Here is a 72,089-nt window from a genome sequence, read left to right as displayed (position 1 = left end):
GGAGGACAGAGAATGCAGTGATGCCATGTCACAGTTCCTGAACCAGCCAGAACTTTCCTCCTGTTCTGTGATTCAGTAAACGATGGATGCGTTTACGGTTTAAACCATATGGCCACGTCCAGCCTGCTGCCTGGTTTTGTAAAGCGAGTTTGGCGCACAGCCAGCTCCTCCGCGCACTCGTTGTTCGCGGTGCTTTGGGGCTGCGAAGGCTAGCGTGAGCCTTGGGACAAAGGCCGTGTGCCCACAAAGCCTCAAACACTATCCGACCGTTCGAAGAAAAAGCTTGCTGATTCCTGATTTAAATCATTGGCTAGTGGGGGTTTTGATTACTTTTAGCCAAATGCATCTTACCCGATCTTGTAACAGAAAAGGCAACCCCGAGGAGCCCATAATCTCCGGTAACACGTGACCGCGAGGGGGCCGATGGTTGTGCTCAAGCCCCGCGCGCGTCCCGCTCCCTCACCGCGGGGGGGACGCCGCAGCCTCAGAGTCGTCGATGCCACACAAACGTCAGGCGGGAGACGGCGATGATTTTTCCTTCTGTGTATATTTCAATGTTTAGAGCAAAGAGAGCTCCCCCAGAAGCCTCTCGGGAGACTGCCATCGCTTCTTCACATCGAGCGGAGCTGGGCCGTGTCTGCCCCGAAACCAGCCACCGGCCCACCCGGCCCACCTGGATTAACCCAGACCCACCCCGCGGAGGCAGGGGGCATCAGACACACGCGGGAAAGTGAAGGGCGGGTGTGGAGGCCGCCTGCCGCCTGCCACCGCACGCATTGTCCCGCCTCTGACCTGGGGAACTCTTATACAGAACTCAGGGCCTCAGGCAGTCTAGGGACGTGGGGCAGCTCACCCTGCTCCGTATTCTAAGCATTTGCTGGGTGTGAGGCTCTGGGCTGGGGTGGCAGCCAAGCTGGGGAGATGGGTACTGGTCACTTGGGACAAGGGCTCTGCCGACAGAAGACAGACGATGGTGGGAATGACACGGGCAAAGGCGGCATCCCACGTCCCGTCCTCTCTTATTTTAATCTCCAAGATGAGGTGTCACGCCATTTAAACCCCCACAGCGGCGCGGAAGCACATCTGAGCAGGGCCGGGGGGAGGTTTCCATGGGGGGGGGGGTGACAATGACATTCGCCGGGCCTGGGTCCTCTGCCGATGCTTTCTCAGTGAGCACGTGTAATCGCTCATTTCATTCTCCAAACAACCCTAGAAGCCAGGCGCATTACCACTCCGTTTCGTAAGCAAGAAACCGAGGCACAGGGAGTGCTCGTATCAAGGCCCGGGGAACTCGGGGTGCCAGGCTTTGGTCCGGTGCCAGGCTCTGGAGGCTGTGCGCGTCACCAGTACACGACGAGGCGTCTGCGAGGCATCTGTGCAAGCCTGCGCTCGAGCTGCCCGGAGTCCAGGAACCCCGCATGTCTCTGGGACACCCTACCGGTCTCCCCACGCACCCTGAGGTTGACCAAGAGCTGAGTCAGGAGCCAAAATGTCCCCAGTCAGCAGATGTGCCTTCATTGTCTTAATAAATGCGAGGGAAGGTTGGATAAGAACTCCATTCAGCAAGTTTGCAGAACATTGTCTCTATGCAGGGTCTTCTGTTATGTGCTGGGAATTCAGAATAAACAGCATAGTCCTGGTCCTGAGGGACCCCAGGGCGGTGGGGGAGTCAGGCAAGCCGGCGAGTAATGGCAGCGGTGGGATGACTCAGTTATGTGCCAGGGGCTTGGGGAGACAGGAGGCAGGGCCTTCTCAGGGAGGTGACATTGATTCTGAGCCTTAAACCATGAGTGAGAGCCCCTCCCTGGGAAGCCTGGTGGTTTCTTCCAGTCCCACTGCTGGTCACTGGGATTCTACTGTTATTAGTTCCACCTCATATCTTACAGGATTTTCCTGAACTTTCCCATATGGAGTTTCATTCCTTGGACAGGACCCCATGTGGGAAGCAGCGCCCTGTGACAGTGCTGTTTTACAGACCAGGGCAGAGAGGGCCTCAAAGTGATTGCCCAAAGTGTGGAGATTGGAGCTCAGGTCAGGATAGACTCAGAAGGCACCTTTTCCACGAATCTGGCCTCTGTATCCCTGAGCCAGGCACCATTTGTTTGCAAAACATTGACTACACTCCTACTGTAAGCTGGGCACTGTGTTAGGAGCTGGAGATGCAGACGGGCAAGGTCCCTGTCATCATGAGGTCACACACTGTCGTGGAGGGAGCTGCATGGGTCAGATGTCTGGGATGGAGCACGGTTTTGGAGTAAGACTGGCACAGGCTCTCATCTGAGGAGTAATAGTGATCGCGAGTATTATAGACATCTGTATAGCCCTGATAAAGCTATTAGATGAAAAATGAACCACACTTCACAGTTCATAAAGCGCTATGAGGTTAGCCAAGTGAAGAAAATACAGGATCATTTATTTGAGTTCCATAGACCCAGCAACTAGGAAACATTTCTTGGCCGTCTACCTTCTGAGGCTTACTGAAAATGACACGGATAAGGCGCCTTGGACGGAGACGCCCAATCCCGTCCTGTGTCAGGTGCTGGAGATGCAGAGAGGAGTCATAAGTAGCTTCTGCCCTCGAGGAGCTCAGCGGCCTGTGGTGGCTGGTTCTGAAAGCCATGATCACTGATTCAATCAGCAAACATATTGCCTGCATCTGGCCTCTCAGGGCTGTAGCAGCCCAGGTATGCAAACCCCATGGCTACAGAGCATATCTTGCAGAGGCTGGGCATGAGGACAGACATCAGGCAAGCTACTCTCAATGCCTTGCTTAGATTTACTGCCTCACCTGTCACCTGTCATCTGTCACCATCAGAGTGGTCCAGTCCATGCCTTGGAAGTGTGGTTGTTTCCTGTGTCTTGCTCCCATACTAGCAGGATGTGACACTGTGACAGTGCACATCTGATCCTTCTTGTTATCCCTGCATCCCAAGTGCCTGGCATGTAGCAGGAGGGCAATAGATACTTTTCAATAAATAAGGAAAAAACCAAATACACACTTACAGCTGGAGATGAGTGAAGGCTCCCTGGGAGGGAGAATGTGGTGGGAGACTGGCAGGAAGTGTTTGAAGGAGCCCCGGGAGTACCAGAAGGCCAAGGAGGAGCTGGGGTTGCAAAAGGAGGGGGTGGTCATGAGGGTGTTGCAGACAGAAAACTGGCTGGATCAGCTCTCTCTAAAGGAAGTCTAGCCTGCAGGGGAGCATGAAGGGGGGATTGGTTCACTCTGTCCACAGGGGAGGTGGGGTTGGGTCGGGAGGTCCCTGTCAGAGGTGGCATGGGAGCTGGGTCCTGAAGGAACCCGAGCATGTGGCCAGGGAAGAAGGAAAGGCCACTCCTGGTGGGAGGAAGTGTAGATGCAAAGGCCGGGAGGTCTGAATGAGAACGTCGTGTTCTAACAGCAAACAGCCTGTCTGCATAATGTGTAGGGCCGGGGGAGTGGTGGGTAAGTAGGGGCAGTTCTCCAAGAAGAGGGTTTAACATCTAAGTTAGGATCCTCTTAGGTTCGGTGGAAAAGCTGGTGGTGACAGGTTCTCATGAGTTAGCACCGCTTTGCCTCCCTGCAGGCATCATTGCGTGGATGACTGAGCTTTGGCTCTGTCCCTGAGCTTCTGAATCCTCGTGAGGTGAGAAGCTAGATGGTCTGTAAGCTCGTGTCCAGATCTGTCACTCTACGATTCTTCCATGAGCCCAGTAGGGATGGGAAACCGGTTACCCAAGAGAAAGCCCTTAGTCTCCAGTAAACGCTGTCCTGCAGGATTGTTCGCAACGGCGATTTAGGGCATGCCCCCATTGCAGTGTGCTCATGACAGGGGCTCTTCCCTCCTCCGGGCTGGCCTCAGTTACTCCGAGACAAGACAGAGGATGAATGTTAGGCATTCTGTGGCATGCTTGAGTTTGGGGCGCTTGCCAGGCCCAGGTTTAACTGGCACTGTTCCTGACGGTTTAGAAGAGGAAACTCGTCAGATCTTGCCTTCTTAATGGAATAGGTCACCATCCGGAAATGGCATCACCTGAGCTGAAATATCTTCGGTAGGCAATAAAAGAGATTGCCTGGGTCAAGTCAAGAACAGATGGGTGAAAGGCAGGAAAGGATTGCCACTTTAAAGGATACAACCTTTGCTGGGGAACTGATGAAGTTTACTTCACGAGAGCAGGCAGTAATGACTAACAGCTTGTCGGAATGGGTGATCTGCCTGGGTACAAAGTATATGATGTCATATAATTTTCATGAATTTAAGCAAAAAAGTCCTGTCTTCTCTCAGTGCTGTTGTGCGTGGTTGTGCGGGCCTCCCGGCGCCACCCTGTGCAGCTATACGTGGAGAGGAGGCTATTCCACAGTTAATTTATTCTACAACATTTATTTAATGACTTTTTAAAAAAGATTTTATTTATTTATTTGAGAGAGAGAGACAGCCAGCGAGAGAGGGAACACAAGCAGGGGAAGTGGGAGAGGAAGAAGCAGGCTCCCAGCGGAGCAGGGAGCCCGACATGGGGCTCCATCCCAGGACCCTGGGATCATGGTCTGAGCGGAAGGCAGACGCTTAATGACTGAGCCACCCAGGCACCCCGATTTAATGACTTTTTTGTACTAGGTACATGCTAGGTGATGGGGATAAGAAGTGAACTGCATGGGGCGCGTGGGTGGCTCAGATGGTTAAGCATCTGCCTTCAGCTCAGGTCATGATCCCAGGGTCCTAGGATAGAGCCCCACATTGGACTCCCTGCTCAGCAGGCAGTCTGCTCCTTCCTTTCCCTCTGCCTGCTGCTTCCCCTGGTTGTACTCTCTGTGTCAAATAAATAAATAAAATCTTTAAAAAAAAAAAAAAAGAAGCAAACTGCAATAGGTCTCAACCCTCGGGAAAAGACAGACAGATAGGACCTTCAAGTAGGGCAATGTGATAAATGTCTTGAGAGAAGACTCAGGGAGGGTGCTGTGAGAGGGAAGGGAAGAAGCCCTTAGCCCAGACTTGGTGGAAGTGGTAGAGAGAAAGAGGAAGACTAAGCCAGGAAAGCATGGCAGAGAGAGTGGTACCCCACATTTGCTACGTTCTCCTGGCCCAGAGAACTTGAAAGACCTTTTAGATGGGGCCATTGTCCTTTCACACTCTGCCACTGGATCCTTGTTCCTTGACGGCATGGCATTACTGTAAGTTAATTTTCTCTTCCTGAAAGAGAATCCCTGGTAATGTGGTTGGAGGAGGACCAAGTAGGACCAGGAGCTTGCTCCTATCTGCTGTGGTTGTGTCTGTGTGGCCTACCCTGCCCCACCCGAGGTCAGGGGGTGAGCAATAGGGCTGAGCCTTCCAGCTCCAGTTGGCCAGGATTTTAATCTCACCCTGTCTTCAGTGGTAATCACTGTTTAAATGTGTCAAAAGTTTTTCAAACCGTGAAAACATAATGCAGCAGCACATCTCTTATCCAGAGGGCACTGATCTTGTAATCAACCAGGACCCGATAAGTAAGCCAAAGGCTCTGGGCAACCCCAACCACTGTTCTCATCTCTGGACAGTGAAGCAAATATATCAGAGGGACCCTCAAGCCCTCACTCATAAACGTGTTTACTCTTCTCACAAACCCCACACTGACCAATGCAGCATATTCCTCTAGGCCTGTCCTCTCTCAGGGATGTGCCCGCCACCCAATCTCCATGTCCTCATTTACTCTGTGGCCGTCACCTGGAAACCAGCTCCTGTCTCCACTCCCTACCATTCCCTCTTATGTCCCCTAAGTTCCTGTAGTGGTCTTCAGCTGAGTTCCCTTCCCTTTGCCAATCCACCATCCACCCCTCAGCAGCCTGATGGGGCTTTCTAAGCTGCAAATCTGATCAATTTTTCCAAATCATAGCATGGTTCTTCATTATCCCCAGCATCGGATCTGAGTTTCTTCACATGGCTTCCAGAGCTTCCCATGATCAGGAGTCTGTTTAACTCTCAATTCTTTCTTCTCCTGAGAGTCTCTACCCCCACATGCGGAGACTTGCTCTCAGTCCTCAGAACACGCCAGCTCTTTTGCATCCCTGGCTTTTGCACGTACTGCTCCATGGCTTCTGTTGTGTGTCCTCAATGAGCTAACTCCCTCCTTTCCTTTAGGACTCAGTTTGCAGAGCACTTCTCCGGGAAGCCCTCCCATCCGTTGTCCAGCTGGGCAGCGTGCTTTAGCGGCTGGATTTCCATGGTGTAGTAGGATAACCCTTATAAGGGTTCTTGTCTCAGAGTATCCTGATTCTTTCCTGGGTCTTTCCTTAGACTGCTGCTTAAGGGCACGGCAGAGTCTTACTGATTGAACTGCATAGAGCAAAGCTCATAGAAGGCATTTAGTCAATACATATCAAATGAATGATAAATCTGAATTCCCAGGGAAAATTAGAAGAAATAAGTTATTTGGGTTTGAGATACTTGATGAAGTCAAATATGCTGTTAATTAGTTAGGAATGCTTTCAGCTGCAATGATTACATAAAGTCTCAAGTAATGATGGTTTGTGGGAGAAATGTGTCTCTTCTTGTGAAAGTCCCACACACTGCATGTGACTACAGAAGTGGTGGCCTCCTGGCGATGCTGGGAGAGGAGCCATCTTCTGGAAGCTTTGCCCACAGTCTGTTTTGTTTTTAGCCCTCCTGATAATTCTGTGAACTGTCTAACTGAACAGAAAGATCTCTTTCTGTCTTAACTAGCTGATATAGATTCTACTTGCCTATAGCTAACAACTCTGGCAAATACAAATCTTTTACTTGAATCCCACAAAAATGTCAAAGCAGTAGAATGTCTGGTTTTATGGTAGTAACTGGGAGATGTATAAAAGGCAGCTTTGGAAACAGTTGAGATGCTAGAAGCTGATTCCCAGGAGGAGAACTGGTCCCTGCTTAAAACCCACGTGCACCCTTAAATCTGGTTTTCCCATTCTTAGTTACCGAATGTTAGAATTAGAAGGGATAACAAGTTTCATAGTGGAAATGTCCTCATTTGATGAAGAGAGAATGAGATGCCCAAACCACATGGCTTAGAGGCTAAGCTGGACTCAACCCCTGGAGAGCAGGGCTGTGCCTGCTGATCCGTGCTGCCAAAGGCCAACTGAGCAGAGACACAAAGTGAAACAGGAAAGCCTGGTAGCGGGACTTAAACCTTGTCTACCAGCTTAACAACAAATGTGTGTAACTGTCAAATTGCCTGCTTATAAATGGTTTATATCCCAAGAGGGCCCAGAACAAATTTCCTTTGCACTGAGCACAGCCAGCTGGGCAAGCGCAGAACCTGACCTCTCAGTGGACCAGCATGGGGTCAGGACCTTGCTGTCCAGAGTCTGGGCATCAAGCCTAACTCCATATCCCTCTGAGTTTCTGACATTATCCATTATAGTGTTTTACCTGGAAGGTTTAATTAGATCCCTAGAGTTTTTTCTTTTCGTGGGTTTAACTTCAGATTTCAACATTTTAAGCATTTCTCCAGCGGTGGGCCTGGCACCTTTGGAAGCTGCATTTCCTTTTGCTGGCATTGGGAGACCACTAAGCCCTGGGAAGGGCTGACAGGTCAAATGGCCCCATTATTACTGGTCTGTGGGGGGAAGGCACTTCTCAGGGTGCTTGAGTCACTGAAGCAGTAGCAGCAGCTTCTGGAGCAGAGCCCTGCTCACCAGGCTGCCTGGAGAAAGGTGCTGGGGAGAGATAAGGGGTAGAAATCTCTTTAAAAGTTAATGAGCTCAGTGAGCCTCCCAGGGCTCTGTTTTCTAGGCAGCTTTGCAGCACTTTGAATTTGCACCCCCTCTGAGGATTGGCTCCTGCAGAGCCCAGCTGGCTTTTAACCCTTTCAGGCACCTCAGATGCTCCTGTAAAGGAGGAGCTTCTCTGGCCTCTTCCAGAACTAGTGCGCTGTTCCACGTCTCTCGTCATTGCTCTGGGAAATTCCAGCTTTCCAGACCAGCTGGGCCCTAAATGTACATCACTGTTCCCCACTGCTGCCCATGACCCGATGACCATGGTGCAGCCTTCTTGTAAGTCTGTGCCCCTCTGCCTCACCTGGCCCCAGGCCCTGCCTCTCCCCAGTTCACCGGCTGCACTGCAGGCTGCTGAGCTATGAACAGCTCAGAAGCTCAGTCCCAACTTCAGTGTTGAGAACATTGAGTGGGGGCCCTGGACCTGTGAGAGGTATAGAGCACATTGAACCAGGTTGGGGGACTGGTCTGCCTGGCTCTCTCATTTAGCTGAGTCTGTGAATAGGCAACCTCCTTCCTTAGGCCTCAGGGCTGCCTCTAGCAACTTGCTCTTGATCCATGGTGTAGGGGAGGAAAAATAATTTTCCTCTACCCATCTAGGTTCTTGGCTAAGACCCTGTAATAAAAAGGCGGATTAACAGGAACAAAGCAACAAAAGTTTGATAACATGTATATCTCCTGTATACGTGGGAGATACTCAGGAAAACTGAATAACTCCCAGAAATGGCTGAAGCCATTGCCTTAAATACCATCTTCAGCTCAAGACAAAAAAAAAAAAAAAAAAAAAAAGACATCGGGGAGACAGGTGGGAAGGCCCTGTTACCGGGAGGTTACCAGGAAAGCACAGTAAATAGGTTAAGGCTGTAATACAGATTTAAATCCTTGCCTTCTGCACTGGTAAGAGTTTCTAGAGATTGTGTCACCGCCTCCCCTTCCTGGTACAGGGAGGGAGACGCCCTTATAAATGGAGATCTCCTTTTAAATGTGAATATCCCTTACAAAAGAAAAACTTCTACTAGGTTTTGAGAGCTTCTCCTGTGTCTGCTGTTTCTTAATAATAATCAGCTCAAGATAATCCTTCTGACAGAGGATATTTTGGGGTGTCATATTCTCCCCTTCACTGATTGCCATAGCAGGGAGGGCATGAAGGTCTCAGGATCACTGTGGGCTTTTGAAAAATTCTTACGTTGTCCTTCTTTCTAGAGGGCATTTCAACATATGGCAGAAGAAGAAAGGGGACACAAAGGGCTCACACGTACATGCGTGTGCATATGAGGGTACACACGCACACACGTATTTTTTCTTTTTTGGAGAGAAAAAGGTTGCCAGTCTGATTATCCCTTCCCTTAGCTTAGAAACACTGGACCAGATTAGTGATTCCTAAGCTCCTGGCTGTTTCTAAGAATTCCTCAGGCTAAATTAGTTAAGATTTCAGATTCTTGGACCCCTCCTCAGATCCTCTCATTTGGAACTTCTGGGGCAGGACTCGGGAATCTGTATTTTAATAAGTTTCCTGGGATATCTTCATACTCAGCACCTTGGGGGATCGCTGGGCAGAGGGGTTGTTGGGTAGTCTCTAGCCCCATGGTGAGGCCCAGGCAGTAGAATGCTTTAGGTTTGGGGGATGCTTGGACCCCTCTTTAGGTCAGCCCTGCAGAATTTCACGGGGACATCCTGCATCCCCTCCAGCCTGGGAAAGTCACTTACCAGTCAGTTCCTGCAGCACAAAGTGAAGGGTGCTCCATCTGCTAGGAAACAGACACAACTGTGCTTGGTTGTGTAGCAGGGGAGGGGAGGCAGAGTGATCTAATTCACCATGCCTGTGCAAATGTGATGTAAAATCAACATCTCTGGTTGCAGCGGGGAGCATAAGGGAGCCCACAGCAGTCTGCAAAAGGACCAGGCATCAGCTTACTGCCCAGGCCATTTCCTTCACTGCAACAGACTCAGGTACCCAGTGTGGCTGAGGGCCTTTTCCTAAATGTGCGCAGTCCCCCTACCCAGCCCCTCTCCTCTGAGCCAATCCCTTGCAAATCCCTCAAGTATTAAAAGATAAGTTCCTGCAACCCTGCTTTCTTCAGTGTTTGAAGCTGTAGTTTGACGTTAGAATGTTGGCAAAAAAGAGAGTCATGTCCAACCACAAACATCCTCAGGTCTCATGGAAACCTCCGGGCACTCGCCAATGAGCATGGTCAAATGCTGCAGTGTCATGATCTCTGCCTGTCTGGAGAGACCCACTGAGTTTGGAAGGCCACAAAGAAGAATTTCAAAAGAAAAGATTTTCTTAAAAAAAAAAAAAAAAAAAGGAGAGAAAGAGAAAAAAGATTTTCTAAAAAAAAAAAAAAATCAACAAACAGTGACTTCGCAGCTGTGTCCTAGATGGTAGACCAGGTGGTTAAAAAAAAAAAAAAAAGCTGCAGAAATTACATTCAAAGTAGAATGGGTTTCATTTCACAGTGAGAAAGAGAAGAGCAGCTGCGCACCAGGGGTTGGCCTGGTCCTCTTGGCTGAACACTCACAGCTGGCCAGTGGTGTCCTCCCGTTGAACAGAAACATTTTTGTAGAACATTAACTTCGGACGAGACCACCATCCCATTGCTATGGAGCCAGGCAAACACCAGATCCCTCGGGATCAGTCAGAACTCAGCATGTACACTGTCCAGCCACAGAAGACGAAACATGCCCCCTCCCATCCCCAGGACGCCAGCAGCCGCTTCTCCTTCCCCAGTTCCAGGCTTGGGCCTGGGCCTCACCATCCTGCATTCTGTGTAAGATTTACTAAGAAACCTGATCATAAAATTACCCCTGCTCCCTGGCAGCATCCAATCCAAGCCCCTTTCCTGAAGCCCGTCCCCTCATCACCCAGCAAGGCCCCAGTCCTTCAGGTCCTTTCTGACCCCTGTGCTCAGACGTCCGCAGGTCCCTGGTGCATGTCCCCTCACTGCAAATGGCCATCCACTCAACTGGTTCAGCTCCAGGGGCCTCCTGGCCTTTGACTGGAGGGCTCTGAAAATGGAGTCCAAAATGCAGACATGGCCAACGCATCACAACACGGAGAACGTGGGCGGCGTGGCACTGTGTCCTGCCTTTAAGCTACGGTGGCTCCAGACATTTGGTGAAAGGGAAACACACATGCGGGAGTGCTGGCTGCAGAGATGCTCGCATCCACGGGGGTGGGGGGTCGGGGGGGAGCACAAACTGCTTTCAAAACTGACCCTTTGAAAGACCAGTTTTCCTTTTATAACCTCAGCAGGTTGGCAGTCCAATCCACTGACTTAACCATTTCTTCCCTCAATTATCGTGTGTGTGTGTGTGTGTGTGTGTGTGTGTGTGTGTGAACACTTAAGTTCTACTGTCTTAGCAAATTTCAATTAGATGGTATTATCAACTACAGTTACCCATTTTCTAATCCTAACCTAAACTCCCAGGCGTCACTAGCTGCGACCAACTAGAAGGCCTAGAAAATCACTTCTCCATTAACAGACCAATGTAGGATGTTGGCCCCTCCTTAAATCCTTCCAGTCACTCCTTCAAGGCCCCAGAGCGTGCCTCAATTGTGCACATCTGTAAGTCATTCCCTTCCCCCTCTCTCCTGCTGAACTGTTGCTCTCGCACAAGGGGCTTCTAGACACCCACATGCCTAGGACTCAGTCAAAAGATGGGGCACAGACCCCCTACCAACCACGTGTTCACTTGGTCCTGTGCATTCAGAAACAGCACTGCTTGAGCCCCCAGCCTCACAGAATCCCCCCTGAGAACCCCATGGGCTAGCCTCAAGGTCTCACTCTCCTGGGTTGGCCTCTTATCTCAAGAGACCCAATTTGGGAGATGGGCACAAAGTCTCCACTATTCCCCATTGACATGAACCATTCTTGCTTCTCCTTAAGGTAAAATCCAGAAGTCCCCACATGAATCATAGCCTTGCAAACAAACTCTTCTGGGGCTCTTCATCCCTTACGTGGAGGTTATTTAAGCTCAGTTGGGCTCACAAATCAGGCAACTGTGTTAGAAAATGCAGAGGGTGAACCACAGATTTCTAGACAGACCATCTGGTTGCAATTTCTTGATATGCCATTTGCTGGCTTGAGCACGTTCTCTACTTTCTGAGACTCAGTTTCATGGGCCTGAAAAATGAGGACAATAATAGTTCCTTCTTGTTAGAGTTCTTTTGAGAGTCAAACAAGATCATGTAGGTCTAGGGATTGTCATAGTGCCTGGTGTACACTAAGGGCTCCATAAATGTTGCCTTATGGTCACTATCAATAACCCATTAATTCATGTGTTCGGAAAGCAGACCTACACAGAGAGGTGGGAGGAATGGAAGCTGGTTTCTTTTAAAGTAAACCTGGCCAAAGAGGGCAGGATAGTGAGGTGCTGTCCATTCAAGAAGCCGTATTAAGCAGGGCTCACTGCTGGTTGACCCTCACACTCCCTTGGCCAAGGTTCTGGCTGCGTCAGTGCAGAGCAGGAGGCCAAGCAAAGGAGGCCTGCTTTGGCCTGTTTAACTTGGCCATCCAGCCAGTTTCAGCCTTTGCAGGTGAGGCCCCTTAATGTTTTTTGTCCTGTGAAGCAGCCAGCCTTGTTTTCCTTGGTCGCTAATTGGTTGGGATTCTCTCAATTTGGCTGCACATTTCTGTTTGTGTGGGTTTGGGCTGAGCATTAACAGCTACATCTCCACTTGTGTGAATAAACTTAGGTAAACGCAGCCATCTGGGAAAGGACCCTGAGACCCATTCCCAAACCGATGGGATGCTAACGTGGGGAGAAGAGAGGAAAAACAGGGACAGAAACACCAGTCCAGTGGATGAATCTGAGTTCTCAGAGAGGCAGTGTTGGCAGCAAAATGACTAAAAGGTGGGCAGTGGGGGAGAGAAAAGAAAGCGGGGGGGGGGTGTCGTTTATCAATGGGGCAGTGTTAAATCTGGGTCAGTGTCAAAATGTCCACTTCTTCCTTCACCCTCAGCCTAGATAAACGAGCGTTCTTCCCAGCTCCCCTGGCAAAAGTGCCTTAGACAAGAGAGCATGAGAAAAGACGGAAATGAAGAAAGCTTCATTTCTTTGTCTTTATACCCTGCCAAAGTGGGGGTTCATCCCAGAGCCAGGACTTAGGGGCAGGAGATCTGTTCAGTGTCTGGTTTGCCCACTGCCTTTGTTTATGTTCCTTGGAGTCAAAGACATTTTGTTTCTCTAAGACATTCTATTTCTCTCCTTTTTTTCATGGTGCTGGTCATGGAGACTAAAGCAGGCTTGCCAGATTTAGCAAATAACAGTACAGGATGCCCAGGTAAATTTGAAGAATGGCTCTACCTGGCAACTTTTTGTAGTTAATTGAAACAAGCCAAGTACAGGACATTTAGGAAATCCTGACAAAGTCAATAGAGGACGCAACATCATTAAACATAGGACAGGTCCTGGCTCTACAAGGACACTGGCCACTCCAACGAAAGCCATCACACTTAACAGTTATTTTGAGCTGTGATAGATACAAAGAAGGAAGCACAACATGGGATATACATACATGTGCTCACCACTAGCTGCTTATTCATAATGAACAAGTTTATAACCTAGTCTTCTGCCCAAGAGCTCCATACAGAACATTTCTGGGTTGATCATGAGCTAGGGAATGTGGACACCAACTATTGTACCATTGATCATTCTTGGTCATCACCCATCCATCTATTTGACTAGATCTTTCATGGATCCACCAGCATCAACCAAATGTGTATGGTGTTTCGAGCCCAAGAATCACCAGATTGGGTTTTAAGTCTTGAAATAATGCCAGTGGCTCAGAGCATCACTGTTCTGAGTTGTCTGTAAGCCGGGAGATTTGAGGACAGATTTGAGGACCTTATCCTGTACTTTTGTATTCTGTGCAAATGCTTAATAGATCTTTGTTAACTGACTGATTTTCAAAATTAACTCTTTTTAGACTATTAGCTATTTAAAAGAATATTTTATTTCTCTGTTCCTTTTTTAGAACATAATTCCATGCCTTACTGTAAATTTTATGGGATGTGTAACAGCCAAGATAACTAAAATATCTATGTATTATTATTCTAATAAATAATCAGTCAACAAATTTGTAGCTCTGTTGGTCAAACAGGGGCAAAAAAGATGAACTCTCCATTCAGCTTAGACAGTTTTCCAAACACAAGTTGGCTGGTTGAGAGAACTTTTTGCTTAGGAACATATGAACATAAAATTCTATAGGTTTAGATGGCAGCTCAGAGGTTAACAGTGAAGGCCAGGCAATAGAGATGGAGAAATCCTGGGACAACAGTGATTTTAATGTTATGCCAGTCCTGAGTGAAACACTGCCCTGGTGATAAAACACTAATGTTGTGATAGAAAGCCAGCTCTTTAAATGGAGAAATCATGTTTGCTACTTTCATTTACATAGAGTATGTTTGTTATTTATTGTTAATTCTCAAAGCCAAGCTTAGTGCATGATCACAACACTGAGTGTAAAAGAGAGGGAAAAAAAAGACTTCCACTAGGTCAGCAATCACTTGTTTCAGAATTATTCATTGAGTGGCCTGTGGGTGCCGTTGGTATGGGCGCCTGGCAGGGTGCTGGGGAGGGAGTGGTAGGAGTATAGTGTGCTCCTCACACTTATCACAAAGCTAATGGCAACAGGAGGGAATCCTGGGTACATATGGAAACCCAGCTAGACAAGGCAGACCTTGCACTCTCCTCTTTAGTGCCTGACCCTGGGGTTATTTGGGGTTCTGGGTCAGCCCCCTGGCTGTGTTCTCACAGTGAACTCACTGCTTTCATGCAGATGGGAGTTCTGATGGGCAGCAGCCCTGTGCTTGCAGAACTCACTATAGGTCAACCTGCAAGAGCTGACATCACATGGCAGGCTTTGGGAGGCCCACTGAGCCCAGATGGGCAATGCAAAAGAAACCAGGGTTAGAGAATGGGGGCCAGGTGGGAGAAGGACCTTTATGACATAAAACAGACGTACATTCTTGCATGATAGATGATAACCTCCAACCTGCCTTGTTTTGCTGTCAAGAAGCTGGTGAGGCTTGGGATGTGGTGGAAAGGAGCCAAGTGTTCTGGAAAAGGCTGGCCTGCTCCTGGGGCCTGGGGATAGTGGCGGGGGGTGAGGGTGAGAAAATACCTCTCTTGGGAAAGGAATCAATGGGTTCACTACTAGATTGCCATGTCCTTCCAATCCATATGTCTGTCCATCTGATTCCAAAATGGCGCTAAAGGGAGTAAATAGTGGCCAAAAGAAATGAGTGATTTTCCAAGGTCACTTAGCATACCCATGTCAGTATTGGAATTATAACTCGTGGTGTGGTTTGAGTGGAAATGCCCAGAGTGAGGGTAGAAATCTAAGAGAATAATCCAAACCCTCGTCAAAGGTACTTTCAGCAGACTTGTGATTCATTAAAAAAACTAAAAAATCAACAAAAGGACCTAAACATTTGCTGAACACCTGCTGAGAGACCCAAAGAAGGGACCCACGAAGGCCTCAGGAGCAGTCCTTGTCCTCAAGGAGCTTGGACTTCAGGGCACACATGAAAGTGAGCCAACCACCCATGTTAGAAGCAGTTGAGTCCAGGTTAAGGCAGAGTAGAACAGGCGTTCCTAGGTGACAGTCAAAGAACCAGAGTCTCCAGTTGAGGTCCCTGCCTCCATTCCTGTGCACTTCTAAACCCTCGTTCTGTTGGCACCAAGGAACATGAACACACAGGCTCTGTCTGTAATTATCAATGAGTCAGGACTTTGCCTGGTAAATATGCCTTCTGTAATGTAGGCCCTGCTTCCCTGGCCAGCTGTATTCCTTCACCCTGTCCAGCTACTCTCTCTTGTCTGGCCAGGTGGCATAAAGCAGACACACCAATCATGCCTGTGTGTCTTTCTGCATGCCGTTCCTTAGAGTGCCAGCCCTTTCTGCTTGCCGTCCACCTATTAATACACGTACTCATCCACAGCAACCCAGCCTAAGCATTACCCCTTCAGGGGTGAGGGAAAGTATCCGGAGGGTAAGTGGAAAAATGGAAGATTTTTTATCTGCCCAGAAACAGCCTAATACATACCCTTTATAGACTTTCATTATAATCTTTGCTAGGGGAATAGAAGGTATCTATAATGAATACACAAAGTTGAGTTATAGATAAGCAGATGGATGGGAACTGGGCAGAAAGGCATGAGCAATGGTGTAGAGGGGGAAAGTGAGTCTAGTAGGGGGAGTATTCCCACATCCTGAGGCTGGTCACTTATATATGATGACTATACAGAATGCCAAATAGAATATATTATACATAATACATAATAAATATATATTACACCCACACACCCACACACCCACTCACCACACACATACACACTTGCACCATAGTGACCAGCTTCAGGATCTGGGAATATACTCGCTATGGTATATACGTGTAGTATATACAGCATATGTGTATTTAGTCACTAAATACAGTGTATAAAGCAAACATGTAATCACTATATATATTTACTATATATACTCTGCCATTAAGTACAATCCTTTTACTTATTTATTATTTTTATTGAAGTATAATTAGCTTCCAATGTTATATTAGTTTCAGATGTACAATATAGTGATTCAACAATTCAATACATTAATCAGGGCTCATCACATTGAAGGCACTCTTAATGCCCTTTATCTATTTCACCCATTCCCCCACCTAACTCCCCTCTGGCAACCACAAGTTTGTTCTCTGTGTTTAAGAGTCTGGGGCTTGGGGGGGGGGTTGTCTCTTTTTTTCTTTGTTCATTTGTTTTGCTTTTTAAATTTCACATATGAGTGAAATCATGGTATTTGTCTTTCTCTGACTTATTTCACTTAGGATCATATCCTCTAGGTCCATCCATGTTGTTGCAAATGGCAAGATCTCATTATTTTTTATGGCCGAGTGATGTTCCTTGTATAAATATATACCACTTCTTCATTCATCTATGGATGGACACTTGGGTTGTTTCCATATTTTGGTTGTTGTAAATAATGTTGCAATAAACCCCAAAGTGCATTTATCTTTTCAAATTCATGTTTTCATTTCCTTTGGGGAAATACTCAGTAGTAGAATTACTGGATTAAATGGTAATTCTATTTTTAACTTTTTTTAAAGGAAACTCCATACTGTTTTCCATAGTGGCTGTGCCAATTTGCAACCCACCAACAGTGCTTGAAGGTTCTCTTCTCTCTACATTCTGTTATTTCTTGTCTTTTTTATTTTAGCCAGTCTGACAGGTGTGACATGATATCTCATTGTGGTTTTGATTTGCATTTTCCTGATAGTTACTGATGTTGAGCATCTTTTCAAGAAATCGGTGTCTTTTTTGGAAAAATGTTTATTTGGGTCCACTGCCCGTTTTTTATTGGATTATTTGTGGGTTTTGGTGTTGAGTTGTATAAGTTCTTTATATATTTTGGATATTAACTTCTTATCAGATATATCGTTTGCAAATATCTTCTCCCATTTAGTAGGTTGCCTTGTGGCTTTGTTGATGGTTTCCTTTGCTGCGCAAAAGCATTTTAACTTGGTGTAGTCCCAATAGTTTATTTTTGCTTTTGTTTCCCTTACCTCAGGAGACAGACCTAGAAAAATGTTGCTACAGCCTATCTGATATCAAAGAAATTACTACCCATGTTTTCTTCTAGTAGTTCTATGGTTTTAGGTCTCAGATTTAGGCCTTTAATCTATTTTGAGTTTATTTTTTGTGTATATGGTGTAAAAAAGTGGTTCGGTTTCATTCTTTTCTTGTAGCTGTCCAGTTTTCCTAGCAGCATTTGTTGAAGAAATTGTCTTTTCCCCATTGTACATTCTTGCTTCCTTTGTCTTAGATTAATTGACCATACAATCATGGGTTTATTTCTGGGCTCTCTATTCTGCTCCATTGATCTATAAGTCTATTTTTGTGCCAGAACCATACTGTTTTGATTATTATAGCTTTGTATATTTCTTGAAATCTGGGATTGTGATATCTCTAATTTTGTTCTTCTTTCTCAAAATTGATTGCTTTGGCTATTCAGGGTTTTTTGTGGTTCCATACAAATGTTAGTATTTTTTATTCTAGGTCTGTGAAAAATACTGTTGGTATTTTGATAGGGATTGCATTTAATCTGTAGATTGCTCTGGGTTATATGGACATTTTAATGATATTGGTTCTTCCACTTCGTGAGCATGGGATATCTCTCCATTTATTTGTGTCACCTCTAATTTTTTTCATCAGTGTTTTATAGTTTTTAAAGTATATTTCTTTCACCTTCTTGGTGAAGTTTATTCCTAGGTATTTTATTCTTTTGGGTGCAATTTTAAGTGGGATTGCTTTCTTAATTTCTCTTTCTGCTGCTTCATTATTAGTGTATAGAAATACTACAGATTTCTGTATATTAATTTTGTATTCTGAGACTTTACCGAATTTATTTACCAGTTCTAATAATTTTTTGGTGGAGTCTCTATGGTTTTCTGTATATAGTATCATGTCATCCGCAAACAGTGAAAGTTTTACTTCTTCCTTACCAATTTTAATGCCTTTTATTTCTTTTTGTTGTCTGATTACTGTGGCTAGCAGTTCCAGTACTGTGTTGAATCAAAGTGGTGAGAGTGGACATCCTTGTCTTATTCCTGATCTTAGAGAAAAAGGTCTCAGTTTTTCACATTGAAGATGATATTAGCTGTGGGTTTTTCATATAAGGCCTTTATAATGTTATGGTATGTTCCTTCTAAACCTGTTTTGTTGATAGTTTTTATCATGAATTGATATTGTACTTTGTCAAATACTTTTCTGCATCTATTGAAATGATCATATGGTTTTTATCCTTTCTCTTATTAATGTGATGTATCACCTTGATTGATTTGCAGATATTGAACCACCCTTGCATCCCTGGAATAAATCCCACTTGATCGTGGTGAATTATTTTTTAAGTGTATTGTTGGATTTGGTTTGCTAACAGGTACAGTCCTTTTAAAGAAGACAAATTCTTTTAGATTCTGGGACTAGTCCCTCAAACCTTCAGGAGTCTTCAGGTCAAGTATATGAAACATTGAATTATTATTTAAGGGAGTTAGGCAATCACTTGAGTCAAACTGATCATAAGGAAATATAAATATAAAACATGAACACAGCTACTAAAGTCTCCTAGATTATCCAAATGATCCAGAATACATTTATTTTGAATTTCTAGATTATTGCAATGAAAACAAAATAATTAAGAAGTATCTTTACCTAGCAAATCTGTGAGAATATGCACACAGAGCCCTAGACACACATGGGGAAATGGAGAAATTCTGGTCAAGGACAATAGCAAAATTCCTTTAGGGGAAGACGTGTCTTTTGGGTCTGTGAAACACCTTAATGGCTTATTGGTTATACAAAGTTAACTTGGGTCTTGTCTGAGTTGAGGGGAGAGGTTAAGGCAGATGATTCTTTGCCTGTGTTCTGTTTTCTTTGTAGTGCTGGAAAGACAGAGGGTCTGGCCCTGGGTCCTGTGAACTGGGCAGGGGATTGAGTACCTGCAGAGTGTAAGAGTGAGCCCCAGCAATATGGCAGCAGGCTGGCACCAAGGAGAGGAGGTGAGAGTTCCCTGGGAAAGACAATAACCCATGAACTGAAGGAATAATAAATCCAACATTCAATCTCAAATATTCCTAATCCCAAATTATCAATAATAGACTGATGGACCCAATAGCTTGTTATGCTTGGAGAATGAAGGGGAGAGGAAGAGGCTTGTTCATTTTGGAGAAAGGAATAGAGAGAGGGGGAGGGGTTGGGAGTTAGGTAAGAGCAGGAATTCAGAGTGAGAGGGAGTGGGAAGGTGGTCACGTGGCAGTACTGGGGTGTCGAGCCTCCCTCAGTCCCATGGGAGATGTGGGTTGGGCTATACGTTCAAGTTACCTGTATGCAGGCAGTGACATCTCTTCTGTTGTCTGGTCTTTACTTGTATTATTTATTTGTATTTGTAATTATACTTGTATTAAACTTTTTATATGTGTTGTGTTAGTGCTGTCTCTTCTTCAGTAGACCCTGATTCTTTGAAGAGTACAATAGATGGTTTAAACTGAGTTTAGAAGTCTGTGTAGAGGAGTAATCAGAGAGAAGTTGGAAGAGGTTGGTTAGAGCCAAATCATTGTGTAATTTTGGTTGCTATAGATTTCAGAATACTTCAGTGTGAGCCCTGTAATGTGTTTATAAATGTGTGAAGTTAACTTCACACCTTAGGAGTGGTTAGTAAGCAATCAAAAACTTACACGTGACAGAGGCTTTAGCAAGTGCTTCAAATGTTATTGTATAAATCTGCTCAGAGAGCCCATTTTTAGCATATTAGATATGAGAAATAACTTCTCATTGGTAAAATAAGTAGCACTCAGGACGTGCTTAGTTAGAAAGGTTGCACGAGCACCTGCACGATGAAGTGTGAGGACACAGGGTGCTGTTCCCCTCCCCTCCAGCAGAGCTTTCCGTGGGGAGCTCTGATGAGTCCTAGCGCCTTACCACACCCTTCCCAGGGGGGACTGTCTCACCTGGTCCACCCCTACCTGGGTGGTAGAACTCTTACAGCATCTGCCCCAGAGTGGACCTTGCATGAAGGATCCTTGCTGGAGCCTAAACCGACAGCAGTATCTCACCAAGGTTCTAGGACCAGGTGGAACGACTGTTTTAATGCCTGCTGATAATTTCATTTGAGTGTTATGCTCATTGGAACATTCAAAGTGGCAGAAAGCCACTCCTAATATTTTCTAGTCAGTCTCCAACACACGGGTAGCCTTGACATGTATGTGAAGGGTGTTTAGAATTTAAAACTCTGGCCATGAGGGAGTCATTGAAGATTTTGAAGCAGGGGAATGACATGAAGAAGGTGTTGTGGTGTTGAGGGCCCAGAGGCAGGGAGACAAGTTGAAACCAGAGAGTAGATCCAAGAAGGGGGTGGACCCAGAGCTGGGGCTTCTGCAAAGTCAGAATCCACAGGCTCCCCCAAACCCTCTGAGCCCTGAGGCTGGCCCAGGACTTCCCGAGTCAGAGGGGATGTGAAGAGAAGCCAACTTAGTCCACCGTGACAAAGCCACATTGTGATGAGTCAGGAGGAAATCTGTCCCAGACACATGGATTCCATTTCCTCTCAGATATACATGGGGATGGGGGTGGGGATGGAATTCAGAGCCAGGCCCATGTGAACGGCGGCCTGAGCTTTGCCAAGAAGACATGCTCACAGAAATGATGTTGACGCAGGCAGGAAGGTTCGGAGGCTTGAACTCTCCTAGGGCAGGCTCATTGATTCTTGTCGCTTATGAGATAAAACCAGAGTCTGTTATAACGGCCTCTGAAAGGGGCTGGTGTGAAGGATCATTTTCATAAAGAAATGAATGGAACAGGGAGTCACCTGCAGATCACTTGACCAGATGGGACGGAGCACTGGGCTCAGGACCCTTTCTTGACTTTTGGTTCTTCTTCCTGTTTTCCCTTTCTGGCAGGGTCTGGCATTCTTGCTCCTGCTTTCCCTCTCTGAGACTCATTTCCTAAGTGTGGCTTCTTCTCACTTGAAGGCTATGCTTTCTCTGATCAAAACTCATGAGCTGTGCAGTGTGCTAGCTCTTGTTCCCTGGGCTGGGTTTTTTAAAAAAGTTTGCGGAAAATGGAGTACAACAAATAGAGAGGCTAGGGAACAGCCTGGCTCTCCCACCTACCCCCCACCCACCCTCTCTCTCCCAAGCTACAGGTTTACAGGATGGGACGGAGAAACTTTTAGAAATCTCTAGCACAATGGCTTTTTCTTCCTTCCTTCCTTCCTTCCTTCCTTCCTTCCTTCCTTCCTTTTTTTTTTTTAAAGATTTTATTTATTCATTTGAGAGAGAGCAAGAGCAAGAGAGATCACAGAGGGAGAGGAAGAAGCAGACTCCTGGCTGAGCAGAGAGCCTGATGCAGGGCTTGATTCCAGGACCCTGGGATCATGACCTGAGCCAAAGGCAGACGCTTAACCGACTGAGCCACCCAGGAACCCCAACAATGGCTTTTTCTTAATGTTTAGGCAAGTGCGGACATTTGGGGACTAAGTTCAGGCCAGATCCCGCCTGTGGGTCTCTATTAATGACTGATGCCAGTGGTTTTTTTACCTTAAGATCTTGGCCTCTCTCCACTTACAGCACTGCCATGAGGACTAAAAGCTATTTGTGAATAATAATAATAATAATAATAATAATAATAATAAATATAGTTAACCATCACTGAGTGCTTAGCATGAGACAAGTGCCAGGCATTTCATGTGGAGCAACCCATTCAGTCTTCACAGCTCTTCGAGAGGGTGATTACTGAGCTCCCATTTTACAGATGAGGACGCTGAGATTTACGTTAAAGAATTGCCTGAAGTCATTTTAGCGGGTTGAATAGTGCCCTCCCCCCCGACTGAATCCCTGGGATCTGTGAATGTGATCTTATTTTTAAAAGAGTTTTTGCAGACATAATTAAGGATTCTGAGATCATCCTGCATTGTCAGGGTAGGCCCCGAATTCAATGACAAGTGTCCTATAATAGGAGGGAAGACACGGACAGAAGGCCAAGGTGGAGGCAGAGCGTGGAGTCATGCGGCCCAGAGCCACAGGACATCTGCAATCCCGGGACACTGGAAGAGGCAAAGCAAGGTCCTCACCTAAAGCCGCAGAGGGAGTTTGGCCCTGCTCGCAACTTGATTTGGACTTCGGCTCTCCACAGCGGAGAGGATACATTCTGTTGTTGTAAGCCTCCCAGTTTGTTCTAGTCTGTTCCAGCGGCCCCAGGAATCCAATACAGTCACGTAGCTCTTATGGAACAAAAGTGCTATAAAAGTTAAAGCTGTCATTTTAGAAAAAGAACCAGTGACATCCAAAAAGAATTATGATATATTATCAAATGAAAGAAACAGGCTTTACATACATATTTTAAACTTTTACATATTTATATATGTTTATATTTATATATTTATATATGACGTATACACTAGAAAGAGGTTCTGTGGACTCAGACGCGCCCATTCACCTGACTGGTGAGGTAGCAGGTGATAAGGTGGAGCTTCTTGGAACAACGCCCCAGAAGCAGGGTTCTGGCAAAAGCCCCACTCTTTCGGCGGTTCTGGCCACCAGGATCCCACATCCTCTAGCAAAGGAAGCCTATAGATCCTCTTGGGGACCACAAAGTCCGCCAATTACTTACTTTCATTTAGGTATTATTTACATACGTGTAGAGTTCACACTGGTTGATATATTCTAAGGTTGTGAGCAAATGAAGTTACAATACATTGAATTGTACTGAAAACACAGATTGGCCGTATCCGTGAAGCTCACTTGGACATTTTTGCCTGGTAGATTATGATCTTGCTTTGCACCTGCTCCCACTGCCCACCCTCTCTGTTCCTGAAGAATCCAGCGTGGGTAGACCAGATTTCCTTGAAGTGGGGGGGGGGGGGGGGGCGGGGCTAGGAGACCTTCTTGCTCTATCATCAGGCACTTTTAGCTCTGAAATACACCTATTCGCAGTGTCGGCACACTCGCCCACGCCAGGCACACACCAGCATGGTAACCCCCAGCAGGCAAAGCCCTGGGCAGCTCTACCTGTGCCCCTGGACACCTTGTCACAGGGGTTAAGGTGGAGGTGGAGAGAAGGGAACCTAGCACCCCTGCTTGCAGGGCTGAATGGGGACGCTGCTGGGGAGGTGAGGCCAGGAGGGTCAAGAAGAGCTGTGGGTGGGCCCGAGGACACAGGAGGGGCCAGATCTGGGGTCTGAGTTCAGGTGTGGGCTAATGTGAACTGCACTGCTTCCAGTCCCCTGCCTCTAGCACCCCCAGTGCTCAGCAAATGTGCCCACCGAGGGGGCAAGCGGCAGGGAGCACGGCAGCTGTCAGAGCCAAGGCAAGGGCTGCAAGACTGAGAGTCAGGCAATTCCAGAGCCCTAATAATGAGCCAACTGTGTTGCTTAGTTTTGTTTTGTTTCAAGTGATTGAAAAGCTTTAAGAGGGAAGGGAGGTCAGAAGTGAATTACTCCCACAGCTGGCTTCAAATCCTTCCACCTGGATTCTTTCTTTTTGTTTTACATGCACAGGTTTTGTTGTTTTTTTTAAAAAATCTAAATATAGTAAGTGAGGCATTATAGACAAAACTGTTAGGTTTTTCAAATACTATCCAGGCTAAAAGCAAAAATTTCAAACTGGCCACAGACATTGTCCATTTTTCAAGGTCTTTTTAATGAAATATTGTCTATTCCTTTTAGAAACAATTTAATATTAGACTCTGGAATTAGCAGAATTTTGCCCTCGGTCCTAACAGTACCATCTGTCTAGTTTAAGTTGAGAAGACCTCCTTGCATTGTTGTACAGAGTTTGAAGAACTCAGGATCATGAGGACCACAGAGCAGACTTGGATGCTGCCTAGCCAGGAACAAAGGAGCCAGGACCACTCAGCCAGGGACAAGGGACAAGGCTGTACCCTAGCCACCATGACACTTGGGCAACTTAGCACCTATGACTCAGGACATTAGAAACTACCTTGTGACCACCCAGAATGACCAGCTATGGGTGCTCATCGATTCTTATTTCCCACCATCCCCCAGCATGTAGAGAGACTACTCATAGAGAAGACTTAAGTCCTCACCTGGTGACGGTATGCGAAGCTCCCCCTCCCAGGTGGAAAACAGAGTCATACCTTCTCTGACCTACCATCTGAGCTGTCATCAGGATTTTTAAGGACTGACTTGATGAATACAATAGCAGGGTATAGAGTGAACCCCGAATGTGCAGGGTTGAAGAGGATAAATAGTCCTTTGTATGTCAAAGATCCTTGCTGATAACCCAACCTGAGAAATCTCTGCTTCAGCCACATCTGCTGCTGGGGAATGCTGAAAAAATAGTGACTATAAAATGAAATAAAGCTTGGAGGTGAACCATATGAAATTCCGTGGATTAGGGGAGAAATCATCCACTATTACAATTGAGTCTAATGACGGAGGGGGAGGGGAGGTGGGGAGACCATGAAAAATCAACAGCGAAGATTGAAAATGTCGATTTTTCTCTTGGGAAGCTCCCTTCCCTGGGAAAGAAGAAAACATGAGCAATGAAGCTTTGCCTGGAGAGCAATCCTGTTCACATTTGCATGTTAAACGGATTGAAGCTCTCCTAGGCTCCCCCACGGGAGGGCTGTCAGAGGCAGCTCTGACATCTAATGGTCCCTTGCCCACACCTTACTCTGGTTCAGAGCCCACAGCCCCAAAGAGACCCTTCTATGCTGTAGGTGTTCAATAAATATTTGTATTGAATTGTATTTAAAAGCTAGTTTCTTTTAAAAGTGATGACCCCCCCAAAGGCTGTGCTCAGATATCTCCCTATGTACATCTTGAATTCTGTGTCATCTGTACCGTGAGACTTTGGGAAGAGGTAGTTCTCATCCAAAAGCCTTCCTTGCATTAATTTCAGTTTTATTGCTTGCCCCCTCCCCACCTTTAGAAAAACAGGCCTGAATGATCCCCAGAGCTGCAGAAACAGCACTGGGAGTTTGAGACTTGGGGGCTTGGCAGGGTCAGCCTTGGTTTTAGCTGTGGTGACTTGCAAAAACCTGGCTTGCCCTCCCCAGGCTCTCAGGGTAGACAGAGACTCCTTACCCCTTGGAGTACCTACAGAGGGGGCAATGCTCTGCAGTTTTGCGCCACTGACCTACAGGATGTGTGGCTCTTGGGGCACCCTCCATCTTTACACACCTGTGGGCATATCTGTCCTGGCACCATCCACCCACCACCCAGACTTCTATGTCCGTACGCTTGGCTTCTGGTAGCTTCTGATTAATAAATTTCTTTCCTTTTTGTTCACTGCACATACGATTATTGAAGGACTGCTTCGTGCCAGGCTTGGGGATACAGCAGGGACAAACGAGACAAAACCCTGCCTTTCTGGAGCTTTCGCTCTGGTGCGGAAGGACAGGCAATGACAAACATGATCAGTAAGTAACTATTGCATTAGAAGGTGATGTGCTTTGGTTAAAAACAGAGCAGGATACGGAGGATCTGGAGTGAGTGGGGAGGGATTGAGATTGGAAAGGAGTGGTTGGGACAAGCCTCCAATAGAAGGGAAAGCCAATGGCACTTTTGGAAGGATAGCTGTGGGCTCCAAGGAAAAGGCAGGCATTGGCTTCGCAGAAACTGGTCTGACTCGGTTATCTGCTCCAAGAGGGAGAATAGAGGGACAAGTAGTCTGGGTGCAAGAGTTGCTGGGGGGAAATTCAGTCATTGATTTTTGGATATTGTTTATGCAAACTCTGAAACAAACCTTACAAATGGGGAGGAGGGCGAATGAAGAGAATGAACTTGACATAGATGACAGAATGGAGCTCTGCCCAGATACCAAGGGGAAGGTAGGGGGAGGGTGGAGAGGAGGACAAGATGTGTGTGTGCCAGCATGGCAGAGTGTTCTGTGCCTTCCCACTGGGTGGGACCCAGGCTAGAGTCACCCAGGGATGACCTCTGTGGCTAGGCTTATGATAGGCCTTGGTCAGAGAGCCGAGAGGGAACTGTGCACTAGAGAGGGGTGATGACCTTCCCCTGGGAAGAAGGGTCTCTGTCTTCCCCTCCAAGGGGAACACGAGGGCACCCCACATTGATCTCTGGAATGCAAGGGGATTTTGCCCATCTGTTTGGTTTATTGGTTGCATCTCAAGTGCCTAGGAAGGGGCCTGGATCATAGTACAAGTTTGCTGGATAATTGTTGAGCGAGTAAATGGATTCATCAAGTACTCATGGGGTGCACTCTGGAATTCCACCCTTGCTGGGTAGGACAAGCTCACAAGGAGATGTGAGTGTCGCTCCTCCTGGCTCCTCTGAAACCCGGTTCAAGAAGCAGCATCTTCATTCAGCAAACCAAGGTGTCCCCTGAACTTTAGAGACAAAGACACAGAGCAAAGGGCTCTGAACTTGGCATCAGGGAGCCCAGGTTTACTGGCCCCAGACTTGGCCAAATCACTCAGCCACCATGAGCCCCTTCACCTGTGAGTCCCAAAGAATGGTGCCAGCCAGTCTTGCCTGCTTTTCAGGGTGGTTTGAAGAGTACTAATGTGCATAAGAAAGCACTGGGGGACCAAACCACCACGCAGTGTAAGGCATTATTCTCTCTACTCTAAAACTTGGAAAAAAAATTAAAGACAAAGAACAGTACAAAGACTATCGTAACAAAGGCAGAGGTACTCACCCCCCAGAATAACAGGAGCTAATCAGTTATATTTGCTTCATATCTCTCTGGAATAAAGTCATGATGTATAAAGTTCGAGTCCCCTGTTATCCATTCCTTAATTTTATTCCTCTCTACCCTCCTTCTCCTCAGAGGCAACCACTATTATGAATTTGGTGTATATCACTTTATCCCATGTCTTAAATATTTTTAAATATAAAATTTATGGGAATCACAACATATAAACAACATATTATAAAGTTTTTTTTGTTTTGTTTTGTTTTTTTAAGTTTGCATAGGAGCGCCTGGATGGCTCAGTTGGTTGAGTGTCTGATTCTTGATTTCAGCTCAGGTCGTGATCTCAGGATTGTGGGATGGGGCTGGGTCAACTCTGCCCTCAGCGGGGAGTCTGCTTGCGATTCTCTCCCTCTCCCTCTGCCCTTTCCCTGTGCTCTCTCTCTTTTTCAAGTAAATACATAAATCATTTTGAAAAATTAAACAATTAAAAGTTTGCACAAATAATACTAAATTTCTGCACCCAATTCCAAGTGTGTGTGGCTGGAGGTTTTCCACACTGACGAGCAATTCTCCAACACCGTCTGGGTGTCCTAGAATTCATTTCAATTCTGACACTGTCTACCTGGAAGTAGCATTAGATTCCACAGGTTAAGGGTTCAGGCTCACAAGACTGCCCCCCCACCAACACAAATCACGAGTCCAGGCTGTCACCTGTACTTGTCTCCAGCTATTGATTAGAGATTCCAGTGAATCCCTCCATGGGTTCGATTAATTTGCTAGAGTGGCTCACAGAACTCAGAGAAACACTTTACTTACTAGAGCACTGGTTTATTACAAAAAGATTATAAATCAGGAACGGCCAGATGGAAAAGATGCACAGGGCAAGGTCTGGGGAAGGGTGTGGAACTTCCCTGCCCTTTCTGAGCATGCCACTCTCCCCAAATCTCCATGTGTTCACCAACATGGAAGCTGTTCAAACCCAATCATTTTGGGTTTCATGGGGGCTTCATTACACAGGTATGATGGATTAAATCATTGACCTCACAGGCAGGTCACTCTGTGATACAGGCTCTGTTTCGGGGTATGCCAAGGAGAAATGGAACATGAAGGACTGGTCCCAACACTGGGGATTGTTTTCCCTTAAATTCAATTCCAAATCCTGGGCTTGTGCTGGAGTTATCCCAACTAACTTGGGTCCTTGGGGGAAACAGATGGTCAGGATTGATGTATATTTGGAATTTATTTGGACTCTGACCAAAAACTATCCCAGCTTAGATCTGGCTCTCAAGGAAAAGGGGTGTTGCCCTGCTCTCCCCCCGTCACCCTCCTGGCCATAGCAACAAGCAGGGATGAAGATTCCGTGGTGCCTTTCCAGCTCACAGAGGGCTGGGTGCCCAGGTACCACCCAAGGGACCTAAGTGCGGGGCCTCAACTTCCAAGAGCCCCATCCTCTGGCTTATTCTTCCCAATACATTCCAGAATAGTGATTTGTCTCAGAAAGGAAGAATTATTTTTGCCCATGGCACAAATAAATCGAGGAACCAGGTCCAGGAATCACAAGTACATGTCAGCTTTCAAGTGCACTCTTGACAAAAGCAGAAAGAGATCAGTATAGCCTGCCCAGAAAGTCCACTGGCTGCGTGGAAGCCAGCACGATTCTGGAGAAAGAAAGCAGGAAGGAGGGGCTAGACTTTATTTAACATTATCAAATTTTTCAAACAAGTGCAAAGACAGAGCAATTTAAAAAACAAATTTGAAGTTATTTTGCCCAATTTACTACAGATCTTAAGAAATAAAAATAAAAGTTCACCTGGGTGGCTCAGTCGGTGAAGCGTCTGCCTTCGGCTCAGATCCTGGTATTGAGCCCTGCATCAGGCTCTCTGTTTAGTGGGGGACCCTGCTTCTCTCTCTCTCTCTCTCTCTCTCTCTGTGCTCTTGCTCTCGCTCTCTCTCTCAGTCTTTCTCTCAAATAAATAAAATTTTAAAAAATAAATAAAAATAAAACATTATGTTCCACTAGAAAACTGACCTACTCTGTAATTCTCTCTCCAGAGGTCTTTGTTACATCAGTTTGTGTTTACCTTTCTCATGCTTGCTTTAATATATATACATATATATACATATATATATAACTGTATGTGATATTCTTTTGTTTTTAAACTTTCTTAATTTTTTCTTTGATAAATTTAATTAATTAATTAATCTTTAAATTAAATTTTATCTAGCCTACATTCAGTGCAATATTGGTTTCTGGAATAGAATTCAGTGATTCATCATTCACATTTGACACCCAGTGCTTATCACAACAAGTGCCCTCTTTTTCTTTTTTAAAAAAAGATTTTATTTCTTTATTTGAGACAGAGAGAGAGAGCACAAGCCAGGGGGAGGGGCAGAGGGAGAGAAAAAGAGAAGCAGACTCCCTGCTGAGCAGCGAGCCAGATGCGGGGCTTGAACCCAAGACCCTGAGATCATGACCTGAGCTGAAGGCAGATGCTTAACCAACTGAGCCACCTAGGTGCCCCAACAAGTGCCCTCTTTAATACCCATCCGCCATCCAGCCCATCCCCCACCCACCTGTTTCCATCAACCCTCTCCATCGTTCAAAGTCTCTTACAGTTTGTTTCATTCCCTCCTTTTTTCTTTTACCCCTTCCCATATGTTCATTTGTTTTGTTTCTAAAATTCCACATATGAGTGAGATCATAATGGTATTTGTAATTCTCTAACTTATTTCATTTAGCATAATACACTCTAGCTCCATCGTGTCCTTGCAAATGGCAAGATTTCTTTTTTTAATGGCTGAGTAACATTCACATATATATATATATCACATGATTTTCTACTGTACATATGATTTTGCAACTTGCTTTTTAAGAAAAATTGTAGCAAAAAAAAAAACACATGAAACACATGTGTTTGCGTGTCATCCTTGCCAGGGCCATGCTAATCTTCTCTGTATCATTCCAATTTTTACTATATGTGCTGCTGAAGCAAGTACCATTCATAGACATTAAGTCGCCTCCACCTCTTGGCTGTCATGAACACTACTGCCACGAACATGGGTATGCAAACATCTTTTTGAGATCCTGTTTTAATTTTTTTTTTTGTATACATGCCCAGCAGTGGAATTGTAGGATCATATGATAATTCTATTTTGACCTTTTTCAGGAAACTCCTACCTGTTTTCCCTGGTAGCTGCACCATTTTACATTATCACCAACAGTGCACAAACTTTCCAATTTCTCCTCATTCTAGCTAACACTTGTTATTATCTGTGTTTTGGGTAGTGGTCATCCTAATGTGTGTGAGGTGATATTTCACTGTGGTTTTGGTTTGCATTTCCCTGAGGATGAGTGATGTTGAACATCTTTTCATGTGCTTGTTAGACATTGTACACCTTTGGAGAACTGTCTGTTCAAATTCTTTGCCCATTTTCAAATTGGGTTATTTGGTTTTTGTTATTGAGTTTTCAGAGTCCTTTTTATATTCTGAATATTAACTTTTTTCAGATAAATGGTTTGCATATATTTTCTCTATATGATTGCCTTTTCACTCTTGATTCTTTTCGTTGCTGTTGTTCACCGAAAATTTTAAGTTTGATGTGGTCCCACATCATTTGTCTATTTTTGCTTTTGTTGCCTGTTCTTTTGGTGTTATATCCAAGAAATCCTTATTAAATCCAATGTCATTGAGCTTCCTTCCTGTTTTCTTCTAGGAGTTTTATAATTCCAGGTCTTATATTTAGGTCTTTAATAGATTTTGAATTAATTTTTGTATATGGTGCATGCAACTTGCTTTTTGAACTTTTTTTTAAAGATTTTATTTATTTATTTGACAGAGAGAGACACAGCGAGAAAACGAACACAAGCAGGGGGAGTGGGAGAGGGAGAAGCAGGCTTCCCGCTGAGCAGGGAGCCCGACACAGGGCTCCATCCCAGAACGCTGGGATCATGACCTGAGCCAAAGGCAGATGCTTAAGGACTGAGCCACCCAGGCGCCCTGCTTTTTGAACTTCTTTACTCTTTGAGATTTACCCATGTTAGTACAAGGAGTTCTAGCTCACCTACTGCCACTGCTGACAAAAAGTCCATGTAACATTCTCCACAAGTTGTCTACCCATTTTTCAACTTGTCACAAACGGTATTGTGATGAATGTTCTAAGTCTCCCACACGCATGTGTAACAAGCAGAATCACTGGCCCCAAGGACGTATTGTACACCGCTTCCATATTAATAGACATCCCTCAACTGTCATACGAAAGGGTTGTGTGAGCAAACAGTGCTGCTTCCCTTCCCTGCCGGCACCTATACCCTCCCTCGCTGGTGATGTAAGATAGTGCCTCATGATGCTAATTTCCATTTTCCCGATTACGAAGTAAGATTTGAGGTATATAGTTCATTAAACTGTTTCATATTTTTCTACTCCCTGGAGCAATTTGGACAGGTGATTATCAGAACGATAAAACTCAGGAAGTAACACTAAGTTACTCCATGGAACACTCTTTTGTCTCCTACCCCCAGTTTCAACTCAATGATAATGACCCATCATAGTAGAGGAGGGAATAAAACCAGTCAGCAAAAATTATGCCGATCTCAAAGAGATAAACTAAAAAATAAAAAATAAAAAAAAATTAGGTGCCTGGTTTGGATAATGGGTCTTAAGCAGGACAAAGAACTACCATATATACACTGTCCTCACTTGTTCCTGGGGATCCCTAAGTAAAGATACTCTATAAATAGGAGGTAAATGACATTTCTCAAATTCAGACTAATAGTGAGATGGGCTGATCTGAATTATTGATGACTGAGTTGTGAGTCATCAAAAATGCATGTTACTAAGTTTTTAAGGGCATACAACAAAACAAGGGCAAGTAGGCTTGCTTTGGCAACCTCCATGAGAATCACCTCTCTGGGCTAGCCCTTTAGGGTGAGGATAGGAAGAGGTGGGCACCCAAGGCCCAAAGCCACACTACAGATGCAAAAGCAGTTTGTCTATTTGGGGTTACAAAAGCACTAGGTAGTCTCCAATATCAGAATGACTCCCTGAGAAAAGGCTCTGCCAGAGGACAGGATTCAGGTGATAAAAAAGTAAGAAAAGATTCTGATCCAGTACATTTGGAAGTTGTCACTCCTGTGTTCGTGACAAAGAAAAAGCTAAACAAATGGAAAATCAACAACTGTCCTTAGATGGATTAGAAAACTAAAGTCACAGGGCAATCAGCTGCCTCACAAATTGGAGAGACAGACAGGCAGATAGAATCACAGCTTACCGGGAGAGGATCACAGCTTACTCGAGCAGTAGCTTAGAAACAGAAATCTCGGTGGGACCCAGTTATTGGTGTAGGAAAAGCCAAACTTTAATTGATGAATTGCTAGTCCAGTCTGAGACTTGGACAAGTCTGAGAGTTAAAAAACTCCTGGGGTAACTCAGGATTTGGAAGAGGTCCCCCTTTTTGTGAGTTTTCTTTCCATGAGCCCTATAAGGTTCTCACAGTGAAGATCGGAGAAAAATACCCTTGGGGTTCTGGTAGGAGGAGGGGAGAAGTAACCATTTTAAAATATGCCAGAGCATTCTGTCCTTTATAAGGTCTGCTCTCAAGAGAAACTACTAACCTACTGGGGCCTAACCAACTTGGAGGAGGGAAAACACCCAACTCCAGCCCCCTCAGGCCATCCTATTCCATGCAAGTTGCAGGGTGGGGTGGGGGGGAGACAACTGAGAAGCACTTGTAAATATCACAGTCCAGGGCTCAGGCTCGTTAAAAGACTGAGACCTAATCATAAAACCATAGCCGTCTCCCTCTCCTACACCTCACCACCACATCAGTAATGCTCTTGTATAATATCAGGGGAATACAAGAGCAGGACTACCATGTGTCTGACCTTACGTAAGAAGACGTTATGGAAACCCAAGCATGAACCTACAGGGGAGACAAAAACAAGGATACCAGGAGCAATTTTAGCCTGTGAAACCTATGGTGAGAGTAAACAATAAACAGCCCAGGGAAACAAACATAAAACCTCACACTAAAGGTCTATTTACTTAATACATACTTTTACTTCTTTCCTTTTTCTTAGTACATCCCGTCTAGTTTTCACCAAAAGTTACAAGCCTTACTGAAAGACTACAAGCACAGTTTGAAAAGACAGAGCAAGCGTTAGAAACACAATCAGGTATGGCAGAGATGGAATTAATCAGACCAGAAATTTAAACCAACTATGATTAATATGCTTAGATCTCTAACAGAAAAAGTAGATATCACGCAGAACAGATGGGTAATGTAAGCAGAGAGATGGGAATCCTAAGAAATAATTAAAATGAATTCTATAAATAAAAATCACTAACGGAAATGAAAAATGCCTTTGAGGGGCTCATCAAGAGACCACACATGGCCAAGGAAAGAATCCGTGAACTTGAAGAAATGTCAATAGAAATTCCCAAACTGAGGGGCGCCTGGGTGGCTCAGTCGTTAAGCGTCTGTCTTCGGCTCAGGGCCTGATCCCAGGGTCCTATGATTGAGCCCCCCATCGGGCTCCTCTGCTGGGAGCCTGTTTCTTCCTCTCCCACTCCCCCTGCTTGTGTTCCCTCTCTCACTGGCTCTCTCTCTCTCTCTCTGTGTCAAATAAATAAATAAAATCTTTAAAAAAATTCCCAAACTGAAATGCAAAGATAAAAAAATTAAAAAGATGGAACAGTCCAAGCACTATAAGACAATTATAAAAGGTGTAATATACATGTAATGGGACTACCAGAAGGAAAAAAGAGATAAAAAACAGAAGAAATATTTGAAGTAATAATGACTGAGAATTTTCCAAAATTAATGACAGGCACTAAACCATAGAACCAGGATGCTCAGAAAACACTAAGAAGAATAAATACTGAAAAATCTATACATAGGCATATATTCAAACTGCAGAAAATCAAAGACAAAGAGAAAATTTTGAAAGAAGCCACAGAATGAAACACCTTACCTGTGAAAGAACAAGAATAAGAATCACATATGGCTTCTCTTCAAAAACTGTGCAAGCAAGGAGAGAGTGGAATGAATTATTTAGTGTTGAAATTAAAAAAACACCAACATAGAGTTTTTTCTCCAGTGAAATTATCCTTTAATAGTGAAGGAGAAATAAAGATTTTCTTAGGCAAAATCAAAAGTTGAGGGCATTTGTTGCTATTGGATCTGCCTTACAAGAAGTATTAAAAGTTCTTAGAGAGAGTAAAAAATACTTAATATGAAAAGTATTAAAAGAACTAAAAGTTCTGATGTGGATCAGAAACTTGGATCTAGGGGCACCTGTGTGGCGCAGTCGTTAAGCATCTGCCTTTGGCTCAGGGTGTGATCCTGGTGTTCCGGGATCGAGCCCCACATCGGGCTCCTCCGCTGGGAGCCTGCTTCTTCCTCTCCCACTCTCCCTGCTTGTGTTCCCTCTCTTGCTGGCTGTCTCTCTGTCAAATAAATAAAATCTTAAAAAAAAAAAAAGAAACTTGGATCTACATAAAGAAAGGAAGAACACTAAAGAAGGAATAAACGAAGGGTAAATAAAACTTTTCATTTTTGTTATTCTTACTTGACTTAACAGCAACAGCTCAAAACAATGACAACGCATTTGATGATTGTAGTTTATGGGTGACTGAATCAATGACATCAGTGTTATGAGAAACAGGACAGAAAAATTGGGAACACTCTGTTACGAGGTACACGTAATACTCCTGAAGCAGGATAGTGTTATTTGTAAGTGGCCTTGGATTAGTTGTAAATGTATACTGTAAACTCTAGGGCAACCACTAAAAACAGTTTTATGAGAAATTGTAATTGACATGTTAGGATTCTCCAAGAAATAGGGTGTGTGTGTGTGTGTGTGTGTGTGTGTGTGTGTAAATAAGGAATTGGCTCATGCAAAACTGAGAAGTCCCAAGATCTGCGATCTGGAGAGCCAGGAGAGCCAATGGTACAGCTCCAGTCTGAGTCTGAAAGCATGAGAACTAGGAAAGCCGATGGCGTAAATTCCAGTCCAGGTACAAAGGCAGGAGACCAATGCCCCAGCTCAACATCATCAGGCAGGCAGAGAGAATTCTCTCTGGTCCAGCCTTTTGCTCTATTCAGGCCTTTAACAGATTGGATGAAGCCTGCCCACGTTGTGGAAGACAATCTGCTTTACTCCACCCACTGATTTAAATGCTTATTTCATCCAGAAACACCCTCACAGACAAACTCAGAATTTTCTTTTAGGAAATATCTGGGCACCCCAAGACCCAATCAAGTCAACACATAAAATTGACCATCACAATTGATATGCTAAGAGAGAAGAGAAAGTGGAATCATATAAAATGTTCGATTAAAACCAGAGAGGGAAAAAAGAATGGAAGACAAAAAACAAGCAAACAAACAAAAAACAAAAGCAATAGCTAGAAAATGTAACAAATATGGAAGATATTAATCTAACTATATCAATAATCACTTTTAATGTCAATTGTCTGAATATACCAATTAAAAGATAGGTTCTCAGTTTAGGTTTAAAAATTGATAGAAATGCAAGGAGAAATAGATAAACGGAGTATTACAGTTGGAAGCTTCAACACCCCTTTATCAGAAATGGACAGATCCATCAGGCAGAACTTCAATAGGATATAGTTGAGCTAAACAACACCATTAACCTCTGACAACTGTATTTAATTGACATCTACAGACTACTTTAGCCAACAAGAGCAGAATACACATTCTTTGCAAGTTCGCACAGAACATTCGCCAAGATAGACCACATTTGGGGTCATAAAACAAACTTAACAAATGTAAAAGAATAGAAATCATACAAAATTTTCTCTCATATAATATAGAATTAAACTAGAGATACTAATAGAAAGATCACGAGAAAATCCCCAAACAGCTGGAGATTGAACAACTTACTTCCAAATAACACAGGAGTCACACACACACACACACACACACACACACACACACACACACAGTTCTCAGGAGAAATTAAAAGATATTCTGAACTAAGTGACAATGAAAATGCAAACCTATCAAAATTTGTGGAAAACAGTGAAAGCAAGTGCTCACAGGGAATCTATTGCATTGAATGAGTTGAATGTATTATAAAAGAAAAAAGATCCAAAATCAATTATGTAAGCTTCTACTTTGGGAAACAAGAAAAGAAGAGCAAATTAAATCCAGTAAGCAGAAGAAAAGAAATAATAAAAACTAGAACAGAAATAAATGAAATTTAAAATAGGAGAGTAATCAAGAAAAAGAATGAAGCGAAAGCTGGTTAGATCAATATAATTAATGAACCTCTAGCCAGGTTAACTAAGAAAAAAAGAGAGAAGACACAAATTACTAAAATCAGAAACGAAGGAGGGCCCAACACTACGCATCCCATGGACATTAAAAGGATAATAAAGGAATACTATGAATAAGTCTATGCCCACAAATTTAATAACCTAGATGAAATGGATTAATTCCTTCAAAGCTGCAACTTACTGAAATGCACACAAGCTCATAGAAGGAGAAATATATACCCTGAATAGGTCCATATCTATTAAAGAAAATTGAACCAATAATTAATCACCTTCTAAAACAGAAAGCACCAGCCCAGTTGGGTTCACTGGTGAATTTCACAAAGCATTAAAGGAAGAAGCTATACCAGTGTTTTATAATCATTTCAAGAAAATAGAAGCAGAAAGAGTACTTCCTAACTTATTCTATGAGGCCAACATCACGCTAATACCAAAACCAAAGAAAGACATTACAAGAAAGGAAAACTACAGATCAATATCTCCCATGAACACAGATGCAAAAATCCTCAACAAATTAACAAAATTGTATCCAACAATGAATAAGTAGAATTATACACCATGACAACATGGGATTTATTCCAGGTATGCAAGGCTAGTTCAACACTGAAAACCAATTAGTGTAATCTTAGTCTGCTCAGACAGACTCACTATACCACAGAATGAGTGGCTTAAGCTATTAGAAATGTATTTTCTCACAGTTCTGGGGGCTGAAAGTCCAAGATCAAGGTGTTGGCAAGTTTGGTTTCTCCAGGCCCCTCTCTTGGCTTTCAGATGTCTGCCTTCTCTCTATATCTTCACATAGCCTTTCCTCTGTGTGCACATCCTTGTCATCTCTGTGTCCTAACCTCTCCATATCCTAACCTCTTCACAAATAGATCAATGGAACAGTCAGATTGGACCAGGGTGCATTTTAACTTAATTACTTCTTTAAAATGCCCCATCTTTAAATATAGTCACATTCTAAGGTACTAGGAGTTAGGGCTTTGACATGTAAATTTTAGGGAGGATACAATTCAGTGCATAAAAGGAAGACTCAACATTTTCAAGATGTCAATTCTTCACAATTTGGTCTATATATTCAATGCAATCAAAATCCCAGCAAGTTATTTCGTGGATATAGAAACACTGATCTTAAGTTTATATGGAGAGGTAAAAAATCCAGAATAGCTCACACAATATTGAAGGAGAATAACGAAGTCAGAGGACTGACGCTACCCAACTTCAAGACTTACTCTAAACCATAATAATCAAGACAGTGTGGTATTGGTGAGGGAATGGGCAAATCAATGGAAGAGAAAAGAGAGCCCAGGAAAAGATCTACAGAAATATCATCAACTGATCTTTGACAAAAGATCTTTGGAGAAAAGATAGTCTTTTCACATAGTAGTGCTAAAACAATTGGGTATCCAAATGCAAAAATACGAATCTAGACATAGATCTTACATCTTCCATAAAAACAAACTCAAAATGGCTTATGAATCTCAATGTAAAATGATAAAAGTCCTAGAGGATAACACAGGAGAAAATCTAGGTGACTTTGGATTTGGTGATGATCCTTTGGATATAAGACCAAAAGTGTGATTCATGGAAAAAAAATTGATAGCTGGGGTTTATTAAAATTTAAAATTTCTGCTCTGTGAGAAACACTATGAAGAGAATGAAAAGATAAGCCACAGACTGGGGGAAAACATCTTTTCAAAACACACATCTAATGAAGATCTGGCATTCAAAATATGCAAAGAACTTCTAAAAGCCAATGTAAGTAAACAGACAACCTGATTAAAAAATGGGCAAAAGACCTGAACAGATGCCTAACCAAAGAAGATATACAGATGGCAAATCAGCATATGAAAGATGCTCCCCATCAGATGTCATTAGGGAATTGCAAATTAAAACGATGAGATCCGACTACACATCTATTAGAATGGTCCAAATCTGAAACACCAACAGCACCAAATGCTAGCAAGGACGGAGAGCAACAGGAACGCTCATTGGTTGCGGGTGGGAGTGAGAATGGTAGAGCCATGTAGGAAGACAGTTTGGCAGTTTCCCACAAAACTACATGTACTTTTACTATATGATCCAGGAGTCTTACTCCTTGATATTCATCCAAAGGAACTGAAAACTTATGTCCACACAAAAACCTGCACACAAATGTTTATCCATTTGTTATACAAATGTTTATTCATAATTGCCAAAACTTGGAAGCAACCAAGATGTATTTTGGTAGATGAATAGATAAATAAACTGTGGCACATTAAGACAATGGAATATTATTCAGCCTCCAAAAGAAATGAGCTATCAAGTTGTGCCTGGGTAGCTCAGTCAGTTAAGTAGTCTGCCTTTGGCCCCGGTCATAATTCCCTGGTCCTGGGATGGATTCTGGCATCAGGCTCCCCGCTCAGCTGGGAGTCCGCATCTCCCTCTCCCTCTGCCCCTCCCCACCCCCACTTGCACTGTTTCTCTCTCTCAAATACATAAAATCTTAATAAAAAAAAAAAAGGGAGTGAGTTATCAAGCCATGAAAAGACATGGAAGAAACTTAAATTCATTTTACTAAGTGAAAGAGGCCAATCTGACAAGGCTTCACTCATATTGTATAATTCCACCTATACGGCATTCTGGAAAAGGCAAAACTATGGAGACAGTAAGATCAATGGTTGCCAGCGGTTGGTAGAGTGGAGAGGGATGGACAGGTGGAGTACAGAGGATTTTTAGGGCAGCAAAGTATTCTGTGTGATTCTATAATGGCGAATACATAACATTATACTCTTTTCCCATCTAATCATAGCACTTCTGACACCAAATGTGTGGGGTTTTCCCACGTTAACCAATTCCAATCTCTGGACACCAGCTAGATGTCCTACCCTCCTGGGAGTTGGTGCAGACTCCACAAAACCCAGCCAAGGTAAAACACAAAGAATGATTGTTAAAAATGTATCAATATTGGCTCACCAATTGTAACAAATGTATCACAGGAGTGCACAAAGTTTGCAATAAAGGAAACTTGGCCAGGAGAGGGTAAGGCTGAGGAAGTATATGGGAACTCTCTATTCTGATGAATTCTTCTGTAAATTTAAACCTGCCCTAAAAAATTAAAGTTTATTAATTTAAAAAATAGAAAAGCAGGGGCGCCTGGGTGGCACAGCGGTTAAGCGTCTGCCTTCGGCTCAGGGCGTGATCCCGGCGTTGTGGGATCGAGCCCCACATCAGGCTCCTCCACTATGAGCCTGCTTCTTCCTCTCCCACTCCCCCTGCTTGTGTTCCCTCTCTCGCTGGCTGTCTCTATCTATGTCGAATTAAAAAAAAAAAATCTTTAAAAAAAATAGAAAAGCAGGTGGTTTGAAGTCTAGTTAACTGAAGCGGTGACTAAATCAGAATGGTGAGGCAGAGGGGAAGAGAGAAACGACACAGGTATTGAAATGGAACACACAGAGAGGGCTGAGGAATGGGCACGTTGATAGCCAAGGAGTTGGTAACTCATTTTGACAATATCTGCGCTCTGCCTGATCAGAGAAGAGCCTTTCAGTGGCAGACACTGGACCACAAACCATTAACTATACAGGTCAGAAAGCTGAAGAACCTCGGGGCGCCTGGGTGGCTTAGTCGTTAAGCATCTGCCTTCAGCTCAGGGTGTGATCCCAGAGTCCTGGGAGCCCCACATCAGGCTCCTCCGCTGGGAGCCTGCTTCTTCCTCTCCTACTCCCCCTGCTTGTGTTCCCTCTCTCGCTGGCTGTCTCTCTCTGTCAAATAAATAAATAAAATCTTAAAAAAAAAAAAAGAAAGAAAAGGAAAGAGCATGTGAGCAGAGGAGGGGCAGAGGGAAAGGGAGAGAAGCAGACTCCCCGAAGAGCAGGGAGCCTAGGCAGGGGTCGATCCCATAACCCCAAGATCATGACCTGAGCCAAAATCAGCAGTCAGACACTCAACCCACTATCCCACCCAGAAGCCCCTGTCCTGCTACTTCTTTAGCAAAACTAGTCTTTCATAGATAATTCAAAAGTAAACTAAATCCAAGCCCCTTGGGGATTCTAGGTTGGGGTCCAGGTGAGTGAAGTTTTCCTATGTTACCATCCTACTCTGATTGTCCCTTTCTGTAGTGATGATGCAGTTTCATGTTTCTGGGTATTGTGGAGGATAGTAGAAGAACGAATACAAGCTCCACCAGCCATTGGGCATCACACTGGAGTTTTATAGAGATAAGCTAAGATTGGTTTCCATCACTCTTGAAACCCTGCCTCTTACTTCATTGTGCAATACGGAGAAGGAATATCATTGACCAGTCCCTGCCACGACTGGATGAAAACAAATAGGCAAACTGTTTAGCCAAAATACTGGGCCTCAATGGTCAGCTTCCTTGTTTGCTGCTAAAGCCTTATATCCGTAGGGCTTAAGACCCTTTAATGACCTCATAATGAACTCCAATAAAGACTACCTGTGAGCTCACAACACCTGATCACTTTCTCTGAACTTTAGAACCATATCCACCTGCCAATGGGCCAGCTCCTTTCGGATGTCCACAGGTACTCAAACGAAATGCGTCCAGCACCAAAGCTGGCTCTTTCTCCTGTGATCTGAGATCCTCCCTGACTGAGAATACCACCAATTGTCCTCCAGGTGCATAAGCCAAACACATTGTCTCTTTCTTTACTCTTCCTTCCCCTTCCATACCCATGTGTCCTATAGACCCTCCACTCCTTCTCCCCCTTCTATAACTACCTCAGTACAGACCACCCTTATTTGTCATTTGGAGGAACAGTTCCCTTTGTTAGTTGTTTTCTTTCTTTCTTTCTTTCTTTCTTTCTTTCTTTCTTTCTTTCTTTCTTCTTCTTTCTTTCTTTCTTTCTTCTTTCTTTTCTTTCTTTCTTTCTTTCTTTCTTTTTAAAGATTTATTTATTTAAGAGACAGAGAGCATGAGCAGGGGGAGGGACAGAGGGAAAGGGAGAATCTACAAGCAGATTCCCTGCTGAGTATGGAGCCCCACGTGGGGTTCGATCCCAGGACCCCAAGACTATTACCTGAGCTGAAACCAAGAGTCAGCTGCTCAACTGACCAAGTTACCTGGGCACCCCTGTTAGCTGTTTTCAAAGAATCCTGTTCTTTTCCATTAGAAAACTTACCTGTGTAATTATAAACCCATTGTGGTGGTTGATTTTCTGATTCCCCTTTTTTACCATAAGCTCCATGAAAGCAGGGCTCTCTCATTCTTCTCCCCATTTTATTTCCAGTATCTCTACAGAGCCTGGTGCATACTAAACCTTCATAAACATTTATTGGATTAGTGGGTAATTGAAACAGCTCCCTAACAGTCTCTTGCTTTTGCCATTCTCCAATCCCTTCTCCCAACTGCAGCAAGAACATGTGTCTGGTCATGATGTCATCTTCCTGATGAAAACTTTGCAATGGCTTCTCATTGCCCTCAAATAAAAGTCAGGGCTTGACAAGGCTTCTGACATTACTTTCCACCATCGCCGCTGAGAGCTGGGAGCCATTCCCATCTTTTAGATCCTCCTTCTGGCTCCTTTCAGACCTCCACATTTGTTGTCCCCTCTGCCTGGACATGTGCTCTTCTATCTCCTTTTTCTGACCTGCTCTTTATTCCTTATTACAACTTGGATGTCACCCCTGTCGAGATGTCTTCCCTGACCCCCTCCATCACACTAGAGCTCTGCACATCAGTGTATTTCCTCTGTCACTTTACTCATCTGACCATATTTTATTTACATACTTAATTGCTTCTCTTCTTTATAATATATAAATCACCCAAGAGCAAGACACCTTCCCTATTCATTGGATTTATCACAGCTCCGGGCTTGGGGTAGACCCAGTCAATCCTTGTTGAATGAATGAATAGATGAGTGAATAACCAAAGGGCAAAGAATACTAGCTAATATTTCTAGGTTCTAAAAATGGGATGGGAGACAGAGTTCATCTAAGATTTATTTAGTGAGCATGCATTGAGGACGTGCTCTGTGCCAGGTCCTGAAGCACGGAGTGTGTCATGGAGATGGACACGGAGAGCAACTGTTGTAACAGATAGGGTGGTGAGCACCCTCAGAGCGCAAATCCACCCCCACTGGTGTCTGCAGGAGAGACCCTGCTCCGCTGACTTCCCAGAGACAGACGAGGAAGACCTGGGTGCTTTCCACCTCTCTTGCTATTCACTCACAGACTTCGTCCCTTCATGCTAGACCCATTGAATTTTTTCTCTCATTATCTGTGATCGAAAATTAGTCAGAAAATCATGGTATGTAGAGAAACTTGAAAGCCATCTAATTAGTTTTCTACTTTCAGGAAAGACTACTTTGTTCAGATCTAATTAGACAAAATTCCATAGCTGCTTTCAGCAACAGTCTAGAATTTTGCAAACCTTGATGCCAAGTTTTTTCTTATAGGTAATTTCAGTCTCTCTTGCTATAATTTGAGCTCATTTTTTCTTCTCTGCACTGTGCTCATGACCCCCCAATCCCTGTTTATGTCATTCTCTGCCTGGAGTGCCTCTCTCTCTCCCATTGGCTCTGCCTTAATGTTGTGGTCCTTGCACACCAGCTCCCTCAGTGTGTGGTCCAAGGACTTCTCAGATCTAACTTGCCTTGGGGTTGATAAAAGGAATGAATTAGATTTCCATTTGTCAATATTGATTGAACTCCAAAACACAATGCTGAATAAAGAAAATTTGAGAATGAAGCATACAGCACATTATTTATGTAAATCAAATACTATATAAAACAATACTACATATTTTAGGGATGGAACGCACACACACACACACACACACACACACACAGGTCAAGTGTGGGAGGAGGGCTGGGAGGATGCAGTAATAACATGAGATTTTGTTATGGGAAGGTAGGACCAGAGCAATGATAAAAGGACCCGAAGAAGAGATAAATGTCTGTATGCATCAGATAGCCCGTGGTCCTTCACCCCCAGCTAAGGAGATGGCACCTGGAATTTGTTCAAACTCAGCTGCCAAAAGGAAAAGCACCAACTCAAGCCACTGTAGAGGCGGCTCTGAGGTGGACAGAATGCAGAATCAGGGGAAAGAGGAGGACGGGTAAGAGGAAGACCGTCCGGCGGAAGGTGCCCAGGGAGACGGGAACAATGTGTGCACGTGCTCTCTGGAACTCCTGTTACAAGGTACAGCTGTTCACCGAGGGAAAGAACAAAGAAGAAACTCTGAGCAGCCGTGCAGGGAAAATAGTCTAACTTTCTTTTTTCTGGCACTAGAAAAGATACACAGACATGTCCCCTGCAATAGAACAAACAAGCCTACGAGGGATCTTTAGCTCCGAATTTCAGGGATGTTTACATAAATCGAGTAGCATTGAGTTTGTGAGACTTAGATTTGGTATTTTTAAGGCAATGTCAAAAAGGATTCATGGGCCTTTGAGGTTGCTGATAAAAATACCCAACCATTGACGCCTTAGGCTAAATCTCCAGCTCCTGGCTGTGGAGCCATTGCCAGTGCAGAGTGGCACCAACCCTCACCGTCGTGGGGGCCGGAATACCACCCACCTTATTCGTGCTTCCGCACTGCTCCCTCTTGCCTTCAGGCTTGTTTGTGTTTCTTTGGACTTGATCTAAATCGTGCTATTATTTTAAAAAATATTTTTATGTTAATGCTATTGCGTTTTGCTGTCCTATTGATCTGTCTTTGAATCGGGGGAGCGCATTTCCTAGAAAAGCACGATTCCGTTAACTGCCTATTGGAAGTGAGTTATTTAGACTACAAAGCCCTAACCCACGGTGCTGGCTTGCCTGGACGTAGGGCCGTGCCTCTGGCCTGCCTGCTGCTAATTCCACTTTTAGCTGATGGTGAATGTTCCTCCTACTTTCCCCTCCACAGCCACCCAACTTCCACTAGGACTAGTGTTATACTTTGTAATGCAACGATAAGACCAGGCTCTGCCTCAGTTTCACCCAAGGCACCAGTCAGCGGCCAGCACCTCCACATTCCAAAGCTGGGAGCCAGCCCACCCAGCAGGGCTTTCAAAGGAGGTCTCTGCACATGGTGTCTTGCTGCCTATAAAAAAGGATGGACAGAGGTGAGGGGTCCAAGGGACAGGACTTACATTGTGGACATACAGTGAGTTTTTTCCGTCTGTGGGGACACAGTAGGGGTGCTCTCCCGCACCTCCAGTTTAGGGAGAGGAGCTTTAAGCAGACACAGCTGGGTACTGACAAGGTGATCCAGGTCTGCCACTGGCCTGCAAATGTAAGGGGGATGCTTGACTGAACTGGCTGGAGGGAGTGAGACCAGGGCTGCAGGTGGGAAGTTATTAGTCCTCACAGGGGGTGCAGCAGAAGACATTCCAGTCTCACCTGAGAGGGCAGGCCCTGGGTCTCTTTGCCCTTGTTACCCCGGACTAGAATGTTCCCTACCTCCTCTGCAAAGATGAACCTCCAAAGGCAGGGACTGAAAGGGAGTTGTTGTGGCCAGCGGGCAGTGCCTCACCCTCCTCAAGAGAACTGGAGGTGAGAGGTATCCAGAAATGTCAGGAGTAGGTCCCCAAAGGACCCAAGACAAGCCTGCAAGGGATCATTAGAGAAGAATGTCTTATTCTCTAGAGGAAGGCTGGTTTTTTATATCTGCTGTGGCCACAGGGCTCCAAGTCCAGACAGAGAGAATCCTTCCCTCCCTGCTAAGGCTCTGCCCCCTCTCCCTCCCAGCTATAGTTTTGGAGAGGTCAAAACTAGGGAGAGGGGCTGGGGGTGGAAATGCTGGCAATGAGAGGAGACCTACCAGGTGTTATTGGCTAAATTGCATATCCCCCACCCCCTGAACTCATATGCTGCAGTCCTTGCCCCCGGTACCTCAGAATATGACCGTATTTGGAGATAGGTTCTTTTTAAAGGCTTTTTAAATTAAGTTTTTTATTATAATTCCAGTACAGTTAACATATGGTGTTATGTGAGTTTCAGGTATACAATATAGTGATTCAACAATTCTATGCATTACTCAGTGCTCATCATGGTAAGTGTCCTCTTCAATCCCCATCACCTATTTCCCCCACCCCCTACCCACTTCCCCTGTGGTAACCATCAGTTTGCTCTCTATACCTGAGAGTCTATTTCTTGGTTTCTCTCTCTCTCTTTCTTCTTTTGTTTTGTTTCTTAAATTCCACATGGGTGAAGTCATATGTATTTGTCTTTCCCTGACTAACTTTGCTTAGCATTATACTCTCTAGCTCCATCCATGTCATTGCAAATGGCAAGATCTCTTTCTTTGTTATGGCTGAATAGTATTCCATTGTATGCATACACTACATCTCCTTTTTTTTTTTAATTTTTTAATTTATTTATTTGACAGAGATAGAGACAGCCAGCGAGAGAGGGAACACAAGCAGGGGGAGTGGGAGAGGAAGAAGCAGGCTCCCAGCGGAGGAGCCTGATGTGCGGCTCGATCCCAGAACGCCAGGATCACACCCTGAGCCGAAGGCAGATGCATAACCGCTGTGCCACCCAGGCGCCCCTACACTACATCTTCTTTATTCATTCATCAGTTGGACACTTGGGCTGCTTCCATATCTTGGCTATTGTCAGTAACGCTGCAATAAACATAGGGGTGCATGTACCCTTTTGAATTAGTGTTTTTGTATTTTGGAGGTACATACCCAGTAGTGCAATTACTGGACCATAAGGTAGTTCTATTTCTAACTTTTTGAAGTACCTCCATGCTGTTTTTCAGAGTGGCTGCACCAGTTTGCATCCCTGCCAAGAGTGTGCGAGGGTTCCTTTTTCTCTACATCCTTGCCAACACTTGTTGTTCCTTGTGGTTTTGATTTTAGCCATTCTGACGGGTGTGAGGTGATATCTCATTATAGTTTTGATTTGCATTTCCCTGATGATGAGTGATGTTGAGCATCTTTTCCTGTGTCTGTTGGCCATCTGCATGTCTTCATTGGAGAAATGTCTGTTCATGTCTTCTGCCCATTTTTTAACTGGATTATTTGTTTTTTGAGTGTTGAGTTATATCAGTTCTTCGTATATTTTGGATACTAACCCTTTATCAGATACGTCACTCGTAAATATCTTCTCTCATTCTGTAGGTTGTCTTTTAGTTTTGTTGATTGTTTCTTTCACTGTGCAGAAGATTTTTATTTTGATGTAGTCCCAATAGTTTAATTTTGCTTTTATTTCCCTTGCCTCAGGAGACATATCTAGAAAAATATTGCTATGGCTGATGTCAGAAAACAAAAAGAAATAAAAGGCATTTAAATTGGTAAGGAAGAAGTAAAACTTTCACTATGTGCAGATGACATGATACTACATATAAAAAAAAACCTAACGACTCCATCAAAAAACTACTAGAACTGATTAATGAATTCAGTAAAGTCACAGGACACAAAATCAATGTATGGAAATCTGTTGCATTCCTACACACTAATAATGAAGCAGTAGAAAGAGAAATTAAGAAAACAATCCCATTTACAATTGCACCAAAAACGAAATATCTAAGAATAAACATAACCAAAGAGATGAAAGACCTATGCTCTGAAAACTATAAAACACTGATGACAGAAATTGACATAAAGAAATGGATGACACAAAGAAATGGAAAGACATTCCATGCTCATGGATTTAAAGAACAAATATTGTTAAAATGTCCATACTACTCAAAGCAATCTATGCATTCAGTGCAATCCCTATCAAAATACTACCAGCATTTTTCACAGAGCTAGAACAAACAATTCTAAAATTTGTATGGAACCACAAAAGACCTAGAATAGCCAAGGCAATCTTGAAAAAGAAAAACAAAACTGGAGGTATCATAATTCCAGACTTGAAGTTGTATTACAAAGCTGTAGTCTTCAAAACTGTATGGTACTGGCACAAAAATAGACACATAGGTCAATGGAGGTAGAGTCTATTGAGGGCAATTAAGTTAAAATGAGGTCATTAGGGTGGGCTCTAATCCAATCTGGTATCCTATAAGAAGAGATTGGGTTCAAGGAAGGCCACGTGAAGGCACAGGGAGACAGCAGTCAACCACAAGCCAAGGAGAGAGGCTCTAGAAGGAACCAGTCCTGCCAACACATTGACCATGGACATTCAGCCTCCATAACTTGCGAAAACAGATTTCTGTTATCGAAGCCACTCATCCATGGTTCTTTGTCATGACCATCTAAGCGGATGAGTGTATCGGGTCTCCGTTCTCTCTGCTGGTTTCCTACCTACATCAGTCCCGAGTTTTCACTTTGAATGAGCTTCACAAAGGATGTGTTAATAACAACTATAGTCATTTGTGGAACTCAGATTCTCAGCGAACTCCTTGTTCATGGGTGGGGACATGAGCCATGGCCTCTCCTGTTTGCCTGGGTCCTGGAAGAGCCACCCCCATAGGTGGTTTGCAGGAGAGGTCCAGACAAACCTTGAAGTTACACGACAAAGGCCCTGCTCTTTTAGTATCCTGCTGATCTAACTCCTGAAAGCAACAGCCCCATCGCAATTGTCCTAAGTGGCTCTCCCCCACTTCACAGAGGAGAATGCACCTCCTAGGTTAGATTTTGGCTGTACCAACTATTCTCTGGAGAAGGCGGAAGTAGCAATTCAAGGTCATGAAGTTCCTAAAGCCTGCCCTGCCCTCAGCAGCCCCGGCTTCAGCTCCGCTGCTCACATCTGGGATGGTCTATGAGTCTCATTGAGGTTATTTTGCAGTCTATTCTCCAAGAAAGATTCCTCTCTCCATACTTCAGTGCCATTTCAGTTGCTCTCTTTCAAATCACCTTCCCAAATTTAAGGGCTTGTCTTGGATTAATTAAATCTGCTGAGCCAGGATTTGTTGCAAAAGTGACCTTACAATTCCGTAGAGGTGTGCTGAGGCCCCAAGAATGAGAAAACGACCCGAAAGGAGACGGACCGGTTTGACCTTGTTCTCCAGAGTACTCAAGGGCAATCTACCTCGCTAGCAGGAAGAGGATGCTGGCTGAGGCTGCAGGAATTCATTCTGAAATGAATTTTGAAATGAAGCTACCTTACCCGAGATGCATTAGTCCAATTTCCTAAATCCACCCAACAAACTGAGAGCAAACCCTCTCACTTCCCCTCAGACCACCTCTCTCCCTCCCAGTAGGAGCACAGCCCCTTCCCCTCCATGCCTGCCACCCCCAGGGGCAGGGCCGGGCAAGAAAGGGCCCTTGCCATGGACAGCAGTTGATGTGGATATCGAGAGGTCCGGGGGCTACTGAATTAAAGTTGTTTTAATTTGGAAGGGGTCAGCCTCTGCTCCCTCGGTGAGGAAGCTTGAACTCAGCACGTTCAACAAGGTTAATAAAACAAATTACGATGGCAGCAAAGCCTGTGAGGATAAGCAGGAGGCCCTGGGGGTGTGTGCTGGGGGTAGCCTGGCCACCAGGCGCCCCTGCGTTCACTCAAGGCTGATGCCTCCCCAGTGCTGAGACTGTTGACACCGTCTTGTGCGTCACTGAGCCCTGGGGGTGGTGCAGGGATCCTGGCTGGCGGGCTCAGAGCGTCTGAAGACGCGGCCACTGTGCATGATCACTGCCCGCGTACCAGCAATAACCAGCAGGGACTCAAGCCAAAGTCAGCCTCCTGGGGGGAAGAGTGCTTGGAAGACACATTTGGAAGTTTGTATGTGTCCCCTTCAAAACCAAAATCGATAAAAAATAGCACCCCCCCCCCAATCACCTGAGGATTCTTCACAAAACGCCCTGTGGGTTCTAGGGGCCTCTAAACTCCCAGGCCGATGATCTACTCAAGGGTTGTCTACCCCGCGCAGCAATGCTGAGTGCAGACCCGTCAGTTGTTTGTGCGTACTTGGGGCCTCAGCTGACCTCCCAGAGATCCCGGGGTTGCTTTTCTGAAATTCCACCTGCGCCTGCAACATAGCCGTTCCCAATTTCTCAGACAGTGGACACACCTCTGGAAGGCTGCTGTCAGTCTTAGCATGAGATAGACCTGGGAGAGCTTGCTGAAAGCCCAGATGATACGTACCTATGAGAAAGCGACGGGTCAGAGCCCCGACCACCGCAAATGCTGGCAACTGTAACAGCCATCCCCCCGCTGGTGGGGGAAGTTGACGGTGGGGAGACTGGGCATGTGTGACGGGGAAAGAGTGACCGTCCACTCAGTTTTGCTGAGAACCTGAAACAGCCCTCGAAAAAATAAGTCTACTTCAAAAAAAAGTTCCGATTACTGGGGACCCACTTACCTACCTGGAAGGGATTCTGAATCAGACGTACTGGAGCTGAGCCTGGAAACCCACATTTTTAAAAACTTTCCCATATGTCCTGATGTCGGTGGTATGTGGGTCACCCTCAGAGGAGCAAAACCTCTCAGCTCCTGGCGATAGTGGGCAGAGGGGGACAGAGCGCCGCAGCCTGAGGTTCCCTCTCCAGGGATTAGCCACCCCCACCCTACCCCACCCCCACCCCAGCAGCTGGGATGGGCTAAGAAGCCTGGCCTGGGGGGCAATGCAAGAGGTTTTGGCTTCTCCCACCCCTAGGGGCCTGCCCTTTGGGTTGGCAAACTAGGGAGAAGATTTTCAAGTGTTTACTTACCTGGCCAAAGGCTTGGCGTGGGCGGAGGTCAGATTATTACAATGAATCTCTTCCTGGTGGCTCTCCTAGCCCCAGACTTTTCTCCTCCGCAGCTCTTATTCATACAGCTGACCTCATAATGTTCCTCTGACACATTCTTCTTATGCCGGCTCCTTCCTCAAGAACCTTCTCTGCCTCCCCGCTGCCTTTAAGGTCGACCCCAAATGCTGGTCTCCCTGATCTCCAGATCTTTGGGGGCCCACTCCTCCCAGCCCCACAGAATTGCCAGCTTCAGCCAGCCTACTGTGCTGTCTGCTTTCCGGAGATGGGCTCTCCTTCCTGCCCATTCCCCTTCCTCAGTACGCACGGTCCCCCTCTCCCTTTCTGATGCAGCTCGCCCCTTAGTTCGGCCAGCACCTTAGTGCAGAGCTCCTCTGCCTGACCCCCTAGATCCCAGAGCATACAGCAGTGTCGTTACTGAGGGTCCCTCTGTCTGAATTTGCCTTGGTGTGTCCTTCCACTTGTCTTCACCCTGCCTCCTAGCAAAGAGGCCAGTACTTAGGCAAAGGAGGCACAGGACGGAGACCAACAGTACTGAACCAGGGGACCTGGCCTCAAGGACAAACTCTGCCATTTGGGGGCTATAGGACCAGCCCAGTTTCCTCAGTTTCTCTGAGCTTCTGTCTCATTACCGTCAAGTGAGAATAATAATGCCCTTTTCCTAGGACTGTTGGGAGGGGGAAAGGACAGTGGCCAGGGATGTGAATGTGCTTTAAATTAGAAAACGCTGTCAGCACAGCAGCTGTCAGGCTTCATCAAGCCCGGTTCATCAAGGGCCAGGCCAGCCCAGGGCAGACAGGAGGCCGGAAAGGTGCCACTGTCCCGAGGCTGAGACTGGGGCAGGACTGACAGAAACCCCACCCAAAGGCTTAGAGTCAAGAACAACGAGGAAGAGTGTTGGGCTGGGAGGTGTGGAAGAGAGATGAGTAGAGCTGACTGGGTGGGCGCCCAGGCAGCAGAAATGTCCCAGGACTGAGGCCCAGACAAGACAGCAGACAAGCTGCAGGAAGAGGCTGAAGACAGAGACACCAGTTTCTTCCAGGGCCCACCTGTGGCCTAAAACATCACTGGGGCAGCCCAAGAATATGTCCCCGAGGTCAGGAGTCCCAGAATCTCAGGAGGCTAACAGGTTCTCCATTAGAGGGTGATTGTTGCTATAGGATTTAAGGAGACTGGATTGTGTAATGATCTGGGGATTTGACTTTGAAATACTTTCTGTGGCCTCCCCAGTGTTTTATAAGTTCTTTTTTTAAGATTTTATTTATTTATTTGACAGAGATAGAGACAGCCAGTGAGAGAGGGAACACAAGTAGGGGGAGTGGGAGAGGAAGAAGCAGGCTCATAGCAGAGGAGCCTGATGTGGGGCTCGATCCCATAACGTCGGGATCACGCCCTGAGCCGAAGGCAGACGCCCAACTGCTGTGCCACCCAGGAGCCCCTTTAAGTTCTTGAAGCTTCAGTTCCTTCTCTCTAGAATGAGGATACTCATAACTACCTCATAGTGTTGAGGATGAGCATTCAATCAGATAAGGCACGTAAAATGCTTCGGACAGGACAGGGCACATAGCAGGTGGACGGCGAATCCTAGTTGCAGTAATCATTCTTATTCTCACAGAGGCTACTTAGGCAATCAGCAGAAGCTGGAAAGATGTCAGTCCTTCCTTGTACAAAACACAGGTAAGGAAACATGAAGCCACCTGCTGCCCTCAAGACCAAGAGAAGCTTCATCTGGCTGATGCCGGGAAGAGGGCCTCCCGTGCTTGCTTCTGTCCAAGAATAAGTCTGTGTCTCCAAGAGGCAGACAGGGGTTGGGGAGCGTTTTTCCAGAGCAGCCTCTGTCATCCAGACTTCCAAGTTTCCCATCCTTTCAAAGACTGCTTTTCCAGGAGGATTATCTGGAAAATGCTTGCTGCTGTCACGCAGCTCATACCCAATAACTCAACAGGAGGTTCCCCACGTTGGGCACACAGTGACATGCCTGCGGGGGAAGCCCCGCTGGGAAGGTTTGATCGGAAAGGGAAGCGTGGGGCTGGAGGCCTGGCCCCAGGGAGGAGCACGGCCTGCTCTGTGGTCACGCCTGGGGCCTGAACTGGCAGGCCAGGCATGGCACGCTGCAGGTGCAGGCCGGCCAGACCGTGGGTGAGCGCAGTGTCCAGGGAGAGTTTTTTGATCTGTGACACAGCTACCCTATAACTGAAGGAGAAAGGTCATTTTTATGGGTAAAAATTTGGAAGCAGTGTATGCTGCAGTGGGCCGTTCAAGACCACTAAGATAACGCGAGGGGAAGGAAGGACGAGAGAAGGGAGAAGAGAAGGAGGGAGATCGGGAGGCTGGACTGGCTCCTGACTCCGAGACTCTTGACATGCCGAATAGAAGTACTCCTTCAATTCATGTTTACTTTGTCTAAAGACTAATTTGCTAAACATTTCTGCCCTGCTGTTCAGCTGCTATGTACTCTTACAGGGAGTTCTCTGGAGAGCTGGCCAAGGAGCAGCCTTATTAGGGTCCTGCTTCTCAGAAGGCACTGCTGGTGGGGATTTTTCCCCAGAAGAATGACATTGAACCTCACAAAACGTTTGGGAACAAGTGTAAGGGGCGTCAAGATCCTGCAGCCCCCGTCAGTGTCGGAGCAGGGGTGGGGGTTGCGAGGCTACGCAGAGGCGGCTCTGCGTCCCGCCCCGTGCAGGGTTTGAAACAACATAACACAGAGCATGTGGGCTTTTCTTTGGAAAGCTGTCACATGAGTAGCAATCTGTGTGTTCTCCCATTATATAGTTTGATGTCTTGTTAGAATAGAAAGATTTCAAAATTAGCATCAACATTTGAGAAGAAATAAAATTTCTTCCATATGCTACTTAGCTTGGGTGGCAGCAAAAAAGGCAGAGCTGAACCCCAGAATGTTCTGTGTATCGCTTCTCCCCATGGTCCATCCAAAACTGTTTGCAGACGTGCTGCCGTCTCCACAGTGGCCTAATTTCGGCTTTCACTGCTCCTCGCTGTCCCCCGCCCCCACTGCCTCACGCCGGGCCCCGCAGGGCTGGCCCTGCTGCCCCTGCCCTTCCTGACTCAGCCTCGCCAGGCAGTGGCATCAGTGAGGGTGAAGGCCAGCCAGCCTCCTCTCCTCACCCCTTGGCTCTTCTGACCGGGCCCTCCTGGGATGACACGGACCTGGGTGTCTTCCAACTGGGCCACACCATATACTCCGGAAGCCCTGCCACACCTTCCCTTGACCTAAATGTCCAAACAGATGACACTGACCCCTTCTTTAAGGTGGTTGTGGACCCCTCAGATTCAAAGAGCAGAGACCCTCAGATCAAGATAAGCACAGATTTATGGACCACTCTTGCCCAGAAGTATTCTTTTTTCTGACCTGTTCATATTCTGGAGACATTGGTCTCTGGACATTTTATGGGGCCCTAGTGTCCAGAAAAAAAACAACTAAGACCCTTATCTTTCTTTCTTTCTTTCTTTCTTTCTTTCTTTCTTTCTTTCTTTCTTTCTTTCTTTCTTTCTTTCTTCTTTCTTTCTTTCTTCTTTCTCTTTCTTTCTTTCTTTCTTGTAAACTGAACAGTCTCCCGTGTCTTACCCACGTAAATGATATTTTTCTTGTTCACAAAAGTCCCTGTGGTAAACAATAAATTCTCATACAAAGGAGACAGCACAGAATCTTATCAGATAGGATTTTACTCACCCTTGAGGAAACCACCCATTTAATCCAGGCGATCTATCTTGGAAAATTGTTAACGAGTCCAAACTGTATAAAATTCATGTTTTATATGCCTACATCCTTCCACTTGGCCTTTAGTGCTGTCAGAGCACAGAAAGGCCACTGTCCAGGGTTCAGGATCTGAGCTCTGGCCTTGGGCCTTCCCCATCTCCCATCCCCTCCTTCTTACATAGATACCTTGAGACCAAGGAAAACAAAATAACTTTGATATTAATAAAAATGAATTTATATAATTTATTATATTGATAGATGGAAGTAGAAAATACATTGTTTTCTTAACGTACATGGAAACAATTGACAGTATCCAACATCAATGCATTCTAAATAATTATTAGCAGAGTCGAAATAGAAAGGAGCGTCCTTCCCGGGGCCCTTTGTCATTGGCACAGATTAGTTTATTGAACCAGATTGTTGGCATCTTGGAGCATTTGGGAGTTGGAGGTTAGAAGTGGGGTTGGGAGATAGGAAGGCCAGCAGCTTCCTTTTTAAGGCACGCCACCAAGAAGCTGCACTCCCATTGACCAGAGGTGAGGTGATGCCACGCGCAGCCTCTAGGGAGACAAGGAAATTGAGTGTCTAGCTGGGCAGCTCTGTGCCCTGCTAAAGCCCCAGCTGAGAGCAGGAGTAAGAGAACGGATGCTGGGAGCTAGCCGGCGGTCTTTGCCGCACCCTCCCTCCTGGGATGGCCCGGACACTGAGCCCAGGACACTGGCCGCTGCTCCCGGTGCTCCTGCCTTTCAGCTACTGGTAGCCTGCACCAGCCCCTTGCCCCCACACGGCCTGATTTGAGGGCCGGCCTACTACCTTGGCTCCTATTCCAGATGATTTCATAGAACTATGGACACCACTTCCATGCAGACCACCTGCCCGAGCCTGTGGCTCTGGCCCTGCCGTGTGCCGACAAGGGTGTCTCTGCTCAAGCAGCCTGAGTCCTTAGAGGCCACAGAACCCCCTGGCCCCCGTGTCATTGTCCACCCCTGTAGGTCAGGCCGAGTCCTTCTCCCTCCTCAGGTGACATGGCCCCTAAAGGGGCACGGGGGAGGGTGACAGAGGAAGAAGTGTCTGAGGGAGTGGCTGGAGGCGAGCCCTGGGCCCTGGAGCACTCAGTGCCACAGGGGCTGTTATGAATTATGTCCCCCCAAATTCCTGTGTTCAAGTCCTAACCCCACCCCATCAGGATGTGACTATATCTGGAGACAGGGCCTTTAAAGAGGTGATTAAATTAAAATGAGACTTAGGGCCAGCCCTAATCCAGTCTCCCTGGTGACCTTTCAAGAAGAGGAGATTGGGACACAGACACACACAGATGGAAGATGCATAAAAACGGAGGGAGAGGGGCGCCTGGGTGGCACAGCGGTTAAGCGTCTGCCTTCGGCTCAGGGCGTGGTCCTGGCGTTGTGGGATTGAGCCCCACATCAGGCTCTTCTGCTATGAGCCTGCTTCTTCCTCTCCCACTCCCCCTGCTTGTGCTCCCTCTCTCGCTGGCTGCCTCTCTCTCTGTCAAATAAATAAATAAAATCTTTAAAAAAAAAAACGGAGGGAGAAGATTACCGTCTAGCACGCCAAGGAGAGAGGTCTCAGAGGGAGTCAACCCTGTCGACACCTTGGTCTCGGGCTTCTGCCCTCTGGAACTGCGAGAAGTAAATGTCTGTGGTACCCTACGGACTGATAGAGGGGTGAGTAGGGACGACTGGGGATGTGAACTCCGCTTGCTTGGTTGTCAAGTGTGCAATTCCCTACCCCTGCTGCTGCCGGGGCTGGGCGAGGGCCTCAGGCTCATAGCACAACGCAGGGGCTGAAGGAGACAGTGCTGTCCATAGCCTTGCGTTCTGGATCCTCCTGCCGGCACGAGAGGAAGGGGCAGCTCTGTGGGGCTCAGGTATGGCTGTCCATCCTCTCTCCTTGATTCTCAGAGTCTCTAGTTGTCTCTTATGCATTTTGGGGTTCTATATAATATTTCACATGAATCCAACTGGTTTTGGGGAAAAAGAGCTTGAAAGCCACTGATCTAGGACAAAACCTTCATTTTACACCCGAGAAAACTATGTGCTGGAAAAGATAAGTGACGGAGCTGTAGTCACACAGGGATTGGGGATCTCAGAAGCAGAGCCCAGCTCTCCTGACTCACAGCCCGGGGGTCTTCCCGTCCCAGTGACATCTGTCGCAGTGGGGAGGATGGAAAGTAGCAGATGTCTCAGCACCTGTGGACCAGAAACGGGGCGTGTTCCAGGATCCCAAGGCATCAGGCCTGGAGCTCAGGAGACTTGGGGAGCGCCGAGCACTAAGATCTACAGGAATTCTGGCTCAGCGCTCCACGGGACACCCGGATTTCACTTTCCCTCACTGTGGCGTAGGAAGAGCACTGGGAGGAGGAGTGAGTAGAAGTCAGTGAGTGAATTGTTATAGGTGTGAATGGGAAACAAGTAGGAAGTCTCGAAGCCACAGGGTATAGTGGTCTTCATCGGGGCTTCTCAAACTTTCCATGCCGATTCTGACTCAATAGGTCTGGTAGGGCCTGGTTGGGGTTCAAACAAGCTCTCAGATGATGCAGATGCTGTGATGGGATCTGCGATTTTAAGTGTCAACTTGGCTGGCCACGTACCCAGGTATTTGGTCCAACACTATACTGGATGTTTCTGTGAAGGTATTTTTAAAATGAGATTAATACTTAAATCAGTAGACTTTGAGTAAAGCAGATTACCCTCCATAATGTAGGTGGGCCTTATCCAATCAGTCAAAGGCCTTAAGAGAACAGAAACTGACTTACGCCTAAAAAGAGGGAATTCTGCCAGCAGACGGTCTTTGGACTCAAACTGTAACTCTTTCCTGGGTCTCCTGGCCCTTCGGATTTTGGACCTACCAAGCCTCCACAACCATGTGAGCAAATTCCTTAAAATAATCTCTCTCTCTCTCTCTCTCTCTCTCATTGTGAGATTTTGGACAGGCTATTCCAAATCTCTGCTTCCTTCTCTGTAAAATGGAGATCATACATTTAGTACAATGCCTGGCACTACTTAGGAAGCTCTTGTAATAAATTAGAAAAATAACTTTCATCTAAACTATGATGATTATCACCATAGTACTGGGAAAAACTGTTAAGAAGTCTCATCTTTTCTGCCTTAAGGAAATCTTGTCTCCACTCCTTCTAAGCAGTAAAAAAACCCCAAAAAACAAAAAACCTCGTCTTTTCTTAGAAATCTCAAGGAAATGAGATTTTATAGACCTTTTCCTGAAACCCGGCATCTCTAGACTAAATCTCTCCAATTGTGTTTTTAGTCTTGCGTCCTGTCCTGGAGGGAGCCGTTCCTAGCACGTGAGGGGACTGGCCGTCTTTTCCTGCCGCACTTGAGTCCCCTGGTGTCCTCTCAGTCCTGGTGGCCTCACTTCCCACCTCTCTCCTCGCCGCCCAGCAGGAGGAAGAAAGCAGTGAAGGGTTTTCCAGTCAGAACATGCTTGCCATCAGCTCTTTCACTGGCAACAGAGCCAGCCTTCTCTCCTTGTTTTAACTGGCATCAATCTGTTTATTATCAGCGTGGTTCTTTGGAGAAAGACCAGAAAAATAATTTCCTTTCTGAACAGTAAAGAGCACTGAGCTCCTCTCTGCTTGCTGACTATCTTTAGGACTAAATTAGAGTTCTGGCTCCTTCTGCCACACGGGTGGGCAGGCACACTGAGTCGGTGTCGTGTACAGAGGACTTGGCTGGTATCAGGAAAATGTTTCTGCAGTACTATGGGTAGCTCCAGGAGTTTTGCACAGAAGGGACTTGGAAGCAGGAATTCGTTAGCAGGTGGGGGAAGGTACTAGAATTGTCCGACACCTGTGTCTCCAGAGCATCCACCCTGGTTTTACTCAGATGCCCTACTATAAAGCATGGAGGTGACAAACTTTTACACTGGGCAAAGTCTGGCCCACCACCTGCGTTTGTAAATAAAGTTTTATTGGAATACAGCCCCATGCCCATTCATTTACCTGTTGTTTATAGCTGCTTTTGTGCTTCCAGGGCAGACTTGAGTAGTGGTGACAGAGACTGTATGACCTGTATGCACAAGCCTTAAAATACTTACAGTATGGCCCTCTATAGGAACAGTGTACGGGCCCTTGACAATGACAGAGCAATGACAATAGCAATGTTTCTATAAACACAAGAATGCATCCTTTGCACGTTTCAAATAATATTTGTATCTGGGGATGTCTCGGTGGGTGAGATAATGATGATGCCTGGTGGGCATCAATGCAGCGAGTGTTTACGTGCTGTTGTCTTAGTCGCTTGGCCCTTCCTTTCCATCAGATTCTGAAGGAGTGCTGTGACCCAGAGAAGGTTAAGGGCTGCTGGTCTGTAGTGTAAGTGCGTTCATTGCCAGCTTGCTTGGCGCCCTGGGGCTGCCTTCCTCACGGTCTCCCAACTCCTTGCCTAGAACTTTTTCATCAGGTCCTTAAGTCCCCTCCCCCCACCAATGAGGCCTGATTGGAATTCTGATTTAAACAAATGTTTTATCTTTTCATCATTTCCCAGTTGAATCTGGGATCCACTGTGCGGTGGAATCCTATCTCATCGGGCTTGTGTGTGCCGGTGCGGGCGGATTAGGTGAGAATTTCCCCGTGTGGTCCAGCCCACAGCCTCTGCTGGCGTTCCGACAATGCTACCTATGAAACGCTTTCCCGCCCTTTCAATGTCTGCTCCAGCTTCTGCAGTAAAATCCATGAACTGCTCACCCTCTTCTAGCCTCGGCCAGAGGACCCCCTGCTCTGTGGAACCAACAAGTAGGGAGCCAGGTCCCCTGAATTTCCTTGGCAGGCCAAAAAGAGCTAGGGAGAAAGGCAGAAAGGAAATACTGTCCCTATACTGTTTTTCTCCCTTCCTTCTAAGCTTCCCGATTGTCCTATAAACTTCTGTATTGAGTCTCAGCGGGGAGCTAGGCGAGGAAACAGAAAGAGGTGGCTCCGGCTTCAGCTTAACGACAAACTCTGAACTTAGTTACCTCTGTTAAATGATGAGCGCCATGCACTACCGGCCTTCAGGACGGTTGTGAGGACAACGCTGGTGACCCACAGGAGACAGTTCCCGGGGTGAACCTCTGCACAGATAGGGTGCTTGGAAGAGGTGGGAGTCCGTGGGTCCTACCAGCCAGAGCAGCATCTGGTCGAGGCAGAGCCGACCCGTGGCTAAGAACTGCTTGGCCGATGAAGAAATCTCTAAACAGAAGGGTTGGGAAAGCACAGCAAATCGAATAGCGGGTCCTTTCCAGCGGCCTCCTGGGCCAGCGTCTGCACCAAGTCAGTCTTGGAGCGTCTGACCCCCATCAGTACCAGATTCATAGTTGATACTGCAGCTGCTGATGGGAAAGGCTTGGGATCAAAGCTGTACTTATTTATATATCTCCTTTATGGACGAAATTCTCAAGTCTTTCTGCGACATTAAAGAGGTACACAAGGTGTGCCTATTCTGTGCACGCGTGTCTGGCGTGGGCGTTTATGAGCGTGAGTCAGAACACAGGGCTGGCCGCTCCAGACTCCCATGACAACTACTCAGTGTTGTCAGACCAGCGCTCTGGGTCTTTCTGCCGTGAAGAACGTGGCCACGATAGGGTTAAGCCCTGAGAAAGCAGAGGCATGCTGCGGATCTTGTTCTTCCAAGGAAGACTTAGTAGATAAGACAGAAGGCGAGGCCACAAACTGGACGCAGCAGGGACAACACAGGGTCGTACAGTGACACAGATTAGAGGAATGTGCTGGCCTTGCCACTACCCTCCACCTGACCTGAAGTGCAGAGTGACCAGGTGGGGCCCCAGCACAAGGGGAGAACACTGTGAGCACCCTAATGGCTTTATTAAGGAGTAAAGGTTGGATGAGCTGGGGGTGAGGTCACAGATCTGGGCGGCCAGGCTCGTGGGATGCCCAGCTGTGCAAAATGATTCCAATAACAAATCTGCAAACCCCAAAGAGCACCACTTCCCCTCAACTCAGCCTCACTTCTCACCTCACAAGAGGGCTTGTGAGCCAAGACAAGAGCATGGCTGGGTGGGGTGGCAGCGTCTCTCCAGTCTGATGCTTGGAAGGCTTCTTACAGACATTTGCCTAATTCCCACATAAGAGAGCACCTCCTGAGTACTCGGTCCTAGGCTCTGCAAGCCCTCTGGGGCTCCCAGGCTTCCGTCTCACCCTAGCAGTACCTCTGTTTTATGGCGGGCAGAAGAAATAAGACCCACAGGCCATAACCAAACAGTGGTGGCTTTGCTGAAATCAATTTTCCTGTGACAGATGAAGTGTGGACTCCATCGATCAGCTCTTCCCACAGGTTCCTTCCTCTCTCCCGGCACTTTCCAGCCAGCCGGTGCTCACTAAGCTGATCTCTCTAGAAAACCATGAAGAGAAGAGGCAGAAAGATGCCAATTCCAAGATTTCAAGTGCCTGCACCTTATGGAGCCAGGATTCTTGGAAACACCTGTCTGGGTGCTTGCGTCGCTCCCTCGGTTGGCTTGTCTGTCTGTCCGTCTCTCACACGCATGCACTCAGAGGCATGCACAGACATGGCCTTTAGAACTCCCTTTCTCTTTGTTTTCCTTTTCCTTTCCTTTTTCTTTTCTTCCTTTGAGATTGATTTATTTATTTGAGAGAGAGCGCGCGTGCACGCACATGCACTCACAAGTAGGGGGAAGGGGCAGAGGGAGAGAGAGAGAGAGAGAGAGAGAGAGAGAGAGAGAGAGAATCCTGAAGCAGACTCCCCGCTGAGCAAGAAGCCTGACATGGGGCTCAATCCCACGACCCTGAGACATGACCTGAGCTGAAATCAAGAGTCGGCCGTTTAACCTACTGAGCCACCCAGTGCCCCTTGTTTTCCTTTTTTGAAGCGTGTTAGTTTAGCACACTTAAAATACTGCATGTACTATCTCTTCTACTTGTGGGTCCACATCAACTTTACTTTCAGGTTTTGTGTAATCTGGGAAGAGAGAAGGTATCTCAGAAAGACCTTCTTTTATTGATTCACTGATTGATTCTTTGAATCGTTCAAGGAAACCACTATGTGCCTCATGCTTTGCTAGTGGCAACAGGTGAGATGATAAATGAGATGAGCTAGCCTGGCTCTCGTGGAGTTGGGTGTCTGGCAGAAAGTCATCAGTGCTTGGAGAAAGTTCTCCTGCTATCACAGAGGCCAGCCTCACCCAGGCCACAGTGTGAAGCTGGAGTTTGGCCGTGATGCTTTTTCACTTTTTCTTCCTCTCAGTATCCACCTTTCTCTCCTTTCCTGCTGGGCTTAGGATCTCCATGGAATCACTGGTGGTCCCCGTGTTTCTTCTCCAGGGCCCCGTGCCTACAACCTTGTGGCTGGGCTGTGGCTCCCTTTTCTGCATCCCAGGTCGTGGGTCCACCTGGTAACTGCCCTTCCCACACGATTGACCTCAAGGATCACCCCTGACCACTGAACTGAAACATTCAAACCCACCCTGACCATCCCTCGAAGAAAGGCCCTGTCAACTAAGATTCCTAGTACATTTATAGAGACTTATGGCTCAAAGCCTTCTATTCCTATAATAGTACTTGGAGGAGGCAGTGTTTTTGTACCATTTTAAAACTGAACACTAAAGCTGGGAGAGGTTGAATGACCTGCCCAAGTTCACAGAGCTCATAAAGGGCAGGGTCAGACATCAAACCCGCCTCTTCCACCGTACTGCACTGAGGTGACAGGGGACCATGCTCTGAAGGCTGTTGACTGTCAGCCAAACACCAGGCACTAGTCTGCTTCCATGTTTATAGCTGCGTAGGGATTTTTAGGGCCTCAACCCAAAGTCTATGGTAGACTTTTTGAAACCTCGAACCCGCTACGTGATAGTTACATGCTTTGCTGGGTGTTACAATGATTTGTTCAGGTACACCTTCTTCAGTAGGTAGGGAGGGCCCTTGAGGTGGGGAATAATAGAATGTGTAGGGGATACAGAGCCTGGATCAGGGGGTAATACACGCAGGGACCTAATCAGATTTAATCCCAAACCCTTGGCTATGGAATTACTAATAATACAAAGATAAGTATGCTGAGCTGGCCCAGGGAGCCCCTGGAATCTGAGTTTTCAGAAGGTCCGAGGTGTTTCTGACACCCTTGAGTGTGACAACCCTGACCCGGCCTGTGCCTCAGAGTTGACCTTTGGTTTGCTGAGTTACCCTGTGCCCTGAAGATGACTTCCTTTCTGGGGTGGGCTGAGCTTCTCCATTTTGAATCACTTTGGCAGCATTTGGCTTCCTGAATGTTAGAGAGAATAGAAGTCTGGATAATTATTAATTGGCCCGTTAACATCTCCTAGAGCTGGCAAAGGAGGGTGTGGGTCCTAGAGCTGGCAAATGGAGCAGCAGCAATGAGGGCACGGACCAGTCTCCCCACCTCCTGGCCTCTTCCCCTGGTCTCCTCCTCCAGGCTGCCTCTGCCTGCCCCTCACTAGCTCTCTCTACTCTGCATTTCTCTCTCTGTCTAGTCTGATCCTTTCTCTCCCTGAATCTCTCTTCCCTCTTCCTCGAGTCCCCTTTCTGCATTAACTGCCCATAATATGAATTTGATGCTCATTAGAAATTATTTGTAGGATTTAGTAAGTCAAAACTTTATTTAAATATTCATTGAACTTAACATCTTCCATCCTTCTCAATCAAATTGGACTTCTCACATTCAAATGAAGCCCAGTGGCTCTGTCTGGATTCTCTTTCAGGTAGGTCAGAGGCTTTGAATGCTCACCCTTCCTGGGCAAGCCAAGGGCAATGAGGATGTGAATCTGGGCAGGTGCTGTGTCCAGAGTTTGCTGCTTGGCTCTCACTAAGCAGATTTTATTCTTGATACCTTAGTTTACCTCCCTGTAAAATACAGGCTTCCTTCAAGGAGATGCAGCTAGTGTATGCCTCACCCTGAGCTGGGTGCCTAGAAGGACACAAAAAAATAACAAAATACTTGGTGATCTGGGAGTAATAATACCAGCCCTGGCATACTGGGAGGCTGGTTCAGAGAACTCAGCTTCATTTCCACAGAAGAAAACAAGACACAAAGGATAGCTTTGTGCCCTCGGCCATTCTGCTGAGCTCTAAGACACGCTTTCTTGGCTGATAGCCAGCCTTGGGAAGGGAGATATGCTTGCACGATCAGGCTGGCGTGATTGCAAGGTGCCTCCTCATTAATTTCTTCCGTTGTCACTGTGTGTAAGCATGTGTAGCTTTAGGAGAGGGCAAGCAAGTATTAGGAGCACCTGGCAGAAGCCTCTCTTCCCTCCCAGGTCTATTGGGGGCGTGGAGTGGGGGAGCCTTGCAGGAAATGAGGATATGGTCGTAGGAGGCGATTATGCAAATAAGTAAATGATTTTATGAAGAGTTCTTAATAACATAGGAAATGTTTATGATATGAGGTTCTGTAAAAAAAAGTACACTTCAAAATCTCGTGTTACACAGTGTGAACTCCATGGCCACAATGGTCCTGAGAGGGAACTTGTGGGGTGTCCTGCATTGGGACCACATTCGTTTCTGAGAGTCTGGTGACCTTGTGGGCAGACTGACCGGTGACAAGCATCCTGGGAGGGAACTCAGCCTGAAGGGAAAGATCTGTGCATTGGGTCAGTGACAAGGGCCTGGAGGAAGGGGTATCAACCTTCACTTTGACTCTGTCCTTGTGGATTTCCATCTGTGTCCTGAGAGTGCAAGCTGGGAACACACAGAAGAAAGCCTTTGTACTCAGGGCTCTGTGGGGTGGTGGGTGGGAAGGGCCCAAGTGCCCTACCATCTGAGAGCAGACCAGAAGGGGGCAGGTTGGCCCTTCTACTTTGCCTAGGGCTGGCAGAGAGCTCCAGGAGGAGGGGACAGGGTGCCTAATGGGGCCAGCACTGTCCTGGGCAGTAGTGTCCCCCTCTCCAGGTGGCTTCTGTCCTGAATTAACTGTGTCTTTTTTTTGTTTTGTTTTCAGATGTTTTGACATCTGGGGTCTTGTTGACCCTGAAAAGACTGCAGGGCTAGCCAATCCTAAAGATAGTAAATAACTCACCCAAAGTTCTTGCCTTTCCAATGTCAAGCAACCAATCCAGAGCACACCCCAGTCCCGCCCCCTCTCAGTCCCACCCCTCATCCAGCTCTCATTCTGGGCCATCGTCTGCCTGCCCTAAATGCCCAGGGCCAGGCGTCAGACAATAAGAGACACCCCTATGTGCCAGAGCCTTGAAATTATTCAAGCTAGCCAAACCTAGCCTGCTTGCTCTGGCTCTCCCATGCCTCTGCAGAAACCCCAGTAAAAACTCTTGCCCACGTTTCCTCTTGCTCCCTCTCCCTCCTGACCCATGCTGGTGCTTCCCTGCATGCCCCCCCCCATGAGATAGTGTCCCCCTTTCTTCTAGAATCTGTGAGCCACAAACTGTCTTTTTCATGACAGTCATCTCCCGATCTGGTGGCCTTACTCTATCTCAAAGAAGGCCTGGGCCTGGCCTGAGTAAGTCAGTGGGATGGGGGTGGGCCACACATAAAACCTGCAGAAATCAGCAGGGCACATGCCGAGATGATGCCAGGGAGCCACACAGCTGGGTCTGGTGATCTTTTCTGCTTCCTCCTATGTACCCATCTTTTCCAAAGGTCAACAGTGAGCATGATGTACTTGGATGATGGAGGAAAGGCTTGGTTCCGTTTTTGTTTGTTTTTAAGTGGTCTCTGTCTCTGCAAAGGAAAGATGAAATGGTGGGAGGGTGTGCTCTGCCAGGACCATCTGATCGTTTGGGTCTTGATGGGAAGCAGCAAACCTGAACCTCCACACCCGGAGGCAGGAACCGGCCCCAGTGTGTCACCTGCTGATCAGCTTCACATCCCGACCCCCCAGCTGGAGAGACTTTCACTCTGTAAGTTCAGTGAGAAACCACATGTGTTGCTGGAACAGATTCTCGGCCAACTCTGGGGATGCTGGTGGGGCAGCTGTGTCGAATTAGCTGGGGTGGGCAGGCCCACCCCACACAGCTGCAAGACAGCAGCCCATGGGGCCAGAAAGGAAGGGGAGGAAAGTGGTGCTTTTCTAGGCTTGAAGCACAGGGATGAGGACCAGGGTGGGTCCCAGGCAGGCTGTCCTCAACCCCAGGTTGGAGGCTGCTGTGGAAGGACAGGAGATGGACAACCTTGCACAGGGACCCCTGCCAGCTAATGAGCTTGGGCACATCATTTATCTTCTCTAGGTGTCAGTTTACCACCTATGAAATGGGGCCATCGTGGATAGGTAACATTTTCAGATCTGGACTTGTGCAAAGATTCCTCCCCACCCCCACTCCAGTAATGCCAAGGCTCTGTACCCTGTGCCTTCAGGGGGGCGCTGCAGGTGAGGAAGAAGAGATGGGATTAAAGTCTTCTGACTCTTCTTTTCAAAACCCTAAGCCTCAGAAAGGGAGAGGATCCACGGGTATAAACAAAACCTCTGGTGAAAATAGAGAGGGAGAGGGGTCCCTCACACGGGAAAGCTATCCCTGGGGTTTGGGAGGGTGGTGAGGAAGACCAGAGAGAGGAAGAAAAGCAGCAAGAGAAAGAGGATGGAGAAGAAAAAAGAGGAGGTGGAGGCACAAGAGAGGTTTGGGGCTCCTAAAACCCCTTCCTCCCGACAGTGCCACCAGGGGAGGGGAGCCAGCAAGACCCCGGGCAGAAATGGCGGCCAGAGATCAGGGCACAGAGGTGGCGTCTGGACCTTGGGTGCAACCTTGGCCTGGAAAGCCCTGGCCTGCCCTCCGTGAGGGGCTGTGTGGACAGGGCTCAGGAGGCCTCACTGGGACACATGTGGAAAGGGAGCAGCCCGTGTCTGCACCTGGTGGGCCCCCATCGTGCTGTGCGGCCCTGTCAACAGTAGGAGCAGGAAGAGGAGGACCATCAGGTAGCATTAATTTAAATGTTCACAATCTGGTGAAATAAGATTAGGGTGTCTTTCTGCACATACTAAACACTAACTTTCCATTCCCCCTCCACCCAGACTCTGGTAGTCTCTGTTCTGCCTTCCGTCTCTGTGAAATGGACTTTCCAAGTCACCTCACGGAAGTGTCGCCGTACAGGATTTGTCCTTTCGTGACTGGCTTATTTTACGCAGCATAATAGCTGCAAGGTCCTTTCCTGTTGTAGCCCGTGTGAGCATCCTTTTTTCCTAGAGCTGAATAATCTTCCACAAATGTGCGTACTGCATTTTGTTTATCCATTCCATTGCTTGACGGACAATTGGGTCGTTTCTACCTTGTGGCTATTGTGAACAACGCTGATATGAACATGTATCCAAATTGTGTACAAATATCTGTTTGAGCCCCTGCTTGCAATTCTTTTGAATTCTTAGGAGTAGAGTTGCGGGATCACGCAATCTTTTGTTCGCCTTTTCCAGGAACTACCCAACTGTTTTCCATAGCGGCTGCACCATTGTACGTGACCGTCAGCCGTGCGCCAGGGCCCCACTTTCCCGGCATCCTCCTCAACACTTGTTGTTTTCTTGCTCTTTTTTTTTTTTTTTTTTTTTTTTTAGATAACGGTCATCCTAATGACTGTGAAGGGGTATTTCTTTGTGGTTTCGATTTGCATCTTCCTACTGGCTAGTGATGTTTAGCGCTTTTTCACAGACTTGCTGGACATCTATAAATCTTCAGAGGAAATGTTTGTTCATGTCCTTTGCCCATTTTTGGGTTGGTTGTTGTTGAGTTTCAAGACTTCTTTATATATTCTGGATATTAATCCCTTATCAGATATGTGATTTCCAAATATTTTCTCCCATTCTTTGGGTTTTTGTTTCTCTCCCATGGTAGTGTTGTTTGATGTGCAAGTTTTGATGAAGTCTAATTTATATATTTTTTCTTTTGATGCTAGTGTTTTTTGTGTCATTTCCAAGAAATCATTGTTAAAACTAATGTCATGAAGATTTTCCTCTATGTTTTCTTCTAAGAGTTTTGTAGTTTTGCTTTTCATGTTTAGGCTTTTGACCAAGTTAGAATTAGGTTTTGCATATGGTTTAAGGTAAGGGTTCAGCTTCTTTCTTTTGCATGTGGCTATCCAGTTTTCCCAGCCCCGTTTGTGTACAGCCTGTGCTTTCGCTACTGAGTGACCTTGGAAGCCTTGTTGAGAATCAACTGCCCATATAGGCAAGCATTTATTTCTGGGCTTTCTGTTCTACTCCACTGGTCTATGTGTCTGTCCTTATGTCATACTGTTTTGCTTTTGATGTAGCTTTGTAGTTAAGTTTTGCAGTCAGGAAATAGTAGAACTCCTAATGTGTTCTTTTTCTAGATTGTTTGGCTATGTGGGACCCTTTGAGCTTTAGTATGATTTTTATCATTTTAACAAAATTTTTAATTATGTGTTAACATTTCACCATCTTTATTTCAGTTGTAGCCTCTTCAAATTACTGTGGGATGCAGAGAATAAACACCTGAGCCCTGAGGCAGGTTGCCATGGGTCCTGAGACTGTCTGCAAAGGCCCTCCGAGTTTCCTACCAGTACCAGACCAGACTTCATGCTGATATCTTCATTGAGAAGTGTAAGGAGGGTAGTTGTAAAGGGGACCAGAGTGCTTCTGGAAAACGGCAACAACAAACAATGGTGATGGACACCTCTCCTTTTCCTGGGAAACTTTACCCAAAGCGATTTTAAATTCTCTATAGTTAGTTTATCAGTCTGATAGAAACTTCTATTTTATTGTTATTATTATTATTATTAATTTCATTTTATTTTGTTTTACCTGTTTGTGTGTGTGTGTGTGTGTGTGTGTGTGTGTGTGTGTGTGCATGCTACAGAGAGGGCAGAGGAAGAGTGAGTCTTTTTCCTTACCTAACACTTTAGGTAAGTAACACAGAAGTGCCTACCTCACTTCCCCTCCCCAAAAGGACTCCCCTTTATCTCCTACCCTAATAAATTCAGGGACCCAGCCTCATTATCCCTTCCAAGAAGCTCAAAATTTAGCGACTCCTTCTGAAACCCTTCACCCCTAAACCCCTGTGGAGCAGGTCATCCCACACCCACCCATCCCTTTGCTGGATTTGGAGTTAACTCGCTCTTTGCTCAGGATTGGATGACCAATTAATAGCAACGCTGGAGAAAGAACAGGGCTTAGGGGCTTCCTTTTGGTTCCAGAGCCTCCTGAGATCAGCTCATTTAAACTCTTGCTGTGGCCCAGGATGGTGCCCAGGGCTCTGCTCTTCAATATGTATGTGCGGAATTCTGCGAGTGAGGCAATGAGATCCCACCCTTCCTTTCGGTGCCCTGTTGCTGCTGAGAAAACGACTTGCAAGCTTCCGAAAATGAATTTTAGATGAAAGAATTGATGAGAGAAAATGAGACGGGAAGAAGGGGCAAAAGAAGAAGACCCTTTATAAGAGCCGACTTCTTTTCCTTTCAACCTGGCTTTAAAAGACAATAAGTTCGAGGGGCGCCTGGGTGGCACAGCGGTTAAGCGCCTGCCTTCGGCTCAGGGCGTGATCCCGGCGTTCCGGGATCGAGCCCCACATCAGGCTCCTCCACTATGAGCCTGCTTCTTCCTCTCCCACTCCCCCTGCTTGTGTTCTCTCTCTCGCTGGCTGTCTCTATCTCTGTCGAATAAATAAATAAAATCTTTAAAAAAAAAAAAGACAGTAAATTCGAGGGATGTTTGATGTCACACTTGGCACTGTGGTCTGAAAACCAGACACAGATACAGAGTGTGTAAACCATTAAAGTGAGTAAGAGGACATCTGGGCCCAGTGGGGAACAGCTCCCAGCGCTGCCAGGTACCACTTCCCCAGCTAATGCTGGGGCCTGGCCCAAGGGCGTCTGGCAGGACGGCCACACCTGTGGGACCCGGCTCCACAGGGGACTACAAGAAGGGAGAGAAACTCCCGGGACAAGTGGTCTATCCTATTAAAAAGTTGTTTTGAACCCCCTTCTTTTGGTAGCTGGTGTTCCCTTTTAAAAGAGAGAAACCAGAAATGCCACAGAGGAAGCCTGCGCTAATATTCCAGGTCGCAAACCACCAACCAATTTGTACTGTGGGCTGATTTGGCCGCATACGTAAGATCTTTTTCCTCAGAATCTATACACAGATAAGTGTGTTTGAAAAGTCTAACTCCTTTGTGTGTGATGAAAGCATTCAGAAACTCAAACTGTGGTGTTCTTCTAAGGACTTATCAAGGCAAGACTCTATCTAAACATTTAACTTTGACAACAGGCCAGCAAACAGAAATACCATATGTGAATTTCCTGCTTGTTCTTTATCTCAGGCGCTATTGGTGGTTCCGTCTTTTCTCTGCAGCACCCCCTCTTTCACATTCATTTAATTATGGAATTAGTAGAAATTGATTTTAAAAATACGATCCAGAGAACAGGCCCAGTTGCACGGGCATGAGACAGAAGGACCCTGCATTTGGTTTAGTTCTCTGCCATCAGTGTCTCGAGATTTTTGGTTACTTTTGGAACAGGGGCCTCATAATTTCACTTACCACATTTGTAAATTATGTAGCTGGTCCTGTTAGAATATATGACTTCCCATCTTGGTTCAAACTTGTGGTGTGGCTTTAGCCAAATTTCTTCCTCTTTGGGCCTCTGTTTCCTCATCGAATTTTCTCCCCATGAGCAGGGGCTGCATATTTATTTACTGTAAATCCCCAGCCCCTAGCACGGCGCCCGACGCATGTAGGTGCTCAATAAATACTGGTGGAGTGAATGAATTAATGTCAAATAAAATCTGTTGCTGGAGATTTGAGAAAGAATGCTGAATTATAGAAATACATTTCTTAGGAGTTATAAAGACAAACATACCGAATGGTCAGTATGAAATGAGGGTAACAACAACAGCACTTCTCTGATAGCTTGGCTGGTAATTTCCTCACTAGCGGGTGAGAACAAAAGAAAGGAGCCTTCAGTGAATAAACCTGGGACCGGTGCCAAGCCATTTCATTGGATCTTATGAATTCTTCATCTTTACATGAGCATTCATGGAAAAAAGCCTCACAAGCCATAAAGAAAGCTCTGGATATTACATTTCAGGCCAAGGTCTAGTTCAGATGCAATCTGGGAAAAGTATCATTTGGAAAAGCTGTCTGCCTGCAGAATTCTATCCCTCACTAATATTTTGGTCTCACTCAAGACAGAGGCAGAATGAAAGCCTGGCCCTGGGAAGCAAGTGGATTTCTCCTAAGGGTGTCCCTAGGCAAAAGTGTGGGCCTAGCTCAGATAAAAACTGAACACCAGCTCCAACAAACTGGGGAGGTATTTGATCAATGCCTGTGTTGGACTCTGCCCCACACTTCTGGCTCATCTTCCCTGCCTCTTTCCCCATCCCTGGGCACATGGCAGAGGCTATACTGAGAGCGCGCTGTACCATGGAGCTGCGGGGGATGTACACATGCCGTGCCTAAGCTGTGAGCAGGTAGCTCTGATCAGCACAGCTGAGCTTTCACTACTCAGTACTAAGGTTAGAAGAGGTGAGGTCACAGACCATAGTAGCTACTGAGTATTGGACACCTACCGTGTGTCAGGTAACACGTTAGGTGTTTGGCGTGTGTTACGTTTAATCCTCAAAGCTCCTGAAAGAACCTATTATTATACCCATTTTAAAGGTCTGTGTATTTATTTTAGAGAGAGACAGAAAGAGAGAGAGCATGAGCGGGAGGGGCAGAAGGAGAGAGAATCTGAAGCCAACTCCGCACCAAGCATGGAGCCTGGTGCGGGGGTTCCATCTCGTGAGCCTGAGATCACACCCTGAGCCACAACCAAGAGTCAGACTCTTAACCGACTGCACCACCCAGGCACCCCTATTCTACCCATTTTAAAGGTGAGGAAAATGAGGCTTAAATAGGTTATTCAGCTGAGTTCATGCATTTACTAGTGGTACAATTGAGATTTGAACCCGTAACCCAGCTCCCTCCGTCTTTAAAGCTACGTTTATGCTCTTTCTCATCTACTACCTGCCTTTTGATGTCAGGCTTGACCATGACTTGCTGATAGAATTTGGGTGGGTATGTTGTAGGCAATGGCTCTAAAAGTGCTTGCCACGAGGGAGCATGCCTGAGGGGACAATGGTCCCTCAGACTCAGCCTCGAAATGGGCCACGTGGAGCAGACTGGAACTTGAATGAAGCTGGAGGGTCACCGAGCTTTGGGGTCATTTGTTACACAGCATCATGACAGCAATAGCTGATCAACACAAGCCTAGTTTCTCTCCCTGGGAAAAGAGACCTAAGATAATATATTTTTAAATTTCATAAATACTTATTTATTGATGACCCACTCTGTGAACTGGGCTTGGTTCTGGGGAATACAGTAGTTAATGAGTCAGACACCAGAGGCTTCCTCAGGTTTGCTTGCTGATTCATCCTTCTCTACCCAACTTTTCAATATGAACATGAAGGCTCCCTTCTAGACCCTCTCATTTCTCTACAGTCTTTCCTAAGCAATCGTGTCTCTGTGCATAGCATTAATTCCACCCACGTCTACAGCTCTCTCTGTGCTGGGCTCTAGACTGGCAGAGCTAACCAAGTTTCCACTGCTTGCTTCACTTCGCCACCTGCGATCTGTAGGCCTTCATGCGTACCATTTCCAAACTAAACTTAATGCTCCATTTCCCCAGATCTGGGCTTTCTCCTTTTGGCAACCACAGAGGAAGTCCTGTCCTCATTCTGTGCTGACAGAGCGACTCATTTGTCTCCTTGGTGGGGCTTACAAAAGTCGTAATTAAATCTGTTAGGCAGTCGCTTGTCTTCCTCATGGGGATATAGACCGCCGGAGATTATCCACAGATCTGCAGGTGATGACACACTTTCACCGGCAAAATAAAGCCCAAACCTACCCATAGCTTTCAAAACTTTCTGCGGTCTGGCCTCAACTTACCACCTAGCCTCATTTTTCGGCTCAGGCACCTAACACTCTTCACCCATTATTGCTCTTTCTCCAGAAAGGATAAGACCCATAAAGGTAGGAAGAGTATGACCTGTTGTCCTGCAAATGCACGAGGATGTTCGGGCCCCTGGGACTTGCTTTCTGGCTCTGAGGAGCAGCCCCTCTCTGAGTCTGCTGTCCCCCTGGAGCAGACGCTTTGCTGCCCCTTTTACCACACTGTCTCCCCGCTTTCCCTGTGCAACACAGAGGGGGCGGGGGAGAAAAGCAACAGAAGTGAGAGCGAACGCTGTCAAGCTGAGGCTTTGGAAGGGAAGGTGGTCTGTGTTCTCCCCTCGGCGGCAGAGTTCACAGCAAGCCCTGGGGCTGGCGTGTCACCTTTTTCCTTTTTATAATTTTCATGTACTACAGACTCCAACCTCCTTGTCCATTTCTGGAAATCCCCTCATTTAACTTCTTCCCCAAAGGGCCCATGTAAAATTTTGGCTTTGCCATTAGCAATGTTTGGATCTGAACAGCTCTAAGATAAAGTGAAATGTTTCAAGTTAACATTTTCTTTTGTTTCAAGATTTCATGCGTATTTTTTTTCTGGTTAAGACCGCAGTCCAAAGTCCACATTTCAGATAGCACATCCGAGCAGCAATCTCAGACCAGTGAGCTCATGTAGTGTTTGTCTTGGCTCAGGCCGCCCGGCCAAACAGGCTCTCAGGGTGGGTCTCCTGATAAGAGTGACAGCAACAGTCTGGTCCTGAGCTTTTGTTAAAGGCAAGGCCGGCCAGCCTCCTGGGGAGCTCCGCACCTTCCTCAGGACCT

At 46.0% G+C, this 72,089-nt stretch overlaps 1 non-coding gene across 1 annotated transcript; it reads right to left on the bottom strand.

The window, feature by feature from the left end:
• Positions 1-29,768: 29,768 nt before the first annotated feature.
• LOC113259306 (U6 spliceosomal RNA) lies at positions 29,769-29,874 on the bottom strand. Its single transcript, XR_003317552.2, has one exon. It is a non-coding gene; the product is annotated as a U6 spliceosomal RNA (small nuclear RNA).
• Between the last annotated feature and the right edge of the window lie 42,215 nt (positions 29,875-72,089).

Source organism: Ursus arctos, unplaced genomic scaffold (assembly GCF_023065955.2).
Source record: "Ursus arctos isolate Adak ecotype North America unplaced genomic scaffold, UrsArc2.0 scaffold_7, whole genome shotgun sequence".
Lineage (NCBI taxonomy): Eukaryota > Metazoa > Chordata > Mammalia > Carnivora > Ursidae > Ursus > Ursus arctos.
Note: the sequence above shows the minus strand (reverse complement) of the source record. Positions and strands in the feature narration are given on the sequence as shown.